The sequence below is a fragment of the Labeo rohita genome, chromosome 23 (genome assembly GCF_022985175.1).
Source record: "Labeo rohita strain BAU-BD-2019 chromosome 23, IGBB_LRoh.1.0, whole genome shotgun sequence".
NCBI classification, from domain to species: domain Eukaryota; kingdom Metazoa; phylum Chordata; class Actinopteri; order Cypriniformes; family Cyprinidae; genus Labeo; species Labeo rohita.
The window spans coordinates 11726546-11792347 of NC_066891.1; the positions used below are offsets into that span (position 1 = coordinate 11726546).

Below are 65802 nucleotides of genomic sequence, written 5' to 3' on the forward strand. Positions count from 1 at the left end.
GGCTGGTAATGTGTGACGTGACAGAGCAGTACTGGAAATGATCCACTACCCTAGTTGATAGTTTATCCTCATGAAGTGAATGATGCTACTGTATATTCATGTCCACTGTTCTTGAGATGAGAGGGTGAATGCAGATGGTGGTCTCAGCTGGGAGAGCCTCTGCCAGCGTCACTCCCCCTCTCCTCTACTAAATACCAGCCTACGTCAACCAGCAGAGCTTAACTCAGGAAGGGGGTTCTCCAGAACACCATCATTCTGGAGAGCTGGGGTATTATCCACCACCTGATGGCCATGCATGGAATTTTGTGATGGATGAATAGTTAAGAATAGCAGCAAGCTAGCATACTGCTCTATGAGCCTGCAACATACAGTTTTCTGTATGCATTGAATACTTAAATTATCTACTGCATATGTTTGCCAAAATGTGCAGTACAGAACAGAACACACAGTGACAAAATTGATCCAAACTACTGTTTGAAATGTTTAACATTGAGTAATGGGTACTGTATGCATATACTGTTCTAAAAACATGGTATTGTGCAGTATACAGTTTGTTTATATGTATATATGAAAGCAAGCATTATGTATAATCGCATTTAAGTGCATGCTGTAAGCATAACAGAAAGATGATAACAGTTACGCCCACATAGCACTTATATCCACTTGCACAGAATTATCTATTAATGCAGTACATTATTGCAGTTCTTTATTGCAACAGATGAGTGCGGTCCAGGTGTTTGCTCCCATAACAACACACTCAGCATTATAAGATGCAAGGAAGAGTGAAGTAGACAAAGTGAGACTCCGCTAGCCTATTTTGGTGAAAGACAGAGCATTAATATATCTCTGTGACAATTCCAGGTGTGTATCGTGTGTTTGTTTGTGTATATGTAACTCTATAGACAGAATCCTTAAAGATATAGAAGCAGTTCCTGAGCTGAAAATAAACACACACTCAGAGTCTTCAGCTCCTGACTCATCAAGTCTCCCACAGGAATAAATAGTGAATAGACCCTTAATGAAGTTCTCCTCTCATTGAGCTGTCTATCAGCTTTCCCTCTTTCTCAGCCATTACTCCCCAGGATCTCTCAGTTCTCATACACAGCGTATGCCTGACGTCCATGAACGTGACTCAGTGCCCATGAGTCATTCTAAGAGCAGAAAAGGTTGTGGTTGGTGGCTGGATTGAGGCAGAAGCAGATTTTGAAAAGCTTAAACAGGAGCTGGAGGCAATGTTGGAGGCAGCTCACACAAGAAGGCAGTCTCTGGAGAGACAGACATGGTGACATTGTCTTAGGCCTGTTGCACACATACTGTGAGTAGCACATATTCATTTTGGCACCTTAATAGTTTACAGTATTCACACTTAGAAGTATCTCAGACATGATGCTGAAAGTAGAGTTTCTGTATTATATTGGCCATCTGGCACATGCTGAACCCAGCAGAAAACACACTATAATGCACAGTAAACAATATGTTTTGAAATATAGGCTTTTTTGAAACAACATACTGTTCTTACCTATTATTAGGGGGAAAAAATCAGTACTTCTGGCAGAATTCAGATGATTTAAAGGATTAGGTCACTTCGAGAATAAAAAAAAATTCTGAAAATTTACTCACCCCCATGTCATCCAAGATATTCATGTCTTTCTTCAGTTGAGAAGAAATTAAGGTTTTTTAAGGAAAACATTACAGGTTTTTTGCCCTACCCTACCTTTTTGAACCAAAGTACACAGGTGAAGAACTAACCACGCGTGACCTTTTCAACGTAATTACGTAATGTGTGAAGTCATAGACGTGCATTGCAGAGCTAGTGCAAGATGAGCATTTTGTAGTTAAAAGTATATAAATTTGTATTTTTTTTAGGAAATGACCAATCGTTTGACTAGATGAGACCCTTATTCCTCCGCTGGAATTGTGTAGAGCCCTTTGCAGCTGCATTGAAAATGCAATTTGAACCTGTTGGCTCCCATTGAAGTCCACTATATAGAGACAAATCCTGGAGTGTTTTCCTCAAAAACCTTAATTTCTTTCCGACTGAAGAAAGAAAGATGAACATCTTGGATGGCATAGGAGTAAGTAAATTATCAGGAAATTTTTATTCTGGAAGTGACCTAATCCTTTAAACAGTTCATAGCCACACTTTTGGGTTTGAGTGCAGCAGTTCTGTGCAGTTTAGTTATCTAATTTTTTCTTTGGTCCCGTTCCTCATGTAAATTTTTAAACATAATCAAGTTTTTAATAATCCTTCCAAGTGCTGCATAATTAATCATATTTTAACTGTGGTCATGATTTCTGCTTCTTGATTAAGCATAATCATCTACAGTATAATCAGTTTAATCATTATCGCGTTGCTCTAATTCTTCCTATAACCAGTTTATACTTTATGGTCATTGTTAAAGGAAGTAGTGCGTGGTAGTAGCTCAGGAACAGAAAAGGGAAATTATTCAATTTAAAAATATTGCCATGTTTGATAGTCACATCATTAGATATCTGCTCTCAGTGCCAATAGGCTGCCACATGTGTAGTTTATAAAGAAATGGGAAGGTGTTGCACGTGTCACCGTGTTGCTTCAGCTCTGACTGGTGGTCCCTTCCTTTTCTCCGCCTCCTGCAATGTGGCCCCTCCCCCTAACCCCCTCTCCCTCTGCAGTGTACGTGTGTGGCATTTTGAGCACACTGGCGGCAGCAGGTGGAGATGACATCATCTGCACTGCAGCAGACTGCAGCACTGTGTCTGAACAAAGACATGTCAATGCTGCTGCTAACTGGCGCTGCCACACAGCCGCTCTCTTGGCATCTTTAGTCTCTAGGTAGCTTACTTTCCTTCTGTCTCTCTCTTTTTCTCTCTCTCTGGCTTGGCATCTGAATAAAGTTTTAATGCTGAGTGCAGGCGGGCTGAAGCCCACTGATTCAATAAGTCATAGTTTATATGAAAAATAATAAGTTCTCACCCATCAAGGTTTAATAATGGTAGTTGTTAAAGCTTTGAGGCTGGTTTAGGAGGTTTGAAAAATCTCAATAATAACTCGTCCTGCAGATTTTTGTCAACACTCCTAGAGTCATGGTGGGTTTTGCATAGGTTCTTTTGACCTTGATCAATACAAAATCAAAATGTAAATGCATGTCCCAGTCACATTTTCTTAAATAAACATTATTTACACTATCAGGAAAAAACATTAACAATGTAATCAATATTTTATTTATTAAAGCCAAGTATGAATCTCATCAAGTTTTTGAGCATTTTACATTTATTTCAAAATAATAACTCAAGGCAGTAACAAATTAAACAGTGTATTTTATTTGTGAACTTATGTTCAGCTATTATTTTTAATAATGAACCTTTAACTATTTTTAAATTTTTCAGATCATCAGTCATCAAAGCTCTGTATATACTGGTCACAGACGCAGAGATTTACTTTAAATTTCACCAAGCTAATTACTCACTGAAAACTTCCACAGATCATATTTTCAGGCCATTATACGTCTTATTTGGATGTAGCAAAGTGGTTATATCCAACTGTGTGAGTTGTTTATTTACTTTTTTAAATTAGTCTTCCCATTAATACAATTATGGGCCTAGCGCAAACCGTCTTTTGGCATTAAAATACTAAAGGATTTACTAAAGACGCACAGTGACGAATAAGCGCTGAAAAGACTTAGTTATATTTGCACCTGACCTTCCCTTTCAGATGCAAAATTTATGGGAGGAGCATATTTGCGGAAAAAAAGCATGTCTTAAACTGTTTTGCACTTGAAATGGCTGCAATTGTTGCTAGGAGGAGGTACAAGGGAGAGGATTTTTTCCACACATAGTAATTTATTTGAAATTCCAGAAGAACACATTATCCAAACATATCGTTTGCCAAGCCATGTTATTTTTAATTTGCTTCAGGAAATAAAAGATGATTTGGAACCCTCAACTAGGAGTCACGCAATACCAGGTCTATCAAAACCTCTTGCAACCCTTGTTTTTTTGGCCTACGGTTTTTTTCAACGTACCGTGGCTTTATTTCTTTATTCTTTATTTGCGACTACGCTAATTTGCACTGCGCTTGGTATATTGTGTTGGTCGATATGTAAATGAGATTTTGCCTCTGTGTTCTTTGATTTGCGCGTTGTTAGTAAATCAACCCGCAGAAATTTCCACACCCATCAGCACTGTTTTGGAATCATGCTCTTGCTCTAATTTGCCCTGTTTAGTAAAACTGGCCCTATATTGTTTATTCAGACTGATTTGTGAACGTGGAACGAGCATGAAAACAAGAGGCAGGATTTATCTCATGAACCAATCACAGTCATATCCAATCATACTGCGAAGGAGGCATTGCCTCCTCTCATGTGACTTTCCCCCATTCATTCTCAATTACCCTCCACCAAACTCACGGCACGCTTTAGGGGGTCTGTTAAAACTCAGTGGGCTCAGGGGAGGTGAGAGAGACGCAAATTCCTGCTGCAACTTTACCGCTGTTGAAAGATGTTTGTTTAGAGAAGCAAGTGATTTATATACTTTTTAATGTTATATTTTGTAATATTGCCGTTGTTTTATTTTTGTACTACGAATGTTTTTTTCATCCAGTATTTTGAGGAGGCACCACCTCCATTGCTTCCTCGAAGGAAACGATATATATATTCTATTTAGCGTTAATTTCTTTCGTTTATGTTTTAGTGAATTTAGTACCTAAACTTATTTCAGTAAGTTGCCTAGTCAACATTTCTCATTTTCATATAATTTTTATTTTTAATCTAATATGTATGTTTTATTTTATTTCATCTTTTTAAAATAGTTTTAACAATAGGATCACTGGTGTGAACAGACTCAGTCAGGCTGGTTGACTCTAGGCCACATGTTGCTTGAATTTAATGTTGAGTGTAATACTCCATGACCTATTGCTGTCAATAGGCTAACTGGTGTCTTTTTGGCAGCCAGACTCTTACTGAGTTGTCAAACAGTGTCATTTTATGTACATGACCTCTGAACGCCACTCCTGACATTTTCACCAGGCATCCAAACAATATCTGCCTGCTTTCATGGCCCTCTGGATTAAACAAATGTATATTTATAGTGCAAAAGACACAAATGTTACGTACTAGTATGTTAACACAGGCATTACAGATTTGATTTGTGCCTTCTTGCACTTTTGCCGTCTCTCAATGTGCCTTTCCGTTCATCAATAAACTGACACTAGAGCAAACCACAGCCCAGCATGCCCCTGTCGCTTGGTTACCATGCAGCAGCAGGTTGCCACAGAAACAGGCTTATCAGTGCGAGGCACATACAGTTGTGAGTACCGGTGCTATAGCTCACCTGTGCTAGTCCCATTACTTATATCTGCATCTCTGATTGACAGATCACATGGCCATATGTTTAGTGTGTTCAGTCTGTCTGGATTGGGTTACAAAGTAACTTTGTAAGTTTTTAACTCATCCTGCACCCTAACAACCATATAGGAATTCCCTGGGCATGCTGGTTTTGCGCTGGCGGAAAATGTAAAAATGTAGTTATGAAATATAAATGCGAAATAATTGACTGTATGTGCATGTTCACTGCTGTGTTTCTGAAGCTGAATGTGTTGATGTGCCTCATTACTGATTCCATTAATTTATAATAATGACTGCAATTACGGAAATGGTGATTGATAACATCAGACTCTGAGTCTTGATTGGATACCATAAGGGTAATGACTGAGTTTAATTAAACATCCAATATAGAATTTTGCTTGGGGATGTGAGCTAAACCAAAGAAGAATTTATTTCAGACCTCGCTGAGATATAGTGTAATTTACAGCATCCGTTTTCTTTGAATTGTACAGTCAGTAACTGCTCTAGCTAATTTGCATCTTTTACTTGGGTGCTAAACTAAAGTTGGAACCCAAGTTTTGTGAACTGCTGTAATTAAACTGATATTAATGTTCCTCTGCAGATAACCAGTTCAGAATGTCCATCCTGGAGCGGCTGGAACAGATGGAGCGCAGGATGGCTGAGATGGCCGGTCAGCAACAGCAGGGCAGTGGAGGAACAGCAGGGACTGGAGGGGGAGGTGGAGGAGGAGGAGGAGGAGGAAATGGAGGTGCTAATAGCCAGTCTCAGGTATAGCAGCACATCAGTAATTGTTATGTGTGAGATTAGAATGTATTTAAAACAGCAACAAGTATGTCTGTCATATTTTAAAGGGATAGTTCACCCAAAAATGAAAATTCTGTCATTAATTACCCACCCTCATGTTGTTCCAAACCCATAAGACCTTTGTTCATCTTACGGGTTTTACGGGTTTGGAGCAACATGAGGGTGTATAATTAATGACAGAATTTTCATTTTTGAGTGAACTATCCCTTTAATGACATGGTGTTTATTAAAGGAGAACTCCACTTTCAAAACAACGATTCACATATAATGTACTCACCCCCTTGTCATCCAAGATGTTCATGTCTTTCGTTCTTCACTCGTAAAGAAATTGTTATTTGAGGAAAACATATCAGCATTTTTCTCCATATAGTGGACTTCAATGGTGCCCCGATTTTGAACTTCCAAAAGGCAGTTTAAATGCGGCTTCAAATGATCCCAAATACAGTTGTAAATGATCCAAGCCGAGGAAGAAGGGTCTTATCTAGTGAAACGATCAGTTATTTTCATAAAAATAATACAATTTATACACTTTTTAATGTCAAACGCTCGTCTTGTCTTACTCTGCCTGGACTGTTTTTTTTCTGGTTCATAACAGTTAGGGTATGTCGAAAAACTCCTATCTCATGTTGTCCCTCAACTTCAAGATCATCCTATATTGCTGTTTTACCTTTTTCGTTAAGGGTGTTTGATCCTGTTTGCATGTTTACTTTGCAAAGACTGTGTCTGTACTTCTGCAGCAATGTAGGATGATTCTGAAGTAATTTTTGAAGTTGAGGGAAAAAAATACCCTAACTGTCTTAAACCAGAGTACACAGAGTTCAGGCAGAGCGAGACAAGACGAGTGTTTGAGATTAAAAAGTACTTAAATTGTATTAATTTTATGAAAATAACCAATCGTTTCGCTAGATAAGACGCTTCTTCCTTGGCTGGGATCATTTACAACCGCATTTGGGATCATTTGAAGCTGCATTTAAGCTGCATTTTGGAAGTTCAAAATCGGGGCATCATAGCAGTCCATTATATGGAGAAAAATCCTGAAATGTTTTCCTCAAAAAGAAAGAAAGACATGAACATCTTGGATGACAAGGGGGTACATTATATGTGAATCTTAGAAGTGGACTTCTCCTTTAACACTGCTTTTGTGAGCCAGTTGAACCAATTCAGTAAAAACTTCAGAAATTGTATATCACTGCAGCTTTTCTACTTGTGAATTATAGCTTTCAGTCTGAGCCATAATGACTATTGCAGAAAGCAGTGGATTGTGACAGTTCCTTGAGTTTGTAAAGATGTCAGGCACTCTATTTTCTTCTGCAGTGTATCTCGGGACAGGCAGGAAGCTCTTTTGAGAGTCGTGTGGTGGTTGTTTGTGAGAAGATGATGAACAGGGCCTGCTGGGCCAAATCTAAACATCTGATTCACTCCAAGACCTTCCGGGGCATGACCTTGCTACACCTTGCTGCAGGCCAAGGCTACGCCACCCTCATCCAGACTCTCATCAAATGGCGGTGAGTTACGATCAGTGTTGGGGGTAACGCATTATAAGTAATGCAAGTTACGTAATCAGATCACTTTTTTTTAAGTAACTAGTAAAGTAATGGATTACTTTTTAATTTTACAAGAAAATACAGTTGAAGTCAAAAGTTTACATACACCTTGCAAAATCTGCAAAATGTTAATTATTTTACCAAAATAACAGGGTCAACAATTAAACCACTGCTGTTCTGTAGAAAAATCCTTTAGATCCCACAAATGTTTTGTTTTGTTTTTTTCAGCATTTTGTGTATTTGAACCCATTCCAACAATGACTGTATGATTTTGAGATCCATCTTTTCACACTGAGGACAACTGATGTACTCATACAGTATGCAACTATTACAGAAAGTTCAAATGCTCACTGATGCTCCAGAAGGAAAAACAATGCATTAAGAGCCAGGGGGTGAAAACTTTTTGAATTTAAAGATTTAAAGAGTAAATGTAACCTATTTTGTTTTCAGGGAAACACGTAAGTATCTTCTGTTGCGTCTGAAGGGCAGAACTAAATGAAAAAAAAAAAATTTAGACATCTTCATTCTGTTCAAAAGTTTATACCCCTGGCTCTTAATGCATCGTTTTTCCTTTTCCTTTGAACCTTCTGTAATAATTGCATATGAGACCCTCAGTGTTAAAAAATGGATCTCAAAATCACACAGTCATTTTGGAAAAGGTTCAAATACACAAAAATGCTGAAAAACCAACGGATTTGTGGGACCTGAAGGATTTTTCTAAAGCACAACAGGCAATTTAACTGTTCAGGACAAACAAGGGACTCATGAACAACTTTCACTAAATAAAAAAAAACAGCTGTGGATTATTCAGGTATTTTCTCTTGTGAACTGTATGTAAACATCTTTCATGTGAAATATCTTACATAGGTCAGGACTAAATAAAAAATAACGTGCATTTTGTATGAATATATTGTTATATTGCAATATTGTAATGCATTACTTTTAAAAGGAACTTTCCTCAAAACTGCTTAAGAGCACTTAGATCTGTCTACATGTGTAAATATGTTTTAGTTGATTTTGTGTTATTTCCCCTGTCATTGCTAACCATGAGAAATGGTATTTGTTGTCTTATCCAGCACGAAGCATGCAGACAGCATTGATCTGGAACTTGAGGTGGACCCTCTCAACGTGGATCACTTCTCTTGCACTCCGCTGGTATGTTCTTCATGAAACTTAGTACATTTGGCAACTCAGCTGTACATTTTTTCCTTATCTCACATCCATTTTTCCTCTGTTTCTTTGTTGTAGATGTGGGCTTGTGCACTGGGTCACCTAGAAGCAGCAGTGGTCTTGTATAAGTGGGACCGGAGAGCGCTGGCCATCCCGGACTCTCTAGGGCGCCTGCCCCTCTCCATCGCTCGCTCCCGTGGCCACACCAAGCTGGCGGAGTGTCTGGAGCAGCTCCAGAGGGAGGAACAGCAGCAGCAGCAGACCTCATCCTCCTTACCCCCAAACTCTAGCATGTCTTTCTCTCCCAACCCTGATATTCCCACCTCCAACAGCTGGATGGTCAGCTGGGGCAGTGACAGTATGGTAGCCCCCAGCGGGCAGAACACTGGTACAGCCACTGCTACTACAACCCCTTGCACCAACCAGAACCCTGGTGAGAATCTTTAAAGTAGTTAGTTACTCTGCAAGCTGCTAACAAAAAGTTGTTAAATGCATGAAAACTATTTATAAAGATGATTCTGTCATCATTTACTTACCTTCAAGTTGTTTCATGTTCTTTCTTCTGTTGAGCACAAAAGAAGATATTTTGAAGGATGCTTGTAACCAAACAGTTGACGGTAGCCATTGACAACAAAATACTGTAGAAGTCAATGGCTACCGTCAGCTCATACAGGTTTAGAACAACATGAGGGTGAGTAAATGATTACACAAAATAATAGGGATCATACTAAATGAATGTTATTTTTTATTTATTACTGACCTGAACAAGATATTTCACATAAAAGACGTTTACATATAGCCCACAAGAGAAAATAATAGTTGAATTTATAAAAATGACCCCATTCATAAGTTTACATACGCTTGATTCTTAGTACTGTGTTGTTACCTGAATGATTCACAGCTGGGTTTTTTGTTTACTGATAGTTGTTCATGAGTACCTTGTTTGTCCTGAACAGTGAAAACTGCCCGCTGTTCTTCAGAAAAGTCCTTCAGGTCCCACAAATTCTTTGGATATTTAGGCAACACATCTTCATTCTGTTGAAAAGTTTACACCCCTTAAAAAATAAGACTTCAGCTGTATGCAATCATACACATACGCATTTTCTATGTATATTATATATACGCTACTGTTCGAAAGTTTGGTGTTTGTAAGATTTTTTATTGCTTTTGAAAGAAGTATCATATGCTCATAAATGCTGCATTTATTTGCTCAAATATACAGTAAAACATCAGTATTGTGAAATATTACAGTTTAAAATAACTAATTCAAATATGTTTGATTTGGTACTCAAGAAACATTTTTATATTACAAATTTTCCAAACCGTTTTGCTGCTTTTCTTTAGAATATTTCTTTAGAAATCATGCTGCACTTTTTTGAACAGAAAGTTCAAGCATTTATTTGAAGTCTTCTGTGACGTTATAAATGTTTTTGCTGAGAATTAATGAATGTTGAGGAGGCTGACAACATTAAACTTTAACAGATAAAATTACTTTTGGGAAACAAAAAGATATATTGGAATTGTTTAACCAAATACTTTGAAGTAAGAAAAGATGAGAAATGCCAGGGACGTCTGCACATCATTTTGAACCGGTTCATTTACGCACCATCTGAGTGAACTATTTCACTAAAATAAATCAGACTTTCCAGCCTTGCATATGAGACAGATATTTTAGGAGAGCTCACTAAGTTGTAAAGACTACTTGCTGAAAAACTGCTGCTTGTAGCTCATTACTGGAAAAGCTGCACTATTTAGAAAACAGATGAACTTGCTCTACTAAAAAGATTATAGCAGATTTGCTTGCTTAATGTAATACCTTATTACAATCGCTTCAATGAGCAGTACTTGCTGCACAATCTAATTCCAGCTGTCTTATTTTTTTAGATTATCACTAATAGCACCTCAGAGACGGAGCAAATGTAATGGAAATATCATATCCATCCTCCTCTCTCAGTGCAACTCACTCTCTCTTTCTCTTTCGTGCCTAGATTTGAGAAGACCGAGATCAGAGCCCTCCAGCTACTACAGCAACGAGTGTCAGCGGGACCTCCCGCTCGCCAAAAAACACAAGCCCAACCCCGAGCTTGTGCAAGCACAGCTGGATAAGCCCATGTCGGTTCCCTTGAACATGGAGCAGCAGACACATAAACTGTCAACCAGCCCTAAGACTCTTTCTTCCACCCCATCCAGCCCAGATAAGAGCATCTCTGAGGAGGGTTTAGGGACAGTGGGCATCCCGCAAGCCAAGATGGCGTCTTACCGCGGAGGGCATAAATGGGGCACTAGAGAAATGCTCAGGAAGGGGAGTATCAGCAGCATAGGAAAGGAGAAGTTGGCCAGCCGATTGCGACAGCGTGGCGAGCCCCTCAGCATGCTGGGAATGGTGGAGAGAGAGATGGTAGACACTGAGATACTTTCTTACAAGGAGGACCTAGAAAACCAGGACTGCCTCTCGCACATGGAGGACCTGCAGGTGAGAAAAGTGCATGTAAACAAACTCAAACGGTGGCACTCACTCACAGTCAGCCAGCCTCATTTACACCTGCACTGATACATTTGTCAAATAGACTGCAAACAAACACAGCTACAAGCGTAGAAAGGCCAAGAGAGATATAGAGCACCATCCGTCCTGCTGACATATGAAATCAGCGCTAGAGAGCGGCGGTCGCTCCACTCTTTCCCCAGACCTTCGTCACCACATAATACACTTCTGCCATTGATTTGCTCCCATCGCCAGGAGTTAGTCCAGCCCCATTTATCTCTGTCACTCTATGGGGATAGAGGGGCTGTAGCAGCGTGTTCCTCCAAAGTAAACACCCCGGCGCTTGATTGATCTGGCGGGTTAGCAAGTGTATGTGTGCTGCATTTTGTCACACTATAAAGTCTGTGCTTGTGTAACACTGAATGCATGTGTTTGTGCGCCTCGCAGGCGAATATGATGAGCCTGGCCGAGCATATCATTGAGGCCACTCCAGACCGTATCAAGCGGGAACATTTTCCAACCGTGGAGTCTGTTCCTCTGGACAACAGTGGGCTCACCAACACCATGAGCTGGCTAGCCAGTTACCTGGGAGACTTGGAACACCTGCCCAGCATCATCCACTTGAGGTATTATATGTGTGTGTGTGTGTGTGTATATAAAATATATAATTGAAATTATATAAATCACTTAAATTCTAATAAGTAAAGAATGAGAATAAGAACAATTTTAAAAAATGCTTTGAATAAATATATTCAATTATTTTGTTGAACTTTCTGTTCATTATAGAACTCAGAAAAAAATGTATCACAATTTTCACAAAAATATTAAGCAGTGCTGTTCATGTTTTCAACAATAAGATTTTGTCGGCACCTTCAGCTGACAAGTGCACCGACATATAATGGCATTGCATTACGAGCATCCCGAGTTCGAATCCCGGCTCCAGGACCTGAACTGCCTTTGTTTTTTATTTTGTACTGTTCTCTGAGGTCCACTTATAATGTTATCAAGATTTTTACATAAAAAAACATCATAATTTAGAAGTAATAGGGTATTTTTTGTCCTGCTTTTAACCCCCCTCAGCAGAACGCTTTGTTTGAATAGGCTTGGCAGATTGTAGACTCGGAAGTAACGCCCCATTCACATGGGGCGTCAGCGTTAATGCTTCTCATTTACTTTTTTGAATGGAGTGACGTCAAGCTTTGCCGAACTGAATTATGGGTCTGTTGCGTCGCATCATTGGCGTTGCTCGCGACAGAAGTTAAAAAATGTTGCCTTATGCAAATATACTAATGCAGACGCTAGCCAATCCTGTTCGGTGCAGATGCTGGCCAATCAGTGCGAGGCTTCAGACATGCCCTTCATGAAGCGTTAACACTGACACCCTGTGTGAATGGGGCGTAAACAGCCATTGCTATGATTGGCTAACAGTGTACACTCATTCCTCATAGATGGACACCGCTGTGATTTAAGTTTAAAATACATAAATAACTCAGTACATATCAAACTTTCTGTAAGAAGAGACAAAGCAATAGTGACCACGTAAAGAAAACAGTTACTCACACTTCTGTTGCGACATCACTGTCGGATCCAATATAGTCGGCACAGCATTGTCTTTTAGTTTCAATCTTTTGAAAATCCCACGTTGAATTGTGTCGCTCTGGTTACTGACTTAACCTAGGTTCCCTGAGATAAGGGAACGAACGCTACGTCGCTGACGCTATGGGTAATTGTAAACAAATCCACGATAAACAAAGGACCGAGTTCTTAGTGACGCAGTCTGGAACTTCTTTAAAAATAAAGTTCATCCACTCTTTCCTAAAGTTGGGATTAGGAGTAAGGCAATGCAAAGACTGTTTTTCCACAGATTGGCACTGCAAAGCATCCTGTTGTTTTGAGCCATCTTTATTGTTCTGCATAGACCCGCACGTTCGCTTCTCTGGTAAACGCTATGCGTGAATTGGTGGGCAGAGCTTAACAGACAATGATGTCAATCTTCTTCTGCAGAGGCGGTGCTTATCTACCTATTACATTATAGAGTAGAACATTCCAAAAGCTGTTTTGGCAGACTGCCTACAATGACTTCTTTTATGTCAAAAAATCAAGGGAATTTTGGTTTCTCAGTTCATAACCCCTTTAAAATATAGTAAAATAGAATACAAATATTTCAAATTGCAATAGTAATTCACGATATTACCTTTTATGTGTTTTTGATCAAATACGTTCATCCCTGATGAGTATGAGAGACTTCTTTTAAAAACATAAAAAAAACAAAAAGTCTTTTGAACAGTGTATATATAATTTTGCAACATGACATGTTTTTCTCTTGTCTATAATAGTGAATATCTAGAAACATTAAGGTGTCTTTATGTATTGATTTGAACTTTAAAAATCCACTTTTTAACAGCAGCCAAAAAATGTCAAAGTACCTGCTGTACCACCCTGGTGATGATGTGGTTAAGGGATAATTTATTCACCCCCTTGTCATGCAAGATGTTCATGTCTTTCTTTCTTCAGTCATAAAGAAATTGTTTTTTTCAGGAAAACTTTCCAGGATTTCAGGACTTCAGTGGTGCCCGCAATTTTGAACTTCCAAAATGCAGTTTAAATGCAGCTTCAAAGGCCTCTAAACAATCCCAGCAGAGGAAAACGGGTCTTATCTAGTGAAACGATTGGTCATTTTCTAAACAATTATAATTTATATACCTTTTAACCTCAAATGCTCGTCTTGTCTATCGCTGTGTATTCTCTATGTATTCCGGTTTAAGACAGTTAGGGTATGTTGATCTTCTTTGCACGTTCACTTTGTAAACACTAGGTTGGTATTTTGAAGTTCACAACCCTTTGAAGCTGCATTTAAACTGCATTTTGGAAGTTCAAACTTGTAGGCACCACAGAACTCCATTATATGGAGAGAAATCCTAATATGTTTTCCTCAAAAAACATAATTTCTTTACGACTGAAGAAAGAAAGACATGAACATCTTGCATGACAAGGGGGTGAGTACAATATCTGTAAATATTTGTTCTGGAAATGAAGTTCTCCTTTAAGGAAAAGCAAGCTTTATAACTCGACCCTGCTAACTCCTCTATGTTTGTATGTGTTTTGTTTTTTTGAGCAGTCCCATATACAGTGAACCCCTGACCCCTCCCTCCAACCCTAGCCTGAGCCCAGGTAATTCGCCCATGCGTGAGGGCCCGTTTGAGAAGCCGACCTTGCCTGCTCCGTCCGAGTGGAGTGAGTTTCTCAGAGCCTCCAACAGCAAAGTGGAGAGAGAGCTAGCCCAGCTCACGCTGTCCGACCCCGAGCAGAGGGAGCTCTACGAAGCCGCACGGCTGGTGCAAACCGCTTTCCGCAAGTACAAGGTACAGGCCAGGGGCTCGGGTGCCACGCGCTTGTGTTGATGTGTGAATAGAGACAGGATGTAAACGTCTGTGCGCAGGTATTGGTAGGAACAAACGCAGGACACCCTCTGTCTCCTTCCTGCTATGCTCATAAACATACAGGCACAGAGTAGTCAGTCCCCACAGCTTCAGCATGGGTAAGGTGGCTTAACCAGCGCATGGCCTGGCTTATTATAAGAAGCGATTGCTGCCTCCTGTGGCTGCCTGTAATGAGTTTCCACAAAGATTCACCAGCTGGCCAGACTGGCAGCTTGTGCTCAGAGGTGTCTGCTCTCTCAGCACCAGCTGCTGCTAAGCGAGAAGGACGTCTTTGCTCTATAACTTTGATTCTCCTCTAAGTGAACAGCCTAGTGGAGGTCTCCCAAGTGTTGCCCACTCTTCAGAGCAGCCCTTTTCCCTCTCTCCCTGCAGGGACGCCCACTGCGCGGACAACAGGAAGTAGCCACCGCTGTCATTCAGCGCTGTTACAGGAAGTACAAGCAGGTAATCCTTTAAGATGCTCTGACATTGGCTTTGCCAACCTTTGCTGGATGTCTGGTTAATATGTCAAGCTCTAGCAAATGCACTTGAGTCAATTATAAGGCCTGCTGTAGTGGAAATTGTTGTTTGAAAGCTCTTGATGTGCTCTTAGTGCAAGGTCACATGGTTTCCTATTCATGACAAATCTATTTTTCTCTTGCAAGCTAACATGGATAGCCTTGAAGGTAATTTTTTTGTTTGATTGTTCATGCATTATTTAAAGCAGATTTTTGTTTGTCTACACAAATATTATAATTGATTTAATAGCAATGGCCACTTTGTACATTTTAACGCAAGTAGTTGCAAGGGACCCTCCATATACTGTGGACTAAAGAGTCCAAGAGGTCCACAGAAAATGTGAGATGGTACAAAATGCAAATGAGAAATATAAAATGTTTTTCAGACTTAACTGTAAATCAGAAGACTGAAAATTCTCTAGAGCAGTATTCATTGTAAGCACTACAAAAATACATTTGAATTAAATTGTTTCTCTTCAGGTTTATGCATCTAATATTACATAATAATGGGTTGACCGTAATACAAAGTCAATATTTTCTAGATCATATTTTAGTCATTTGCACTGACTACAATACAGTAACAATACAGAAGTCAATAATTTAATTTTGGAAACAATATGTTGGCTTTCTATTATGCTTCTTGTCTCACACAGTATAAACAGCTCTATATAAATGAAAATGTATAGCTGCATTTATATTTTAGAAAGTCTTCCCTCAGGGGAACATAACTTTCAGTGGTCGCTGGATGTAAAAAGTGAAAACCCCTTTTTCTACATAATCAGTAATTAGATCTGGAAGAACAGGTAAAAGAAGCCCAAAATAAGCAATGTGCGTCAGTTAAATGAGCCTGCAACCTACTGCCTATATCTGTAAGAAACTCTGTGGAAGAACTAGCCTAATGACACTTAGAATAATTGATTACGGCAATGTTGATGGATATAATGGTCATTAATGTTTCTTATTTACAACTGCAAACACCAAAATATTGCTGTGATTATCACTCTGTCAGGCATTGTAATTTAGGGAGTAACTCATAAACATACTGTATATGGGATTATAATTTACATTTAAAAAGGTAATCAACACAAAAATGAAAATTCTGCCATCATTTACTTACCCTCATGTTGTTTACAAGGATAGTTTACCTAAAAATGAAAACTACTCCATGATTTACTTACCCTCAAGCCATCCTAGGTGTATATGACTTTCTTCTTCCAGACGAATAACCAGTCAGAGTTATTTTAGAAAATGTCCTGGCTCTTCCAAGCTTTATAATGGCAGTGAATGGCTGCTGAGATTGTGTCATCCGCTCAAATGCCACTTTCTTGAGTACAAAAGTTAGCGAAAGCTAGAGATAACGGTTTATAATTTTTTTAAATAAGGATATTTTTCTCACACGAACACATTGATTCACTTTAGAGGGCCTTTATTAACCCCCTGGAGCCATGTGGAACACTTTTTATGATGAATAGATGCACTTTATTGGACTTTATTGGCCAAAATTTCAACAGCCATTAACTGCCATTATAAAGATTTGAAGATCCAGGACATTATGTAATATAACTCAGATTGCATCCATCTGAAAAAAGAAAGTCATATACACCTAGAATCGCTTGAGGATGAGTAAATCATGTGGTCATTTTCATTTTTGAGTGAACTATCTCTTTAAATGTGCAGTGTGTATGTGGCCAATTTAAGTTGAGTAGGAAGCAATTACATTTTTGTCATTAATATCTTTTCAATAATGTGTGTTTATATATCAGTATGCACTTTATAAGAAGATGACGCAGGCCGCCATCCTTATCCAGAGTAAGTTCCGCAGCTACCACGAGCAGAAGAAGTTCCAGCAGAGCCGGCGGGCGGCCGTGCTGATCCAGCAGTGCTACCGCAGCTACAGAGAGTTCGGCCGACTGAGGCCCCACCGCAGAGCGGCCACCGCCGCACTGGTCCAGCACAAACTCAGGTAGCACTCAATACACTGCCCTGCGATAAATCACTCCTTCGTAAATTCGTTCCAAATGTGAATCCAACTGGTGTTTGATGTTCTATACTCAGCCAATAGCTCTTATGAATCAGTTCCAAGTGGCATACTTGTTCTGAGCTTTGCCCTGCAAGATATTTTATTCATGTACTCGATGTAATGTGCAAAATTAAATGTGTTTAAAAGTGACGTTTCTGTTTCAGAAGCAGTCTTCTCACTAAGAGGCAGGATCAGGCCGCCCGCAAGATCATGAGGTTCCTCCGCCGTTGCCGCCACAGGTATTCTCCCACCGCCACATCGCCCCCTAATGGCCATGCCATTCATCCGCTACCTGAAACACTGCTGAGACAAATAGAAATGTGACACTTTGAAAGCTTCATGTTTTGTTTCCATATTTTCTCTTTCTTTGGTGTTAAAGCATTTTATTTAGTTGTAACGGAACTTATTTTCATCCTTGAAAGTGTTTCATTAATCATGAGTGGTTTAGTGAGAGGTGCTCCTCCCTTCCCCTGGCTCTTTATCCTCGCTCTCCTTCTCCACCATGATATCTGCTGTGTGCTAATAGCTGTCTGGTGTTGTTTTGCTGTTAATGCAAAGCCCCTTGATGGACCATAGACTATTCAAGCGGGTGAGTGCAGCCTCAGCGATTCAGTATGTCTCCCTTTTTTCTATCTCTCTCCCTCTCGCTCGTCACATGCACACACACACACACACACACAAAGACCCCCTTCCCATCCCCTCTTGCTCCTTCTTGCCCTCCATCAACACTGCTTGATGCCTGCTTGCATGACAGCTACCAACTGGACGCACAGATGACTGAGATCAAGGGCCTCAGCATATGGATATCGGTTGTGTCTTGCTGTACACTAACCACTGAGACACTACATTAAACAAGCACCTTTTTCTCCTGTCTTGATTATTTACGTTTCCTTTACTTACTGTCTTTGTAAAGAGGAAAAGATAAGATAGACGGAAGAACAGAAGGTTGTTTGGTGAAAAAGATGTTGCATGAACATGAAGAATGAGTCTTGCTCTTTGACCATGAGGCATGCTGGGAAATACTGTATGTGACCCAGAGAAAACTGGCTGCCTCTCTGGCTTGTGTTTTCGTTCTGACTAGTTCAGCTAAAGCCTGTTTTATTGCACATGCTGCAGTGGGAACTGACTGTCTATCTGTCTATTTCTCTTTAATTGTTTGCTAGTAGATATGATATCTGTATACAAAAGAATTTGTAATACAAAAGCTAAGTTGGTCGCATTACCCTGTGCAAATGTCACCTGTATTTCATCAGATGTTTGAGCAACATATTTCAAAAGGACACAAACAGAATAATCAGCAGACAGCTTTAGTTTTTTGTGAGAAGCGACGAGATGAGAAGGTTTCAGACTGATTTTGTATTAAATGAAATGCAGACTATTTTAAGCTTTTTGTCCTATATATCTACTTAGTGCAATAACTTACAAGGTGAGGCAATGAAGAAAATGGGGCAAATCTTCAGTGAAGATCTAAGATAACTTCTGTATAAGCACTGGTGTAAGAGTGGTCTTTCAAACAGATTATTATTAAAACAATTATATTAAATTACGTAGCACTACCGGTTTCCACAGAAATATTAAGCAGCGAAACACTTTTTTCAACATTTTCATCTGTTTTTAAGACGAAATGTTTCTTGAGCACTAAATTATCATATTAGAATGATTTTCATAACGATCATGTGACACTGAAGACTGGAATTATGGCTGCTGAAAATTCTGATTTTCCATCACTGGAAAGAATTATATTTTTAAATATATTAAAGGATTAGTTCATTTCCAAAATAAAAAATTCTTGGCAGTTTACTCACCTCCATGTCATCCAGATGTTCATGTTTTTCTTTCTTCAGTCAAAAAGAAATTATACTCTTAAAAAGGCTCCAAAGAGGTGTTTTTGTGTTTTTTTGGTTCCACAAAGAACCTTTCAGTAAACAGTTCGTAAAATAACCATTTTTGAAGAACATTTAAAAAATCTAAAGGACTTTTTTTGACTATAAAGAACCTTTTCTGCATTTGAATGGTTCCATGGACATTCAAGGTTCTTTATGGAACCATCAATGCCAATAAATAAGAGTTATTTTTAAGAGTGTAAGGTTTTTGAGGAAAACATTCCAGGATTTATTTCCATATAGATAACTTTAATGGGACCCAACAGGTTGAAGGTCCAGGTTTCAATGCAGCTTTAAAGGGCTCTACGCAATCTCAGCTTACATAGTGAAACTATTTGGCAATTTCTTAAAAAAAAAATAATAAATTACAAATATACACATTTTTTCACAAACTTTTTAACCACAAATGCTCGTCTTGCAACTCGACTACAAAGAAAGTCAAACTCTCTTAAAAAAAAGGTAAACCAATGAGTACACAGACGAAGAACTAACAATGTTGTGGATATGCATCGCAGAGCTAGTGCAAGACGACCATTTGTGGTTAAAAGCTTTCAACTTTCATTTATTTATATAGCACATTTAAAGGCCAAAGTGCTTCACAAAAATTTTAAAAAGTAAATACATTTTCAATTTTTTTTTTTTATAAAATGATCTGTTATTTTGCTAGATAAAACCCTTATTCCTCAGCTGAGATCGTGTAGAGCCCTTTGAAGCTGCATTGAAACTGTAATGTGGAGTTTCAACCAGTTGATCCCCATTGAAGTCCAACATATGGAGAAAAATCCTGTTTTTTTTTTCCTCAAAAACCTTTTTTTTTCAGCTGAAGAAAGAACGACAGACATGAACACCTTGAATGACATGGGGGTGAGTAAATTATCAGGCATTTTTTATTCTGGAAGTGAACTTATCCTTTAAAATAGAAAACAAATGCAAGAGTTCCACCAAAACCAAGCAATCTCATAACAATCCGTCTTTAAAAGTGCATTTTACACCGTGTTGGAACAATTTCAAAGTGTTTTCTTAAACCACACCAGTGTTCCTTTCTGTTTAAAGGACCAAACTATGTTGGTCTAAAGCTGTGTGACTTTTTTTTCTTATTCTTTGGAACACAAAAAGAGATGTTTAGAAGAATCTCAAGGTTGTGTTATTTCTATACAATGTATGACAGGGAAAGCCATTCATTTTCATTGTATGATTAGCTTGAACATTCTGCTAAAAATTTGCTTTTGTGTTCTACACAAAAAAAGAAGCTACCCATTAACAAGGGCTTGATCTGACCTTCTCTGCTTTCTGAGATAAATGCTAAAATGACTTGAGATGTTCGACCCGTGTCCCTTAATATCTCTCTGTTGTTTTTCAGAGTGAGAGAATTGAGAAAGGCCAGGGAACATGAGAGCGTCCAGAAGAGCCCCCTCACAATGTGACATTACTCTCCAGACTCTTCCTTTCAGTTTTTCTGTTTCAACCAGAGACGTTTTACAAGAGGAAAAAAAAATAGCAAGAACACTGCAACTCTTACTACTACTGTATGACTGATACTTCGGCTACTAAACAACTGCGTTTTTTCATATCTCTTTATTCCTTCTATGTTTCTTTTATGAAGGAAAGAGCCAACTGCTGTGGATCAAAACAAACTCTGAGGACGTTGTTTTAGGAAGAACAACATTTGCTTCGTGGCATTTTTTGCACTTTTTAATGGATTGATTTGTCATTTTGGATGAGCGTTAAAATGTTTTGTTTGAAAAAGGGAAAAAAAAAGATGGATGGAAGTTCTGCTCTTCAGTGGCTTGTAAAGAGAAGATAAGTGAAGAAAGAAAGAATGACAAAATACGGAGTCGACACAAACATGGCCGGACCTGTTCTGAGTGTATTTCCTAGTTTTCAAAAGACCACAAGATGTGTTTAGTGGGTAAAATTGTTACCAAAAATGATAAATAATTCATGAATTAGTTTTTGTACATGCTTTACTCCACAACCAGACAAATTCGTCAGAAACTTCTTCCAGTCTGTCCCTTATGGTCGCCCGTCTTCTCTTAGCTACAGGGGGACTGGGTTGCTAATGAATGTAAGAGGGAAACGAGCAGGCTCGGGTGACGTATCAAATCCTGATGTTAAAAACATAGGTATACATTCAAAATTGATGATATTCAGCCGGTTCAAAGTTAGCGAGACATCACAGAACAATGGATCGCTCCAGGCAGATCTTGTCTTACGCATGCTTGAAACTAGGCCGCAGTTGTTTCATTTGTTTTGTTTTTAACTCCATGAATGTACTGGAGACACCAAATGTCATCACCTCTGCCTGTCATTTACTATTGGCAAGTTTGTAAAGTTTTCTTTTGTTAATCCAATGTTAAACAGTCATAGGTGAAGCTTTTGTTAAGTTAAAAAAAACAACTTCAGAGGTTTTCTAAGCTCTTTAAGGGAAAATTACATGCATTGCCTTGATATCTTTGACATACTTTGAAGAGTCTCCACACCCGGGGTTAGACAAATCCATATTTTTGACAATTGAGCGGTTCCTGTACATAAAAGAGGGTTGCCGGTACGCAAAGTAAAACATTTATCTAAGCGGGATTGTATTTTAGAAATATATTATTTTACTCATTGAAAGGGATCAAAACAGATTAGCGTCCAAATCTGAATATTTGTATAGTTTTGTTTGAATGCCTAAGAAGTATGGTTGTATCGTTTGTACATAGTGTAAATACCTGGGATAAAGTCAAGCTACTGTATGTGCATGACAAAAACGAACAAAGATACAAAAAAAGAGTTCAAAAGCATTAGTGGCTATGCTCTGTAAAATTATTTCACTATAAGAGTATTTTATTTTACTTTGAATGTTCTTGAGAAGAACATTGTGCTAAAGCATGACTTTCCTGCAATTATGAAAAATACTGTATTTATGAGGTAGGAGAAAAAGGCAAAATGATCATTAGGTTATGTTTACATCTGTTCGTTTGTTTTTTCTGGGCTACCAAGAATCTTTTTGCCAACGGTGCCAAGTAATGTGAATGCTACTGCTTAAAGGAAGTTAATCATTGCTGAACAGATAATCACCTGGTTAAACGTGATCAGATTCACTTGCATTCAATAGCATAACCCGTCAACACAGTCGGTCAAGAATGATCAGGAAGGATTTTAAGTGTATCACATATCTCATTTGGTTTCTTTGTACTGTGTATGTTTGTTTTGTGTTTCCTAAGTCTGAATACGTTTGTATTATGTCATTGAAATGATGTAAAGTGCGTTTTTATGTTATGAGTGCGGGTAGCGCAGCTTCTAGCAGCGTTTTGCCGCTTTAACATGAACATTCTGACAACAAGATGAGCAAAAAACCCTGTGAGTAAAGACACAGAAGCTGAAATAATGACATAACCTCTTTCGAAATCCACACTGCTACACTGACTGAAAGATTGGGTTGCCTGGTATGCATTTAAACGGGATTCTTTTGGTGCTATTGAAAATGTGGCGTCAAGGGCCTGACAGACCTCCAAAGATCAATCAATTTCACCGGTGTTGCAGTGACGTTACTTTCAACAGCAGGTGTCGCCGTGGCTTTTGAAAAGGAGAACGTCTATGAAAACGAGTTCTAATGCACTAAAAATGTGTAGATTTCAGTTTCCCCTCATGTCAAAATGCTTTTTGTCATATTTTGTATTTGCGTCAAGAGAATGATATGTACATGTTTTCTTCAGAGTGCTTATGTTGGAAGTGCCTGATCATATTCTAAATCCAGCGAGCCGTGTCAGTCTGCATGTGAGGTTTGCGATGGACTGGCATTAGCGAGAAGTGAATTATTATAGTCTGTCCGTTTTTCTGTTCCGTTCCGTTTCTTGTTTCTTTGTCCGCGCTTTCTCCATTTTAACGCACCAGGAATTTATGGCTTCGTCATAACTCACGTCCTCTATTGGAACTGCCAGATGAACCCGCGAGGACTGCAGATTTCAGTCCGGCTGGTTCTTGCCTTGCATTCATCATTCCGGTAGCAGTTTAGGTTGTCAGCTGATGCACTGCGGTGGCAACTCGAGTCTTATTATGCTTGCATGGGTAACATAGATAACCGGGTGGCTGAAACAGCGCCCAAAGCATGCTTATTTTTGTAGATTTGGTAGTCAGGTAGACTTGTCGAAGAAATACTGTTCTGTAAAGCAGCTGGTTTCATGGGTTGCAGAACTTGAAACAGGCCGAGGGCTTCGAGACCTAACTTTACAATCCAAAAAGTCAAAACAGCTGGCAAATTGTCAGTACTCATATTTACAGGGGCAGCATGAATCTTTTTTTTTTCTGTTTTCAAATAGAATTTGGCTTCCTGTTTCGTTTTCGAATTCACTTTCACTCCACGTTCCATTCACATTCCCACTGTTCCACCACAGAAACAGGTAAACAAAAAACGTGTGTACCTCATACGAAAACACGCGCCACAGAACTGTGTCCATATCCACGCTAAAGTGTCCAAGGCACTAGTGCAGTTGAAACCTCGGGTGTGAATCTGACGGGTTCACTTTTGTATCTTAACTCAGGTGCCAAACTGGAGAAAGGGGGAAGTAGAGCAGGTCACTTGAGAATTAGTTGCTGCTTATTGGGAAACGAGCCAGACTGTCCTGATCAAATTACTGTGATTCTGAACATGTCATGCTGTTCACCTTTTTTTAATCAACTATGTGAGCTGAGTTGGCGTACCTTAGGTCCCTAAAAACCGGTTGTTCGTCTAGCGAGCGGCGCTGGCTGGTGTTGTATAAGAGTGATCAAGCCCGTTGCGATGGTGCAGGTCTACGCGAATGCGTCTGATGCTTGTGTAAATACGCATGGATGTTTCAGTTCAATGCAGCTTCTCCGGATCTTATTAGTCACTGTATAAACACACTGCCGTGGATATACTGTGTCACAATTGTGAAAAAGTGCTGCTCAGATCGATTCATCAACATCGTCATGACTTTATTATAGCCATAGGTAGACGTTTTAAAACATGTAGAAGAATAGCTGTAGTTTGTAAACACCAGACAATAACCTCATTTGGTCGCATACGGGTTCATTTTGACAATTCCGCTTCAGCTTTAACGGTATCGCAGCTCAGCCCACAGAAGATACCTCATTAATTTTGTTTGTCGCATCAACAACTTCAAACAGAGACTGCCTTTCCTGCGCATCCATTCTTTAGAAAAGGGAAAACAGGGCCCTAGGCAACATCCCACCACTCATGGACACAGAGCAATAAGCAATTCCTGAAGTGGAGACCTGTAGACCTAATGGGGACAGCGATCTGTTGGACACACGTAGCTGACTTACTCTTATGCAAATGCCAGTATTGTGAGATTAGAATGCAGTAGTTTAAGGACAGTGCTTATACGACACCCTTCATGGAGCTGCACGTTTTCATCCCTTTCAAACCCAGAAAATAGCGGCCCTGCCTTTATTACAAGCTACACTTGGGGCTCTCTACACTTTGCATGTTAAACTAGTGTTAGATCTACTTTTCCTCTCCTCTCTAGCTGTCTTTCTCTGTGTCTTTTCCCGATTATGTAGCCCTCTCCCTTCCCGATGACCCCTCAGTTTTGTTTTTTTGTTTCTTCTTTTCTTAAATGTCTTTGTTTTTCTTCCTCCCCCCTGGTTTGAGCGATTTATTTTTGTAATTGTGCATGTTAAAGAGTCACTGAATCGATGGATATGTTAAAAAAGAGAATTCAGCTGCTGAAGCCATGCAAAATGTTTTGAATTGCCCTTAAAATATGAAAGATGTTTTCTGAATGCTTTATATTCTCTCTGCTGTAAAATAATAAAAGGGGAAAAAACTTAAGAAAAGCCTGTTTTCGTTTGAAGTTTCCACGTTGCTTTAGTGTCTTTTTTTAAAAAACGGAGCTAATTGTATTTTAGGTGAATTGATTTGACTCAGTTAAGCCATCTGTTGGTCACTGCGACACACTGCAGCCTGTCATTCGTCAAGATGCTGTAACACTTTTAGCTCCAAATGATGACGTTCATGCTTAATGAATGATAATTATGAATTAATCAAAGGTCACACAATTATTGGCTGTCCTCGGACTATTCAGATTTAGTGATTAAACTGAAGGTTAGTTATTTTATATGATCAGAAATGGTGGACGCTTGATGGGAATAATAGCTCATGATAACAGGAAATGACTGCTGTGTGTGCATTTGTGCTTGTGCTGAAGAGGCATTTTTTGCTTTATTATTGACAGTAGAATAGGGGACAGTTATAGGGTCAGTTACTGGCAGAGTTTATGGGCCAGGTAACTGCCCTCTGGACTCCAAACACGTGGTTATTGGTCAGACTCCTCTAAGGATATAAATTGTGAAGAGACAATACCTTTACCTCAGTGTATTGCGGTGTTCTGCACAACAACAACCACCTGGGAATTGCAGGAGCCTCTTCAGGTAAGGAACAAAGTGTATATAGATTCAATATATATTCATTTATTTCGCTTCTGATTTGTTTAACTAACAGTTATGTCATAATATCTCACAATGTGTTAATTGCCTTGCGTATAATGCATATCTTAAAAACAGATCATTATATGAATAACTGATTTATTTTTCAATCTGTATATGTATATAATAATTTATATTGCAATATATACGTTTTATTGTAATTTGTGTATGTGTGCATACTAGAAATAACAAGTGTGTGTAGAGCAATAAATTAAACAATTTATTTAAATATTCATAAATGAATACACTAACAACAAATTCATAGTTGACTATATATAGATGACTACTTGTAGTGGATATATATTAAATATTTACACATTTAAAAGTTTGTATTTGTATTTATTTTATCTTTATTATATAATTTATTTTAAGCAATATGTATTTAGAATGTATACTATTTAATTGAATCATTATTATATATTTGTTTGTTTAATGCATAAAAGCTAATTCATTAACTCATTTCTTTTATCATGTAAAATATGTGACCCTGCACCACAAAGCCAGTCTTAAGGGTAAATTTTGAAATTGAGATTTATACATTGTCTGAAAACTGAATAAATAAGCTTGTTAGGTTAGGACAATATTTACTGAGATACAACTATTTGAAAATCTTGAATCTGAGGGTGCAACAAATCTAAATATTGAGAAAATTGCCTTTAAAGTTGTCAAAATTAAGTTCTTAGCTATGCATATTACTAACCAAAAACTAAGTTTTGACATATTTACGGCAGGAAATCTACAAAATATCTTCATGGAATATGATCTTTACTTAATATCTTAATGATTTTTGGCATAAAAGAAAAATCAATCATTTTGACCCATACAGTGTATTTTTGGCTATTGCAACAATATACCTGTGCTACTTAAGACTGGATTTGTGGTCCAGGGTCACATATTTATTTTATTTATGAAAAGATGAAGTGAATGTCTGTTTTCTGCTTTACAGATATAATGAAGGGAACGTTCAGCATATCTGTCAGTCTGTTGCTGCTGTGTGTTTTGTGGGGTGACTGTCAGCCTGTACACACTGCTGCTCACACAGTCAGAGAGGTGAAATTACTTTTAGTGTCATTTATTCATAAAAATGAGAAATTGTTCATTCAGCAGTTTTTGTTCATGGAATATTGGACTTTAACTACTGCGTATGTGTGTGTGTGCTGTTAGATGATAGAGCTTCTGAGAGCGATGACTCCAGTGAATGAGCAGGAAGGACAGAACACAGAGCTGATGGACTCTCCTGAGGTTCAGTGGCCTAATACTGAGGATTTGAAGAAGAGAGACCTGCCACGATTAGGAGTAGCAATACATAGAGCCTTACCCTCAAGAGTCCACAGCAGGTAATCAAACAACCACTGATCTGCTGTTCTTATAAAACAGCACCAGCATGATTCTTAAAAAAGAATAATTTTCCTCTTAGTGTAAAGCAGGGGTAGCAAACGTCGGTCCTGGAGAGCCACAGCCCTGCGCAGTTTTGCTTCAACCCTAATCAAATGCACCTGAACAAGCTAATCAAGGTCTGAAGGGTTACTTGGAAAAAACAGGCAGGTGATTTTTAATTAGGGTTGGAGCTGAACTCTGCAGGGCTGGGGCTCTCCAGGACCAGAGTTCGACACCCCTGGTGTAGAGAATATTTGAACAATCTGAGGAATCTTTTCCACTTTAAAGAACATTTTATGCATTGGAAAGGTTTCTTAATGGTTCTTTATTTTTAAGAGTATCTACCTTTTTCTTCCTAAAGAGTCCCAGCCATTTGTAAATTTTATGGGTCTAACTTCCTGTCTCATCCACATCCAGCTATTTTTAGCTGTACAAAGCTAGCTTGATATTGCAAATTGATGTGTCTAACTATTATTTTAGTGCAAACTTTTTCAGCGTTTACTGCACATTGTTATTCTTCATTATTTCCCTATAGCGCATAAGTCAAGTCACCTTTATTTATATAGCGCTTTTAATAATACAGATTGTGTCAAAGCAACTTTACAAAATTAATGAACCGGAAGTCTCACCCACAGGCTTACTTCCACACTGAAGTAAAAGGTGGATACTTGGTGCCTTAGACATGACCAAAAAAGTGTTTATTTTTTAATATATATTCTTTATATTTTATGTAAATAGAGTAAAGGTGACAAGTGGTGTTTAACACATATTATAGCTTAACTTTGGCTCGTATTTTCTTTTCTTGTGTGTTCAGTAAGTCCGTAGATGCATCTAGATACCGTTTGTCCTCTCCAGCTAAGTGGATGTCCAGCCTCCAAGGTTGAAGAATAGTCTCTGTTTGATTCATCTGTCTCAAAAAATACTTGAATCAATCAATCCAAAGCTATTTGGTTTGCACTCAAATCTCATCTCATCCGCATGCTCTCTTTGTGAACTCATTGTAAAACATGAAATAAAAGGAGTTACAAAATAAATGTGAATTCTAAATTTCAGTTTTCAAAGGGGAAAATGAGAACAACATCGTTGACAAAGAATGAAGCCTTTTTAACTCTTTCTTTTTTTATTATTTTATTTTTGCATTTATTTATAGTTAACAGTTATATATGTCTTATACAGTAGCTAGGTCTCTCCTATAAAGATAGTATTGGCACTTAATCCAAATACTCCAGAATTACATGTCATTAAAAATGTACAGACACATAAAAGCTGAAGATATGTAGAAAAAAATCCCAGATATTTTACATGTTACTGGTTTACGTCAGTCTTCTGTATATTTTTGCTTTTGTATTGTGAGTCCACACTGGTAGGAAAAGCTATAAAAGCCCTGTGACTCAGTTCAGCATGTCATGAATGCCTCAAACGCAGTATTTCCAGAAGCAATCTGCACTGCCGCCTCTCTTCCTGAACTGTCTCCTGCTGCCCCACAGACCATTGGGAGGAATGAGGCGATACGGTTTTTCTAACAGCATCTTAAAAGAGAAAGAGAGGCTGTTGCTCGCACACTTGCATGAAAATGTAAAATATCCAAAATAAAAAAACACAAGAACACAGCATTATTTAAATGCTTAGAGATTTGTTATTTCATTTAACTTACCTCTCTAAGAGCCTCTTTAGGAGTCTGCCCAGGCACTTTGATATCTGTGAAAGGAACAGTATGAGCATTCAGAGTACAAAAGAGTGATTTCTTTTCGTCTGCAGAAGAACTTTCAGTAACACTGAAAGATGATGCACTTGTAACTTTTGAGATTAAATGTCTGTGTCAGATAAATGAGTCTCACTGTCTCGGCTGAGCAGCGGGGAATATCCTGCGACTGCCGCCCTCTGCAGGAGATCATTGAGATCAGAGACAGAGAAATCATCTGGACTGACGCCTCCGGCCTCTTCCGCTGAATCTAAAGCAGCAATCAGACAGACGTTATTTCATCAGCTACTGTAAATTTGCCTGTATTGGTCTTTGGCACCAGCATTATAAAATTAATGTTATGTTTCTGCACCCTGTGCACTTATTTAAGCCAGTTGCCTGTTCTAAGAATGTCTCCTTGGACAGAAAAAAAGCTAAATACTTTGCACTATATATGCAAAAACTGAAAAATAATAACATCTGAAACATTATTTCTGAATGCACTCACCAGGGCCGCTGTAAGTCATGTCAGCTGTGTCTGTAACAGGATGTGCTAACAGATGACTGCAGGAGAGCAGGAGGACAGAGCAGGACAGAAGCAGGTTACAGATCATCTCTGCAGCAGGTTGAAGGTCCTATCAGGTCAGGCTTTGGTGAATGAGGTGGATGGATGCTCTCTTTTCTTATATACACCACTATACCAAAGCTGAGTGAATCATAATCAATGCAGTGTTTTTATTGAGAGTCCTATTTTAAAATGTGAATCCTGTTGAGTTAGTATCCATGAATAAATCAGGGTGACCGCTGTAGCAGGTCCACGTTGGTTTTATCACTTTTGAATCTCATTAAACCTGTTTTACTGAATTTGTAAATTGGGGGACACAGGTGTGCAAATGTCTGTCTATCAACTCACAGCAGAACACATAAAGAGATTATTTTATGAATATGTCAACCGACTTATTTAGCCCATGAATCTAGTTCTTTTATGTTGAGAGGGATGAAAATATATCTCTTATATTCCCTAACCAAATATTTTATTAGGAATTCAGGCAGCCACACTGATGCTAACAACATTATGTCAATAAACGCAATAAAAATGAAGCTCAAGAGCACCAGGGATATAAAGTCCAGATTACCCGTCTGCTGAGGAGAGCATGACATTTGTTTATCATCCACTGGCAAAGACGTATTACTGATGCACATCTGACATTTACAAAGTGGAGTATAATCAGACAGAGCAGACGTAAAAAATGAAGAGCCGTTTTGAGAGGATGTACGTCACTCAGTCTGGCTACATCTGTGAAATGAATAGGCTCTGTAAGATTGATTTTATGAGGAATTTGCATGGTTGAAGTGCTCCCTACATTGAACACAAATTCACAATACGCTCAAATGCACATTAAATCCAAACATACAATACACCTAACATATAATGCCCAAATATAGGCTACATTACACGTATCATAGCCCATTCGGAACTGAAGTTGATCAATAGACCTTAGTCAGGGTAGCACCAGATTTATTTTGTAGAAATACAGTGTAGGTGAGAGTGGGGTGAGATGAGCCATTTTTACTTGTGTGGTCCTCAAGATAAGGGAAAATGAGGTAGAAGTACAACAAAATCTAAAGTAATTTCAGGATGCTTCCTATTATTTTAAATTATCTGAACGTATCTATGACAAAGGGTTCTAAAAAATGGCTTTTTATTTAAAAAAAAAATAAAAATGTTCCTGTGGCTCAATTTGCCCCAGGTTAGGAGTAAGCTGACCGGGGTAAGATGTACCATATGGGTGAAAACTGACCATCTGACTGAATTTGATTCAAACTTATGTGAAATTTTAAAGATAATTGACCTCTTTTACTCAATAATCAAATTTAATTTTACAAACAGTCATTTTTCTTTTCTTAAAGCTAACTTAAAGAAAATAAAATCAATCTTTAATCATTTGCATTTTTTAAAAACAAGTTTTAACATTCCCAAAAACAGACGAAACACAGAGTTTGTTGAGTAAAATGAAATAAAACTGAATTAGAGTGAAGGAATAAATATCACTGAAACTAATAAATATTTTAGTCAAAAGATTCCTGGCGTGGTAGCTTTTCTGCATTGTTGAACCGGCCATTAGGCACTACAGATGGAAAGATATAATAATAATGTGCTGAAAAGCATCTTCTGGTTCTTGGAGAAGGATTTGGTGCACTTGTACAATATTTCTATCAAAAAAACTACAAATAATATATATATACATGATAAACTAAACCAGTTGTGTAACATCACATTAAAACACCAGTTTATACTTCAGAGATTTAACTTAACTTCAGTGCTTTATGGTGGGGTAAGTTAACGTGCTGGCTCAACTTACCCCACAGCATTTGGCTCACTTTGCCCCATAGCTGGCATTTAGGGAAAAAAAACTAGCTGGCTTACCAATTCAGGCTAATTTTAGCTAAAATATTTGCATGGTTTTATATGTTGATAAATCACCAATATGCATTATGAATATTTTTAGAACTGGATAAATTTGTTTTGATGTAACAGCCATTACATCTGTTATGCTAAAAAGTTTTGAGTAAATGGGTGCCTTCCACACCTGTTTTCTCCTTTTCAAAGTCTGGTGGAAATTATGTGTGATTCCAAAATACATGGTCACATGACAGTAAAAGTGTACAGTTGCCAAGATACAGAGGGTGGGTCAACTTAACCGCTGGCTCAACTTACCCCACTCTCCCCTAATTGTTCAACTGACAAATTTTGTTCAGAAAAAACAAAACAAAACAAAACTTTAGGTAAACAAAAACTCCACAAAACACAAAAGATTGTAAGAAAATTATGGATTTATATACAATACAGTGTGTGCCACTGTAAATACTGTAAATCGATCCGTCACGGCCACATTTAAATCCACGTAAAATTTAACATGGTGTCTTATTATGTATAAAACTGTATAAAAAAGATGAAAACATCAAGATGAACAAAAGGAATTATCTTGAATATTTTGTTTAAGTTTTGTAATGTAGCCTACAATACAGTAATACAGTACACAAAACATAATTATATCCAGAGCTGGGTAGATTACTTACAAATTGTTGTCTATTACTGATTACATATTACATTATTAAAACTATAGTTAGTAACATAATTTAGGTTATGATGTATTCTGGCTACTTTTAGATTACTTTTTTATCTAACTTGTTTTAAACTTACCATTAAACTTGCCGTATTAATATTAAAAAAAAAAAGCAAAGAGAAAGAAAGTATATTTAATTTTTTGATATCAACATTATAAAATGCATAAAACATATTTAACCACGGTTTCCCAAATGGGGCTTAATGTAAGAACTGCAGTGAGTTGATTTTTTTTTTTTTTTAATTTTTAAAATAGAAATATTTCATTTGTTCACCTGCCGATGTCACCATTAAGCAACATTAAACTGTAAACACCCAAATGTGTTGTTAAATAATAGAAATATTAACTCTATTTCTGATAAATATTCCATCTCAAAGGGGTTTGGCTGACAAAAACATTTGGGAATCCCTGCATTATATGATAAAACATTAATAAACATGAAAACAACGACATTACACGCCCAAAGTAATCATCAGTTACTGAAGGTCACCAGTGTTTAGTAACCTACATAATTATTTTTGTTTCATACTTGTCTCATTGCTTGAGAGGTGCTTTTTTCACCCGAATTCAGATGAATGGTTTGCAAATTTATTTACATGACATTTACATGACCACTCTATATTGTGATTACAGTCAAAATTACATGACACAGTATAGTATTTTATTGATTTTAGAGATTAATGATTTGCTGCCATTAGGTAAATAATAAGTAATCCATAAAGTAATCTGATAATGAGCATTATAAAATGTTAAATATTAATTATCAGCACTTGATATTTGGAATCTGATTATGTCATCCAGATTACATGTAATCAGTTGCTACTCAGTTCTGATTATATCATGCATATGTGTGCTGAACAGCAGGTGTGTCATAAGAAAGAGAAACGTTTCTTCAGAATGCATGAATTTTAAGACTCAAGCGACAGTAGAGGACCACTTTATAAGCGAGTAAAATACTATACATTTATTATAATCATTTATATAAAATAAGTTGAGAAGCTTAATAAATAATAATGTTATTTTTTATGTTTATATTATATATGTTTCTTATATTACTTTTCAATAATTAAAATCAATAACAGACTTCAGATCTAAGTATATTTTAAAGAGTGAACCAGGGAATCCAAAGTTTTTCTTTTCACTCTTTATTTATTATTAAATTATATTTATGTTAATGTTTGATGTGATTGGATGAGCCAGTGTGATGTAATGAGCGTCTTGGTCGAGGGAGGGAGCGTGAAGTTTGTCCGCGCTGGCTTCCCATCCCTGTGGAAGCTTTCATGCCATTGTCTCGTTGTCAAAAACAGTCTGTCTAGTCGGAAACTTTGAAACGGGGTAATTATAGTTCAGGCTTGTTTCAGACACAGCCAAATTCAAGTATGAGCTTATGAGAAGTGAGAGTTTTTCGAGTAGCCTTAGTACGCAACAAGTAGTTGAGCATAGAAAAGAGCATTTGTAGAGAAGAGAAGCGCGCAGAGCAGGTAAGACACTGTGTTTGGTGTCTATAGTGAATCATGTTTTCAGTGTTTGATGATCGTGTGATGAATCATTGTGGTGTAAAGTCGTGAGGAGTGTGAAAATCCATTTACCTCACTGTCCCCATCCTGTCACTTTTGCTGGTTTGTTTGTTTTAGTTTCGTTTGTTTTGTTTCGGGGCTCTTTTGCATTAGCTGCTTAGTCGTATATTTTGTCTTCACACAGTGTTCATGCTTGCTGTCAAAGTGTGTTATAGCAAAACACAATTTATGCTCTAATGGAGTCATTATTTTTGTCGTTTAAGTCTGAATTTGAATTACTTTTAAAGCAGTAATGTATTTATTGTTTTAAAAAGGTATTTTTATGATTAAGTTTGCATTTATTTACCGGTCATTTCTTAAATAAATGGGTGTTAATGTACTTTTATTTTGTTGGTGGTTCAATGCAATGACTTATTTACTTTGTCTTATTTTATTGATGATTTAGTAAGGCATTTTTTAACTTTTAGTTATAACTTAGTTTATGTTTTGCAGATTTTATCCCTTATTCCTGTTGTTTCTTTTATTTTACATTTGATTTCTAAAGAGAATAATAGTTTATTTTTTATTATTATTGTATTTGTTTTAAGTACAATATTATGAATAATAAATGAATTATTTTTAATGTTATTAAAATGTGTTGTAACATGCAAATGTTTTAGTAGTGGTTTGTCAAAAGCTTTAAATTAAGCTTTTCTAAATAATCATTTTAATGAGCCAGTAGTGAACTGTATCTGTTGGGACACTCACAGTGACCAAGTTGCATTGGTGAGAACCAGAAAGGCATAAGTGACATTTCACCAACTTTACAGGTGGGCCAAAACAAAAATTTAACCATAATTTGATATGACTTTGTGTACTGATTTCAGTCGTTCATAATAAAACTTTGTACACTCATTGATGACAGTATACTTTTGCCAGTAGAAAGAGCTCATCAAGAGCTTTTATTTGATTATATATATTATATATATATATATATCTCCATTTCACCCAAAATGTCACTTACGCCCTTCTGGGTCTCATCCCTCAAAATAAATTACTTTGGCCCAGTCAGTCTAGCACTAACCAGAGTCCATCTTTCATGATATTAGGTGTTGCTGAATGGAATGAGTTGTTGAGCGGTGCCAGAAATCATGGCAGAGCTGGAGGTGGATCAGTCCAACCTACCCAGAGTCCAGGAGGGTAAGACCTGCCTGACATGCATAATGTTTGTACATTGCAGACCTTTTCAATTTCGATGATTGTTATGATGCAAAATATTCCAAAATTTGTCACATCATTGTCTGCTTGATTGTTGATTCTGATGTCTGAGATTTTCAGATGTCTCATTCTGATGTTATATCCCGTGTGCTGCATGTTTTTGCTGATAAGTCTGAGATCTGATTAACATTCCAGACGTCTGCTATATATCTCAGAAGCAAAAAAAAGCTGTCTTTTCTTTCCCCTATTGGTGAAAGAGCCTTTCCACATGACTCTTTTTGCTCTAGTATTGTCTCTCGGTGTAAAAATCCTGAATAAAGGAACATGACCTAATGCTCTTTTGTAGGGGGAAATGTTGATGATGATTTCCCTTCCGTTCTCATTCTGTACACAATGCTTTCATTGTTTTGCTTCGTGTTTTTAACGCTTAACAAGCACTGGGTATAGAACAAAGACCCTATTAGACCATCATACTGCCCCTGTATCACCCAATTAACTAATGTCTGTGCCTTACTATGCCGTGTTTTTTCACATTGGGTTTATCGCCTTATAACTTGGCCTGTGAGCAACAGTGTTTTCATTTCCTCAGTTTGTTTTCAATACTAGTTCCCCAAAGCACTGTGCAATAAATGTGTCCGAGTGAGCTGTCTTTGTCTTCACTCTTGTTTTATCAGTTCCCGTGGGTGTGTTTTTGCCCTGGTAGCTCTCTAATGTAGTCTTGGGAATGCTGTCTCTATACCCCAGTTCCCTTGAGAAAAAGCAGCCTCTTTCCTCTCTGCACTTTAACCTCTTTGCATCCTTCACTCCATGCCTTCCCTGAGCCTTTTCCTTTTTATGCCGTGAAACTTCTCCCCAGAAAGATATTTATAAATGTCTGGTACACTCTTAAAAATAAAAGTTCTAAAAGGGTGTTTTCGCAGTGATGCCATAGAGGTACCATTTTTGGTTCCCCAAAAAAACTTTCAGTGAACAGTTCTTAAAATAACCGTTTTGAAGAACATTTAAAAAATCTAAAGAACCTTTTTCCACTGTAAAGAACCTTTTCTGCATTTGAAAGTTAAGAGTGTAGCGGCACATTGAAACTATGTATTACTGTTCAGATGTTTCGGGTCAGTAAGATTTTTTTTTTTCTGAAAGAAATAAATGTTTTTCTTCAGCAGGGACACATTAAATTAAGAAATATCATGAATTTACAAAACACTTTAATTTTTTTCTAAGTATCAAGTAAATACTACATGTACACTACCAGTTAAATGCTTTTGAACAGTAAGATTTTTAATGTTTTTTTTTTAAACGAAGTCTCTTCCAAGCCTGCATTTATTTGAACCAAAGTATAGCAAAAACTGAACAATTTTGAAGTATTTTTAGTATTTAAAACAACTGCTTTTTATTTAAATATATTTTAAGATGTAATTTATTCCTGTGATTTCAAAGCTGAATTTTTAGCATCATTACTCCAGTCACATGATTCTTCAGAAATCATTCTAATATTGCTGCTAAAAAACATTTTAACATCATTACTCCAGTCTTCAGTGTCACATGATCCTCTAGAAATCATTCTAATATGCTCATTTGCTGTTCAAGAAACATATTTAATATTTAAAACAATTGAGTACATTTTTCAGGATTCTTTGATTAATATAAAGATGCAAAGATCAGCATTTATCTGAAATAAAAAGCTTTTGTAACATTATACACTATACCATTCAAATGCTTGGAGTCAGTATAATTGAAGAAGTTATAGAAATTCTTAATACTACAAGGATGCTTTTAGTTGATCAAAAGTGATAATAAAGACATATAATGTTACAAAAGATTTCTATTTTAGATAAATGTTCTTCTGAACTTTCTAGTCATCAAAGAGACCTGAAAATATTCTACTCAGCTGTTTTCAACATAATAATAATAATATTAATAGTAAATAATAAATGTTTTCTGAGCAGCAAATCAGACTATTAGAATGGATTCTGAAAGATCATGTGACTGGAATGATGATCATAAATATTCAGCTTTGAAATCACAGCAATAAAATACATTTTAAAGTATATTCAAAAAGAAAACTGTTATTTTAAATAGTAAAAATGCTTCAAAATTTTCCTGTTTTTGCTGTACTTTGCATCAAATAAATGCAGTAGTGCTTTTAGACTTGTAGTATAGATGGTCAGATCCATTTCAGACTTCCTGTCTCAGTTCAATAGTCTGTCAACCACTTGATTTGCATGCTGTGACTGCTCTATCTAATGTTTTAAATGGTTGTATCATGTTTTTAAAGTATACACATATGCTTCAAACATACGTTTTGCCTGTTTTTGTAATTTGAGCGTGTCTTTTTGGCTTCTGTAAAACTAGTTCAACAACTTTAGATCCACACCCTCTTGCCTGCCAATAGACTGAATGCCCCAATCAGACACCTGAATACCGAGGTCCACTAAACAACATCGCTGCTAAAACCGGGTCTGCCGGCTCAAATCCCTCCTACAATTAAAGGAGTGTATGAGTACAGGTTAGCAGGTGTTTAGACTGTCGAGAGTGACGATAGTCATTGTCGATAGTTTCTCCCTCGTTGACTGGATAAAAGCGGATAATCGTTTCAGCATGTGAATCTGTGAGTGTTGTTTTATTTTGTTGACTGCATATTTAGCATGAGCCTCTTTTTGTTAGGGTTCTGGAATTCCTCAGCTGTAGATAAAGGTGAAACAGAAATCCCCAGCACTGCCTTTTTATGGGGGAGGATACTGCTGTCCAGAGTCTTATCAGTTTAGGTGTAATTTGAAGAATGGATTGGTGTTTAGAAAGAAGTTTGTGTTTTTCTGACCAAACCTCCATTCTGTTGTCCTTGTGTTATCAGGATTGTTTTGACTGAAGGAAACACACAAGATGTTTTTAATAATTGGCTGTAGGCTTATGTACTTGGCTAGCATTCTAGCATAGCCTTCACATGTCTTATGCTTCCTGAGAACAGTAGCTCTGATTAAATGAGACTGGTAATACAACTGAAAGCCCAGTCATGAATCATATATTGCATGTAAACACCTCAGTCTGAAAAAATTGCTAGATTAAACTTGATCCAAAAGAAACTGATTGAAATAGGATCTTAAATCTGTTAAATTTAAGAACATTTTCGGTCACACTTTAGTTTGGGGACCAATTCTAACTTCTAACTATGACTTTTGACTCAATAAATTTCTATTAATTTCTATTAGTTCCATTAATGTTCAAGGTTCTTCCTGGAACCATCGATGCCAATAAGAACCTTTATTTTTTAAGAGTGTATGGTCATGCAGAATAAGGCATTAATATGTGCTTAAGTACTAGTAAACTGCCAAAATGCATTAATATGCATGCTAATAAACAACTATGGTTAATATAGAGAGAATTGGTTCCTGAAGTGTTACCTAATTGTCATGTACTCTATAGTACTCTAAGATGTTTTAGGTTTCTAAAGCATTAAACAGCTGACCAATGTTGCGTTTGTTTGATTAAAAATACAGCAAGACAGTAATGTTGTGAAATATTTAATCCAAAAGTAACTTTTTTTTTTCTATGAAAGCTTCCGTGAAGCAGAATTTTCAGCATCATCTTCAGTGTCACATGATCCTTCAGAAATCATTCTAATGCTTATTTGGTGCTCAAAAAACAGTTCTTATTATTATTAATGAAAACAGTTGTTATGCTTAATATTTTTGTGGAAACTGATAAATTGTTTCTAGGATTTTTTGATGAATAGAAAGTTTAAACAGCAATTATAGGGCCCTATAAAATGTTTTATTTTTTTCCAAAATCTTTTATTTTTCCATTTTAATTTTCTGGATTCCATTTTTTCCCGTTTTAGTTTTTCTCAACTCCTTTTTAATGGTTAAATTTAATTTTTATTATTAAAGAGCATGTCTAATTAATTAAAATCATGAAACTTATACAATTTCACATCAGTTTGATAAAGGTTTAACAAAAATGACATGTTTAGGGCCCTATGAAATGTTTTATTTTTTTTTCACCATATAGCATGTCTAATTATTTTAATGCATACTTAATTTATTCAAATATATTCTTAAAATAGCCTTATGAAAGGTTTTTTTTTACCCTCAGAAATCCTGTGTTGTGTATTAAAAATGTTCTGGTTATCAAATGAAGGCATAAAACATTAATTTCATTTTTTTTAAATTATTGAAAATTAAGCAAACATTATTTTTGGCAAAGGGGAATTTACTATTAAAATTAAAACATGGAAGAAACGTTGTGTGATTATACCCTAAAAAATTATGTTTGTTTCGTTTTAGTAGTAGTAGTAGTAGTAATAGTAGTAATATATATCTGGCACAGTGTCTTAAAGTTAAACCGGACTTTTATTTTGACGGGTTGCCGTGTCTACCTTTACGTTTCTATGTGTATATGATATAACGCTAGTTTTCCTAAAATGGAACGGTCAAATGCTCATGAAGTGACTCTCAGCAGATATTGTTCATGTATTTATGCCCTCATTTAGTGAGACGACAGACGCTGAAATCACTACAAGCGTTACTCGCTCTTCAGTGTGTGTGTAGTAAACAAAACCGCTCGTCTGCTCCATTCATTAAAACAGAGACAAGAAGAACATGCAGGATTCACATTTAAATGGTATTTTTGCGGCATAATATTTACAGATATTAGTTCATATTACGGGTTGATTTAAGAGTAATGACCTACTTTTGATTAATTCATTAAAACTTCCGTGACATTCCACGTTATTCCGTGACATTCCGCGACATTCCGCGTTATTCAGTACATTCCATTTTTATGACTGGATTCCGCAATTCTGTCCATGTTTTCCGCATCACGGAAATCATAGAACCCTACAATTATTTTAAATGGAAATCTTTTGTAACATTATAAATGTCTTTACTGTCACTTTCGATCAATTTAATGCATCCTTCCTGAATAAAAGTATTAACTTCTTTAAAAAAAAAAAAATCTTACTGGTCCCAAACTTTTAAACAGTAGTGTAGTCTTGCATTTTGCATGTCATTTATAATGCAACATCAAAATGCTTTTTCTGGCATATGTTTAGATATTAGCAATATATAGGGTCCATAAATATTTTTGCAGTGTATTTCTGTTGATGTTAGCATTCTTATCATGCCCTGTCCCCACGGAGTGAGTATGTTGGCTGCTGGACAAAACAAACCAGCTACTGAGTCTACAGAGCCACTAGATGTCTCAAAAGAGGACAAAGTCACTGCCTATTATGTTTTGCCCTTATCTGTACGCCTTTCCAAAGTAAACCCCGCCAATCTCACTATCCTTCTGCTCAGCTTGTGTCTTTTTTTCTGCTGCTGGCACATCTGGAAACCATTCCTCCTGTGTGCAGGCGTATATGTGTGTGTGGATGTGTGAGGGCATTGTTGGGAGGTGCTTGTGATACCTGATACAGGTTATAGCGATATGCAGCAGGTGGGCTCAAGCAGAAAATACATTTGTCTTTTTGGATACTGAAACGGTGGCATTTTAATCTGGGATACCCCACAGAAGGATTGTTTCTCACTGCCCACAGTTTTAGGGGGTCAGTAGTTTCACCCCCACCAGACGGATGGCTGGGCCTCACAGCTATACATAGATTTCCACCAGCTGCTCAGGTCAGAGGTTGTGCTGAAGTCAGTATGTCTCCATTAGGATATTATGGTCATGCTACTCTAATTCAGCATAATTGCTGAGGCCATCCTGAAGTAAAGCAGATGTAGAGTCATTTGTGTTTCAAGTTTCAGTCCTGTTGAGTGTGAATCTAGTAGTTGCACTGATGGGGTGGCTCTTGATTTAGTAAAACGCTCCGTTTTACTGCTCTCATGGTCTGTAATGTTCTCCGTCCCGACCGCAGGTCCAGCACCAGCGCTAAAGCCTCAGACTCCAGCTGTTGTGTCAATTACAGACCGTATTCCCCTCAAAAACTATCTGCGACTCAGCCGCCCTGTAAATCTCTGAATTTGAGGTTGTAATTTACTAAATTTAATTTGGCAAACACTTTGTGGATATCCTGAAGGGCGGCACCACAGGACTGTTGAAGTTTTGTTGTCATGAGTGTTTATGAGAGCTGTATATGTTTGTTTGGTAACTCCAATGACACTGTGTCAATCTAAACTACTTAGCATTCACCACAATAGTGTTATACTGTAACTCCTTGAGGGATTCTGCAGTGTACAGAAAACTGAGTTTTTTTAGTTTCACTGAATACAGTAGGCTTTCCTAGAGATAAGAAAATGGCAATGCACAAAATAAACAGAATTGCTCCTTAAAATATCATCCAGCAAATCATCAAAATTATTTACAGTATCTTATGAGGTTTAAGTAGGACTAGTATTTTTTCTGTGACGCATTAGTGCTCCAAAAGATCTACGTTCAGCTTATATATGTGACCCTGGACCACAAAATCTGTCGTAAGTTGCACGGGTATATTTGTAGCAATAACCAGCAATACATTGTATGGGTCAGAATTATCAATTTTTCTTTTATGCCAGAAAGTCATTAGAATATTAAGTAAAGATCATGTTGCATTAAAAAAAATATTGTGTAAATTTTCTTTCAGCTTGAAAGACACTAAAGAACTGTACTTTTCAGTTCACGTGAGCGTTAAATTCAGAGTTCACTGACCTGATACTCTGTGTTTTTGCTTCTTGTTAAAGGAATGTTGTGAGTTAAATATAGTGTAGCTCTATCAACAGCATCAAAATGAGGCTGATTAGTGCAGAAAATAATGCATGGCGAGATCTTCATCCACATAGAACAGTAGTCCTTCGACTGAAAGGACCATTTAGACTATTTTAGGGCTCAAATAAGTAACACTTTACTTATATTTCTGCATTAAATCCTCTGAAATATCTTGGCCCATAGACATAATAAAATGTATTATTTTCAATAGCACGACAGATTCCTTTTAGGATTGCCCTAAAGCAGTGAGAGCCTTCCTGGCTTGTCCATTATTTTAACATAGGGTTTAAAATGAAACATGACACTTACGGGACCAAAACCACAAGTGTAATTTTGTTTTTAACTTTCCAGGGTCAGTTTTTGTCATGCAGACTGTTATTATGGCTTTATGAAATTTGAGTGTCTCGTTTTTATTTAAACTTATTATATAAAGAATTCAAGACTTTTTTAAGGGGATAAAATACATGGATTTTTAGTTTGTTTTGAAATGAGGCTTCACAAATGTGGTGTTATGAACATTTTTAAAAGAGCTTTACTAAAATGACCTAAAGTGACTTCTGAAGACATGAAATAACTGTGTTGTCTCTGAACACAGTCCAAATGTCTGCCGTATTTTCTCTGACAAAGTCTCCAGTTACAGCCTAGAATGGCTATAATTTATGGTTATAATTCTACAGATACTATACTTTTATAATCTGAAGTGATCATATGAGAGATCATATGTTGATAAGATAAGCAGCATCTCTCATAGCCTGTTAATTGTTAATTTTCCTGCAGTTGTATTGAGTGTTGTTTTTCCCTCTGCAGTGTGCCAGTGTTTTTCTGTGCTGGAGGATGGAGCCCTAGCTCATAACCTGCAGGAGCAGGAAAGTAAGTCCCATTTCTCTAATTTCATCTGCCACACCTAAAGCATTTTAATGCAAGTTCGAAATCTGTTTTCTCAGCCTTCACACATTCAGCTGTCTTTTGTAAACTTCTAAAGCATGCCGGTGTTCTAACACCTAGAAATACAAGGGCGTTTCAGTACATAAGGTAACGACCTCTCATATGAGTCAATCTGCCTGGTTAACTGAAATATCCTGCCTGCTAAGAGTTTGGTTTTAGACTGTTCACTGAACAGCAATTCACAGAACAAATATGTAAGTTAGTGTTTTGCATCTTGGCCTTTTACCCACCTCTAAAAGTTTACATACACATACAGTCTGCAAAATGTTAATTTTACCAAAATAAGAGGGATCATACAAAATGCTTGTTAGAAAATAGTAGTTGAATTTATAAAAATGACCCTCTTCAAAAGTTTACATACATTTGAGTCTTAATACTGTGTTGTAACCTGAATGATCCACAGCTGTTTTTGTTGTTGTTGTTGTTGATGTTGTTTTTGTTTAGTGATAGTTTTTCATGAGTCCCTTGTTTGTCCTGAAACTGCCTGCAGTTTTTTGTTTTTTGTTTTTTTTTTCAGCTTTTTTGTGTATTTGAACCCTTTCCAGCAAAGATTGTATGATTTTGAGAGCCATCTTTTCACACCGAGGACAACTGATGGACTCATGCAATTATTACAGAAGGTTCAAACACTCACTGATGCTTCAAAAGGACAAACAATTAAGAGGCGGGAGTGTTTTTTTTTTTTTTTTTTCCCCATTTAGTACTGCCTTTCAGAATTTACGGAAGATACTTGCATGTTCCCTAGAAGAGAAAATAAGTTACATTTACCCTGAATTTCAAATTCAAAAAGTTTTCAGCCCCGGCTTTTAATGCATCGATTTTCCTTCTGAAGCATAAGTAAACGATTGAACCTTCTGTAATAGTTGCATATGAGTCCCTCAGTTGTCCTCTGTGTGAAAAGATGGATCTTAAAATCACACAGTCATTGCTGGAAAGGATTCAAATTGTGGGACCTGAAGGATTTTTCTGAAGAACAGCAGGCGGTTTAATTGTTTCTGACAAACAAGGGACTCATAAACAACTTTCACTAAACAAAAAACAGCTATGGATCATTCAGGTAACAACACAGTATTAAGAATCAAGCATATGTCAACTTTTGAACAGGGTATTTTGTATAAATTCAACTATTTTCCCTTGTGGACTATATGTAAACGTCTTTTATGTGAAATATCTTATTTAGGTCGGTACAAAATAAAAACTAACATGCATTTTGTGTGATTCCTCTCATTTTGGTAAATAATTAACGTTCTGCAGACTCTGCAAGGTGTATGTAAACTTTTGACTTCAACTGTATATCAGATGATCTCTCTGTGCATGTGTGAAGTTCTTTGTTGCAGTAAGGATGAATGAGGTCTTATGTTATTTACTGTTATTTACATCATGTCACATGTTTAGAAATCATTTTTGAGGTTTAAATATTCTGATATACACTACAGTTCAAGATTTTGACAAGATCTATATTTACCAAGGCTTAATTTATGTAAACAAAAATTCAGTAAGCACAATAATGATATGAAATATTTTTACAATTTAACTGTATTTTAAAATGTATTCAAAATGTAATTATTCATGTGATCGCAAATCTGAATTTTCAGGGACCATTATTCTAGTTTTTAGTGTCACATGATCCTTCAGAAGTCATTCTAACATGCTGATTTGCTGCTCAAGGAACACTTATCATTATATTAATTTTCTAAACAATTGCTCTGCTTAATATTTTTGTGGGAGCTCTGATGCATTCTTTAATGAATAGAACGTTAAAAAGAACTTATTTGAAATAGAAGCCTTTTATAATCTTAAAAAATGTCTTAACTGTCACTTTTTTAACCTTGATGAGTAAACATATTAATTAGCGTATCTTCCAAGTTGTCTTCTGTAACCTTGCATGCTTTCTTCAACAGTTGAGCAGTACTACAACTCAAATGTGCAGAGGAGTCAGCTGGTGCAAAAGGACATCAGAGTAGCCAAGAGACTCCAGGATGAGGAGGAGCAGAGAGCTCAGATGCTACAACACCAGGCCACTCGCCAACTGTAAGATCACCCACACTCAAAAGACTAGTCACACCACTATCAGATATGACACTGTCTGTTCATGGTTGTATAGTGCTTATCAGCAGTTCAGTAGCTGATAGCATGTCCAAAGTCCACTACTGTCCAAAACCGTGATGGCCTCAGCACTTCCTTCTTACATTAAAGGAAACAGATGTGTTTTTGTAAGCTGTTTTCATTATATCAAAGGTGTTTTTGTTCTTTTAAGGGAGGAACGAGACTCAGAATACGCACGCATGATTCAGGAGGAGATCCAGCGGCGTGCGGACGAAGCCCGGAGGAGGGAGGTAGAGGACGAGGTGTGTAACTCCGGGCTCGGTAAACGTCACCCCTTCTGTTTTTCATTTACACCTCTGAACCACTTTGTCTGAGGGATCAAATGGATCAATAATTAATGAGTCACTGTGGGACGCCAGTGAGCTGATGTATTCAGCTAGTCTCCCGTGGAGTGTAAGTGCTGGCAAAGACCACACGTGAATAAGCACCAAGCTGCTATAAAGCAAAAATCACACTCATACTGTGCATTAATCAACTTCAGATGCATGTAACTCCAGCCCAGCTAAAATAACCTCCCTGGGGACACAAAAAAAGACTTCCCTTCCAGTCTTCTAGTTCAGTTAGTCACAAGCAGAAAAGCTGAGTGTGGAAATGTTCTCCTCCAGAAATAAAAGGAAATCTCTATGGATCTGCAGCTTTTTTGGTGAGGGCTTTGTGTTAAGGGTCCTATAAATGTTACAGCAGTTCGTTGTGTTGGAGGTGATGTGGCATAGTGGTTAAAAAGCTGCAAGTGATAATCCGTGAAGTTTAGTCTAACCACCATTGTGCCCTAGTGCTTAACGTCTGGTTGCTCCAGAGTGAGCTGTCCTCATAATAACTGTACTAAAAGTTGCTTTAATATTTTAGCAAAAATAAGAGTTAAGCGGTTCAAACAGGTAGCAACAAGGTTTCTGAGTCTGCCAGGAAAAATAATTAACTTGTTCAGCTTTTATTTTTTTCTTGAATGTTGTCGCTGCGAACCTTAATTAAGGAGTCTTTTGTTCAGATCTGAAGACAGACGCCTGTGGGTGTTACTGTGAAAATCAAAGCCTAAGTGTTTTTGGGAGTGTCTTGGGAGTGGGAGAGTCCCAGGTGATTCAGGTGGAAAAGCTGAAAATTGTTGGCTCAGCAAGTGAAATAAAAACTGAGTCAGAACATTGGCACAGCAAGTTATTAATCACAGGTGTTTCAGAGGTTTGGGTTCCAGATGAATCTGAGTCAACCTGTCTGTGAGGCATTTTAAATTATGGTTTCTTACTAATTCTGAACAAGCAATTTTTGGCATTCGGGATATTTTATGATTCAGAGTTATATTGCGAACATGATCTCTGTTCCCACAGGCATTTTTGAGTCATGGAAGAATTGTGACTTGACCTGCCAGCTTCACTGCAGAAATCATGCTCTGAACGGGATAGTTCACCCAAAAATTTTAATTCTTAAAGTCTTAAAGGATAAGTTCACTTCCAGAATAAACGTTTCCTGATAATTTACTCACCCCCATGTCATCCAAGATGTTCGTGTCTTTGTCCTCAGTTGCAAAAGAAATTATTTCTTCATCTTGGATCACATGGGGGTAAGTAAATTGCCAGGAAATTTTTATTCTGGAAGTGAACTCATCCTTTAAAGGAGAACTCCACTTCCAGAACAACAATTTACAAATAATTTATCGTTCAGAGCCCTTTGAAGCTGCATTTAAACTACATTTTGGAAGTTCAAAATCGGGGCACCAATGAAGTCCATTATATGGAGAAAAATCCTGAAATGCTTTTCTCAAAAACCATAATTTCTTCACAACTGAAGACAGAAAGACATGAACATCTTGGATGACAGGGGGGTGAGTAAATTCTTTGTGAATTGTTGTTCTGGAAGTGGACTTCTCCTTTAATTACTCCCCTTCAAGTCATTCCAAATCCATAAGACCTTTGTTCATCTTCAGAACACAAATTAAGATATTTTTGATCAAATCCAAAAGCATTCTGACCCTTAATTTGTGCTCTGAAGATGAATGAAAATCTTAGGGGTTTGGAAAGACATGAGGGTGAGTAATTAATGACAGAATTTTTATTTTTGGGTGAACTATCCCTTTAAACATTTTCATCTTGTTTTGCAGTAAATATATCTAAACATCCTTAAAACAAAGTAGACTTTTTTGAGAAAAACAATTATTTGCAAAGAATATATCTTGAAATATGTTTTTTTTACCCCAGAATAAACTTTGTAAATTTGATTTTATTTTGTAAGTTTTGTTTTAACAGACATGATAAAATATTAGCCTTGTTATTGTTGCTCAGTTAATATTTACATGTAATTCTGAAGGTATTTTCAAACCTGTGTGTCATATTTTACACCGTTAAGCCTCGCATATTGCACAAAATGTCATTCCGCTGCATTAATTATACATATTTACACCCCTGCAGCCCTGTGTTAATTAAAGCCTGTGAAGCACCAGGTTGCATCTAAATATCATCTCCACATGCTGCTTTGAAGCCTGCGTCCTATCAAACTCATACAGGAGCAGGGAAGAGTAATGTTGAACATAATTCTCACCCAGTCGTTCTAATGTTGTGTACACAAACAAACCTCATCTAGAGGGATGATTTCTTCAGAGTTCAGGTGCCAGATAAGCTCAGAGTCAGAACCCTTGAGACAGGAGCTGGTCCCTGTGTGGGGCAAAATCTCTCAGCGCAGGACAGTGGATTTAATTTGGATGGTGCTGTGAAGTAAGGTTAATTAGAACAGAAGGACACCAGGACTTCTCTGCTGAGAAGGTTAGTGTGACAGTTTAATGCCAGGGATCCCAAGATATGAATTTTTTTTCTTAATAAAGGCAGGTGTGTATTTTCATGTATGCAGATTATTTTATGCTATGTCTGGAAAAATATTAAGCATGATATTATACAAAGTTTCCAGAATTAAGGGACTAGCTATTTGTCATTGTCCAAAACACTTATTATTAATATTATGATTTTTTTTTTTTTTTTTTTTTTTGTAGTTAACAGCAAAGTCAAAAGCATGTCTTTCTTTTTATAAAAAATATTAGCTTTAATTTCAGATTATTATAAAGTAAAAAAAAAAAACAAATGTAAGTTTTACAATAAATACCAATCCAAAGTGTAGTCTTAAAATACATCTTTTAAAAATACATCTTTTCTTTCAAATTTTCCACAGGCGTTTTAGCACCCCCTTGTGACCTGTTAAGGTACTCCAGCGTAAAAAAAAAACCACAGACCTAAACAACTTGAGCTCCTAAAGTCTTGCATTTTTCCATCATGTTGAAGTATGTAAACAGCGTTAGAATCTCAAATTTTAGCTCAGAGTAAGTTTTATGATTGTTGGAAAGAATTTTCACTTTCACTTGTTCTGTCATTGAGGCAGAATTCTGCCATCTTCTGGTTAAAAACTGTAAATTCTCTGTCATATACATGGTATGTTTTCACATCTATGGCTGTTTCTGCAGGAATATAAAGGATGGTGTTTCATAACACACTTAAAATTAAAGGCAGTTAGAAACAAACTTTAAAAGTATAACCAAGCAAGACACTAGTGGCTTTGCTAATCTCTTACAAGCATATATATTGTAAGGGGTCAAGTAATGCTTTTTCAGAAATCATAGTTTGTAGCTTTATTGAAATGTGCATACATTTTTGATCTTTATTTACATAGTACAAAATGTTGGTAGTCATGTGATAAGATGCAAATATATGGTCATTGTGGTAATCATACAGTATTTGATTCAGTTTAGATAAGTTTCAGCCTTACTTTGGCAGAGGAAACTTGTGAGTCATTGTGGTCAGCTATGTGATAAATTGTGTCCCTGATTGCCAGCTTTCTTGCAAGCTGAGCATGTGGTTGTTTGAAGATTGTGCATGGTGGGCTTTTTGCTGTAAGAGCAGGTCTCAAGGCCTTTGATACGTAAGCGTGGAAATTCCCCTCTGTTGACGTGCACAGATCGCTGATGTCTGTGTTGAGTGCATGAGCGGATATATTTTTAGTTACAAACCCACGCTTAGGGTTAAGGGTTTCACCTCGATGTGTCATCACCGAATAAGTGTCATTCTTTTTCTTTCTGACTGGCTGTTATAGTATAATATAGTTTTTTGTTTTTTCAAAAACAATCTGCAGCTATATTTTACATGCTTTTTTATGTAAAGAAATTTGTTTAAAAAACAGATCCTCACTCTCCCAAATGAACATTATGGTCTATAAAGCTAATTTTGTTTGCATTTTTGTTTTTAGGAAATAGCAAAAAGGATTCAGGAGGAGGAAGAGCTTTATCTGAGACACAGGAGCAGTTACCAACATAAAGATGGTAGAGGTAAAGCACTCCTGTGTAACAAAATTCATGGTGTTCTTGAAGTGTTTTAATGAAGTGGTGTAGCTTCAACAGTTTTATTAGGTAGGCCATGCTTTTGTGACAGCAGGCTCATGTTGTGTTCACACTGACAGTGTTTCTGTTGTGTTGCAAAGCTGCACTTCTGTATAGAGAATGAAGTCGCATTTCTAGGTTACTGCATTTTGTAGATTATTAGAAGTGTAAAATCTAAATTACAAGGAGGCCACATGTACATTGACACTGAACCTGAACCCCACAGTATAGCTATAAACTCATCTGGATTGAGTCTGATTTGCTTATTAAAAGCCTAAATTGTGAAAAGTCATGATAAATAGGTTTATAGTGCCATTTTTTTTCTGCTGGGTTTGATATGTAGAGCCCAGCAAAAATATGCTCATCTGAGGAACTACTTTCAGTGTCACTCATGGGAATCAGCAGTGTGTTCACATATAAATGCTGTATACTGTTAAAATTGGCGGCATTCACATCCTGAAGACAAAATGTGTGAAACTGGTCTTGCGCATGATTAAAGACGTTCTTTTGCATCTCTTTCGTTTACTTTGAAAACAGCAGCTTTCTTGGAGAAATGAGTAGTAAACAAGATTATAGTAAGAATTTATTTTCAAAATAACATCGTGACTATGTCTCAATGTCTTGTCACGTGTTTTTCTGTGTCTAGTCAAATGGTTGTTTCCCGTAAAGCATCTGATTTACTGCAAAATGTGACACCAAGGGTGATGTTGACACCTTGGTGTCTTCTAATTTCTTACAAAGAATAGTCCATCGTCTTTAAATAAGCAAATTGTGAATATTAAATCTGCTGAAATTATAGAAAAATGCTGTTTAAACATGCAGTGTATTGTTATTGCATCCATCATACTGCATGACACATATAGCCAGCTGCTTTGTTTGCTTTTTAAACCCCACAGACATGACATCATCTGGGATGATGACTGTCCCAATGTCCAGTTCACTCATGTTTGTTTCCTGTTTGAAAAGTTCTATGGTTACGCCACATCTTTTGCGTCTTAGAATAAAACCTGAATCTCTTTAATGGTATAAACAGAGTTTCAAGAGAATGTTAAGTTTTCCTTTGAATGTACTGGTTTCATTCATGTTTGCAAGCTTGATGGAGTTTACACTTCTTTGTTTGGTGAAACAAGCCCAGATAAAGTGTATTTCACCCTAAGATGAAAATTAATTTGGGATATTTTTGGGGTGAACTATCCCTTGAACCCAACTATCCCATTGAACTTTTATTGGCGTACTAACCAGGCCATGAATCACCCTGAATTCAGTGAAGCTCCATTTTTTTTCTCATGTATTGCATGTTTTAATGGTTCATTTGTCCTTTTTACTTCTAAACAGAGCTTCATATGTTAACTGTTTTACTCTGCATTCCCCAAACTCTAACCATTTCCCAAATCCCCTGCTTTTATGTTTGCATGGTTGGCTTTACTAAAGAGTCCACAAGCATTCCTGCTCGTCCATACTTACCCCGGCCCGTTCATGTACCTCACAATCGGTCTCCAACCAGAAGATGGCAGCACTTCTCCTCGCCCACCTACTCGGACTCTGAGGAGGACCTGATTGAGTACAGTAGGCCTACAGTCACACAGCACGACAGTAAACGCACCGTAGGGCAGAGGAGGCTGGTCGGCAGATCTTCCATAGCTCATTCGGAGCAGGACGACAAGAGCATGACCAGCCAAAGCAGCAGCAGATCTTCACACCTGTCAGGTGGATGGGGTGATGTCATCAAGCTCATAAAGAACGATATGAGTGAGCAAGGCTACCTCAGCCACAGCTCTGAGGATGATCTCTTTGAACCCGTCTATAAACTTGAGAAACTATTGCGACAGAAGCAGCAGGCTGAGTCAGGGCTGAGTCGCCACAGCAGCATGAGGGAGGATCGTAGCAGTGGTCGTAGAGAGAGTTTTAGGGAAAGGCATGTTCATTTCCCGGATGAACGGAGGCACAGTTACCTTGGCAATGGTTGTAGGACTTATGAAAATGGTCACAGGGACCCTAGGGAAAGAGTTCAGTGTTCAACAGGGATACTAAGAGACGATCATCCACAGCTCAGAGAAACTCAAGGTCTCCACACTCAAGCTCAGGGGTTTCGACGAAACATTTCAATGCGACGCAGTTATCATGGTAATGTTAGGCGGACATCGGTACGTGAGGGAAGCAGGACGTGCACCATAGATGATTCTAACTTGGCTAGACCAAGACCCTCAAATAATGCTCCCTTGCTGCAGCCTAGAGTGCCACAGTTGGAGTTGAAAGCGGAGGATCGTTTGCAAGATATGAGAAATTGGGAGATGGCGAGAAGCAGAAATGCACGGCAGAGAGCTCGATCATTAGCTGAGGATGAAAGGAGGATAGACCAAGACCACAGGCATGGAGAGCATAGGGTGAGGCGAAGTCAAAGCGAGCGCTGCCAGACCTTGAGGAAGAGAGATCGAATACAGAGGAAGAGTTGGAGAGGGAGGAGAGACGGATACAAAGACTCCAGTCTTGCAATGGGCGCTCTTCCGGAGCAGGTAACCCCTCTCTTGAGCTCTGCAGTGTGGCTGAGCTTGTCCCTACATCTGCTCATTGCTTTCCAATCATCCCCAATCAGTAAACAAGAACTCCTGTCCATTCCTGTGTGTTTCCGGTGTACGTTTTGGGAGTTGAGACAATTTTTTGGTGTCATCTGCTTATTCTCAAGCTTGATCCCTTCTCCGGTGAGATTAGATTTCATTCTTGTTTCTCAAAAACCTTAATCTCATTTGCTTTTCTTTCTCCTAGAGCAGCATCAGTTGTTTTCTTCTTCTCCGTACCTCAGCGTTAAATATTCTTGGTTCTTCTTGACTTGTCTTGCATTTTTTTTTGATTTGGCTCTTACTTTGTGTGTTCTTTCAGGGTTGTAATCCACCCAGTAAGATTCCTAAAGAGTTTAATCAAATGGACATTTAACGGCCTCAGCCAAATGTGTCCAATCGTGTTCCTGAAGGGCAAAAATTAGCTCCAGCCTTAATTAAACACCTGAACCAGTCTTCAGGATTACTGGAAACGTCCAGGTAAGTGTGTTGGCGCTAAACTCTGCAGGACAGTTGCCCTCAAGGAGCAGGATTGGACACTTCAGGTTGTGGCCCAACTGGCTGAAGGTGATGGTGGTCTGGAAACCCTGTGTCTCCTCTCCACATTACCTGGTTGTGATTCTGCCCTTATTACCTGACAGGACCTGCTCCTAGGAGTGGAACAGCTGCTCTTGACCTGGGACAGCTGGAGCAAGTGCTGCTGGATGAGGAGCTGGCCCGCAGGCTTCAGGAAGAGGAAGAGAGATTGGCCGAAGAGGTGAACTACAAGCACAAATACATCTACCGCAGTTTTGATATATGCCACTGTCTCCTTAATCCAGGTGTGCCCAAACTTTGTCCTGGAGGGCTGGTGTCCTGCAGAGTTTAGCTCCACCTGCTGGGAAGTTTCCAGTATGCCTAGTAAGAGCTTGAATAACTGGTTCAGGTGTGTTTAATTGGGGTTAGAGCTAAACTCTGCAGGAGACTGGCCCTCCAGGACTGACTAATTAAACACACCTGAGCTAGCTATCATTCTCTTACTAGACATGCTAGAAACTTCCAGGCAGGTGTGTTGAGGCAAGTTGGAGCTAAACTCTGTAACACGCCAGCCCTCCAGGACTTAGTTTGACCTCTGCTCTTAAGAAATTGGAGTGTCAGACAAAGGAGACATTCAAAATGTCTAGTGTTGAGGGGCTCCAGGAATGTGAATGAAAATCACTGGTATATTGTATGTACCGGGGTAGGCAAGTTCGGTCCTGCAGGGTTCAGCTACAACCCCCCAAAAAAATACTCACCTGCCTATAGCCTTACAGTGTGTTCCAAACTGGATACGTTGCCCTTCAAAGCACATTTCGGAGTGGAAACAGTCATGACTGGCATTTTGAAGGGTCGTTCCAAACCAAAGTGCTGAAAACTGGCCACTTCAAAGGGCCTTTCGGAATTAAGGATTTCGAAGGGTACAACTGACTACAATGGACTCTTCGGCCCCCATGATTCTTTTCATGATGACGGCTTTGTATGGGCATGGCATGATGACGAAGAAGGGCACTTCAAGAAACAGTTGATTGGTCCCCTACACCCTTTAACCCTTCTAAACTCTCGCTCCAGAGGGTAAATCCTTTGAAGGGATTTAGGGGATAGGGATGAGCCCTTCCAAATGGAACAGAGGGTTAGTAATCCTGAAGACATTAATTAGCTTGTTCAGGTGTTTTTGATTAGAATTGGAGCTAAACACTGCGGGACTGCGGCTCTCTAGGACCAAACTTGTCTACCCCTGGTTACATACCAAGCAGTCTTGCTCCTGGAGGGCCACTTCCCGCCAAGTTTAGCTCTAACACACCTGCCTGTGGGTCTGTAGTGTTCCTGATTAACTGTTTCAGGTGTATTTACTTAGGGCTAAAATCTGCAAGAAGGTGGCCTCCAGGTTCTGCCACAAAGTCTGTTTAATATCCTTATCAATAACAGTAGCAAAACTTCCTAAAATTAGACTTACGCTGAAAGCTTGTTCTCTTCTTTCAGACACCACAAGAGTCCTCACCTCTTAGAAGGGACTGTCCTGTTGGAGATTTCAGAGCGGCGCAGGTTGCTCAAGATGAGGTAAACAGAGCTTAAATGAGAGGGCTGCTTTCCCGTCGCATAGATAGGTCTGAACATTAATTTGTTGTTTTCCGACAGGAAATTGCACGTTTCATACAGAAACAGGAAATAAAGGCTAAACGGAGATCTGGTGAGCTGGAACCTGTTCGAGAATACAGGGATAATGACAGGAGAACAGCATGTGACAGACAGGTAGCCACACTTTTAGGCTGATGATACACAAGGCAACTTTTTAAGCAATGTTTGCCAAGCAGTGTTGTTTGGGCACTTTCCCATTGAGAATGGGCAACAAATTGCTATCAGTCGTGGGCCCTGTATCTCACCTGATTGCCCATTGATGGCAACATTCCCCAGCAACATTGTTCAAAAAGTTGCCCTGTGTTTCATTAGCCTTTGAGGGACACAAATTTTATTTTTGTGTAATCATGTACGCAGTACTAACTATCCACAAATTCCAACCATCTGAATGTACCAAATTTCAGCTCTGCAGAATTGCCTTGTCCATGCATGTCTTTGGCACAGTTCCTACTGAAATTAGTGCTACTGAACTGGTTAAACATTCCTTTTGCTGTGCTCACATGAAGTGAGCATATGATTCATCAGTATTATCACATGTATTCTGTGGAAATATTGATCTTTCAAGGATGATTCACACTTGCTCAGCAGATTCTAACAAATTGTAAAACCCTACACGTGTTTGTTAGACCAGAGTTAACCAGCCTTTAGTGGTCATTTTGTAGTAGTACAAAGAAATTCCAAAATAATTTTAATTATGAATTTTACTGCTTGATTACAGAGACGGAGACTGGATTCCGAAGGTCTTCAATCTCCAGTTGATGACTTCACCCCAGACAATCAGCTCACAAGTCACAGTTCCATGACAATGTAAATCACTATTTTCTCAAAAGAAATATGGCTTAATTTTTCAGGAAATATTCTTTAACTTTTTTTGGTGTCACCACAGGCAACCACAAGCCATCAGGAATATTGCTGAAGAGCTGGACCCCACTTTTCAAAAGAGGGATGCAGCTGAATCAGGCCAAATTATTGGTGATTTCATTCATTCACATTACACAGACAGCTTCTAATATATTTATGATTGGTATAAATAATAATAATTAACTGTTAATTTATAGATTCCTGTCAGATTCAAACGTCAGAACAAGTAGGTTTGTACAGCCCCTTGGAGGAACCTACTTTTGTGCCCCCCACGAAGCGCCAGAGTGACAAACAGGGACGAGTAAAGCCCAAGGAGAAAAAGGAAAATGCAAAACAGAAAGAAAACTGCAAGCAGCAGTGATGCTGGACATATAAAAGTGTGAAATCAATTGCAGTAATAAATTAATAACCAAATTAAATTAAAGAAATGCATGCATGCCCAAGCGGTTTGGGGCTTTCCAGTCTTCTGCTTTCTCCAAGACTTGGGATACAAATTAAACTTGAACTTGCAAAACAGGGACACTCCGTCTAGATAATGCTGTTATTAGTAGTAAACATCTGTCATGTCATGCTCTCTTGATTTGTTTGTTTCATTTTTATTTAGCAGCTGGTTAAAGGCTGCTATGTGGCCACAAAGGGAAAGCTCCCACTACTAGTACATGGCATTACACATTTGACTTCTGGGAAAACCTGAAATGATACTGTGCTTTGATAAAGGAAGTTGGCACATGGTTGAGTGAATCTTTTTGGAGTTTTTCTTTTTTGCATGGCTCTTGACCTCTTAAGATACTCTTATCAGGCATTCTTTTTGTATTGCTTGTACTTTTTTCTTTCTTTACCTGTTTTCCAAAAACTACACTACTCTTAATTTGCCCAAAGTGTTATTTTAATTTCTAATGGTTGCCTTCATTATGTAAGAAGTTATGTGAACTTTTTGCAGAACATTTACATTGTAGAAATTAAACGTTTACTATTCTTAATATTTTAATAGTTTACGAGACTGCTTTGGTTTGAGCCATGTTCCTTCTTTGTAGTGTACATCAGCATAGTCTATATATATATATATATATATATATGCAGTAGTTACGCCAGGCTGGAGGAAATGAAACTTTTTTTTTTTGTACTGATGCTGAGCGCTAACATTTTATATGTTTTCATCGTATTCAGTACTGTTATGGCAACAGTGTAAATAATGTGTTGTCATAAATCAGTAGGCATTCATCGCCTGTATAAAGTTTAAAGAATGCTTTGTACAGAAGACACAAATTATATATATATAAAATTATAATATCTATATCTTTCTTGATGTACATCAATAAACACTTTTTACATTTACAGCAGAAATTGTGTGGATTGAAATCTGGACTGTAGACAAAGGTTAAGACTTTCCCTAATTACCAACAAATTCATGAAAATCTTTACGGGAAGCACCTCAAACATCAAATTCCAGTGAGGCCTTCTCTCTTCCCACAAAATGAAACTTGTGTGTAAAAAAGGGATTTTTTATTTCTTGTTACAAGAGGTAGATTTGTTTTATAAACAGGATTACTCTGTATAAGGTTTTACACAGTAAACCTATGGTGATGTATGAACTGACACATTAAACAGGCGGCTGACCTCTTTTTGACCGTTAAAGACTAGCACCATTATCACATAGATTTTTTGCCCACCAGTTTTTCCGCTCCATTCTCACTGCTGCTTCGCTTATAACACCCTGACAAAACATCGCCCTGGAGTCCAATAATGTGAGCTGATAATGTCCTCACATGTATGTGTTTGCCTGAGTCTGCGTGGGAGAAAAATGAAGCCATAATCCAAAATGATTCAGCGTGATTCCTATGTGAACACTAGAGTAATAACATTACAGATAATGTAAATATTTTTCAAACCAGGTCATCAGGGAACTCCCACTGAGTCAGCTGGATATACAGGATATACAGTCCAATAAACAATCATTTTTAGATTAGATTAGACTTGTCTGAAGCTAGTCTCTTCAACTGGTTTATTAACCTCTGTTCTCAATGAGAAAAATGTACAAGAAATCATCCATGTTTTGGCAGTTTAAGAGGATTTAATCCCCAAAAACTTGTTTAATGACCTCAGTATCTACTCCAAAAACACAAGGTATTTACCTGCAGGGAATTCTCTAACACAGACTCAATGACCTCTGGGGCAAGGTGGAAGCTTTGATTCAAGGCAAATTGTTATCATTTAGCCTACAGAACAAGCTGTGCCACATATTATAGTGCAACAGTTTAGTTTATTTATCCTGTAAGAGTAGTTGCAGCCATTTGTAAATTTTACGGGTCTGGCCTCCGGGCTCATCCGCGTCAAGCTATTTTTAGCTGTACAAAACAGCTCATTTTGCTGCTTGATATTGCACTAATGTGTCTTACCATACTATTTTTATGTATTATCCTAACTATGAACGCATAATTAATAGTTTGTAGTGCAAACAGCTTTAACGTTTACTTCACGTTGTTTTTCTTCTCATTTTCACCTTAATGAACCGGGTACAAAACAGCTCGTTTTGCTGCTGGATACTGCAAATTGGTGTATCTTGCCATATTATTTTACTTATGAACAAACTGGTTTGTAGTGTAAACTGCTTTACCGTTTACTGTTCTGCTTCTCACTAAACCGGAAGTCTCGCTCATAGGCTTACTTCTGCGTTGAAAAATAAGGCGGATGGGGCTTTTAACACGAGCCGGTTGTCATCTTTTGCGTGTGAAGTGATGCGAAGTTATGAAGAGCCATAGATGTGCATTTATATCTATGGTTATCACGCTTGAGGGAGAAAAATGTCAAACAGTGACGGAAACACGCTGACCGGAGTGATAAGACTATTTTAATACTACTTTTACAGTTGAAAAACTTCAAAAAAGTCTGTTTATTAAGGTAAACCGGATGGTACGGTCAGGAATAAATAAGCCCAATTGATGCGTATGAGCGAGACAAGCTTTCATTTAAAGAGTTCATCCAGTAAATGATATTATGGAAATAAGAAGTTTAACCCCGGATTTACAAATGTAGCATGTGAAACCGTAGCCGAAACCTAAATGCCCAGGGTAAATTCCTAACCCCAAATAAAGAATGAACTGTGAATGAATGACAGATGACAAGTCATGATTTTGTTAACCCAGGGTTTAGAAAGTTCTGAGCTGACAATTTTACTTATCTTTACATCCTATGTACATAACAGTAAAATGCACCAAAAAAAACTCTTGAGGTCAAACGTTTCATCAGTTCACTTCCTACATGACACGGTCAACCACATTTACCAAGAATTACTCTGCTCTTTCTGCTTATTTCCAAACAGACAAAAAAACAGTTGGCTGAAGAACTATTATTAAACAAAAACAGTTAAAGTGCAAACATGCCATTTAAACAGGCCCACTGTTCTTCTGTATCCTCTTTGTTCTTGGCCCAAAGAGCATTTTTTAAAAGGTGCTGTTTTTAACAGAAAAGTGGGGAAGCCCACCAGGGTATTTCAAAAGGGCTTTGACCTGAAATTGTGACGCAAGCACCAGTAGATGACGCCTACTCTTATAAAAGTGTTACATGTTGTCTGCTACTGCACACCTACGTGAACAACGTCTCATCTTCATGTTTTAGGTGCGCTATACTTCAGAAGTAAAAAACTGATATGTGAAAGTTCACTTCGTCCATTTTGTTGCTATTAATCACTGATACACTAGCAGAGCATATTTCACAGTTTAGTAGATGTTCAGTGGTTTTGTCCTCTTGTTCTTGTGGCAACGGTAACAAGGTAAAAAAATAATATAAAGGCTGTCCAGTGAACTCACACTATGAGTTTAGACTCTGAGTCTTGCGTATTGATGGACTCTGAGCTGCCACCCTGTTCTTGCTCAGGATGACGAAAACTACAGTCTTCCTGCTCAACAATCATTATCCTGGACTCATCTGAGCGGTCTAAAAGAAAGGAATGACAGTACTGTAAATTCAGACATCATTATGATAGGTAGTTTTATTCTAGAATAAATGGACATACAGATTTAAATGGTACCTTGGTCAGGGGTATCAGTTTTTGGCTTCTTCTCTGTTTTCTTTTGTGCCTTTACATATGCAGCCACTGATACTATGATAAAAAGGACAACCAATCCTGCCATCCCTGCAGCAATGAAAACTGGAAGCCAGCTTGTTTCTTCTAGTAGAAAAAATCCTTGAGGTTAGAATATGATATTCATATTAAACATATGAAGTCCAATAAACTTGAGCACTGCTCATGTGTTTTGGTTTTTTTTCTTTTACTAGATAATCTCATTTACCATTCTCAGTTCTGTTTCTCCCAGAAGGTAAGGTGTTTGGATAATATTCTGTAACAGACACAAATACATTAGATTATGCAGCAGTTGCTTGCCATCCAAGTTGTTCTATTCCTGTGTTTTCTTCTTACCTGTTAAATGTGTGCATGTACTGTCGCTGGTAGCATTTCCTTTGACCAAAGTCTGTCCATCAGGACAACTAGAGAATCAATAAGAAAGTTTGAATGACTTCTATGGCTAAGTGCATTTCTGAGATATTACATTTAAAAAAACACCCAACTGTACGGTACCTTTTTCTCCATTCTTTGCACATACTGTGGATTTTATCGTTGAATTTTCCCTCTGGACATTTTTCACAAGATCCTGTACACATTAAATTCCAGAATTTAATTGAAAATAATACAGAAAGCAGCTTGGGAGCTTATTAATCGGAAGGGCTCAATTCAAATCTTACGGTCTTTGGTAGGTTGCTCTCCCACTTTGCATTCATCAACACAGAAGGAACATATGTCGTTTCCACACCGATATCCGGCCTTGCATCCACATACAGTATCGCTGCTGGCAGTGCACTGTTTAAGTGTAAACTGATTACCTGTAAACATGTACCAGAAAGATTAATGCTTACTCAGTATGATATGTATACATTATGTACTCAGCATGAAGTACATATCAAAGCATATGATAATGCAGATAAATAAAATAATTTGTCCTTTCATAGCCATACATTTTCATTCAATAAACCAAAACAGCAGTAAGAATGTAAAACTGGATCATACCTATGCACTGGGTACATCTCAAACAGTAAAATCCAAGACTGGTTATGTAAGTGCCAGGTTCACAGGGGGTACAGAGCTCGTCTGGATAGCTTCCACATGTTTCCACCAAACGGTTCCCTGTAACCACAAGCACAACTTGTACACACCTTACACTTATAAATGCATGACTTCAGAACTCTGACTAAAGGGTGTCCAAAGTGTTTTTTCATCTCTTTAAAATCCAGCAATAAAAAAGTTTTGAAAAACATGTTTAGCTGTTTGATGTCATACAACATAACATCTGCTTATCTGGAATGATGAATCCGAAACATATGCTAATAGAGAATGACATGCAGTGAGTCTCATTCATTTTGTAAATGCCGCAAAGGTTTCTAACTGGACATTTCAAGTAAGCATCACAGAGCTGCTTATTTACAGTAAGATTTCTAGGACAACCCTTTGGGTTCTCTAAGGATGGCATATTTATTTTTATGCAATGACAGAACGATTCATGGATTTCCCTTTGAGCGCTAAACCACATCCTTTTCATGTGACACTTTCAAAATGATCTGAAACTTCCTTCACCAATGTGTAATTTCAGTGATAAACTGTAATCCGCTTTATGGAATCTTCAATATTCCAATAAATTCCAATGAAATTGCTGTCAGTTAATGTGTCTGTACCTGGCTTGCATTTTCTGCAGCAGACATTATTTCCTTTAAGATCCCAGTCTTCACAGCCAACTTCAGCACCTATAGTGCAGTTCAGTACTAGACTGAGTATTAGCAAAATCCTTGGAAGTGCCCGGAAAGCAGTCAACATTTCTTCCTGCACAACAAATAAAACAATTTAACAATTAAGGAATATCATTAAGCAATTGTTAATTCACTGTATATGTGATAATTATGTGTATAATACAGTATAATTAATTTTACTGAGACTATAAGGACACTACTGCTTTCAGCAGAGCTGAACTAAACTTGTTTCCTAATGAGTAAACATTGCAGTTTCTGAACTGAACAAAACCAACACTGAACTGACTGTTTTGCTACAGCCGTTTTATAGCAGAATCTGGATTTGCCTCATTTTTTAAGTTTGCAGCATTTATTCTGTTACTTTCCTGTTTAATAATGTGAATCTGTTTTAAAACAATCTCTATTGTATAAAGACTAATTTTTAATATATTGTGCAATTTTAAATCATTAAAATGTTATTCATTCATCAATTCATTCAACTCTTTGTCAGCAGAGAACAAAACAAGTAGTCTCAATGAACTTCTACAATTCACAAATGATTCAATATTTTTAAATATAGCGTAGTTATAATCGTGTAGGCTATACATGATTGGCATTAATAAATTAGTGACAGGAAAATAATATTCTCTTACTGTTTTCAGTGTAGTGGTCCTGGCTCGAAGCAAACGCGCACTAAGATGAGATTTTCCACTTCATCTTTTAAATATCACAAAACAAACGCTGTAGGCGGGGCTTCATTCTAGCTCTGGCACACATACGCTCACATTCACAACGTTAATGTCAGTCTTACCTCAGGCTTTCAGTTTATGTCTTTCGTATCTTGATAGTGTCGTCACGCATTTCACGCCGCGATATAAAGCGTCACAGCGAAATATAATTAGATACAATAAAAGCGAAACTTAGATAGATAGATCGATTAATGACACATCATGACTCAGTTCTACACAGGACTCATGAGCATCACCTGCCATGTCATCCACATGCTCTACAGCGGTTTCCACTTCCTTATAAGCCTATATTAAATTTCTTTCCTTCTTACTCCTGCCTGGAGTGGAGCTTAAAAGAGGCTGGACTACAATGACAATAACCTAACTTTCCTATAATTTAAACAGACGCTTGATTACCGAGTCATAGGTTTGTGACTCAGCTGTTTATTATTATTTCTTTTATATTTTACGTCAACACAAGAGAAAAAAACAATGAAAGCAAACCATGCGCGTTATATGATCATTAAATCATTTTAATGAACAATGGAATGAAGAGGAAATTGTATAAAACACTTTTTGTAGTACATTCTGAGTGTTGCAAAACTTGGCAAACCCATGAAAGCCACATTATCAAAAATAATCCAGCTTGAGCCGCATCCAGACTATGTCACAATTACCGTCATTCGAGATGACAGCACGACGTACTACAAGGAGCTGGTCACGTCTTCGAAATGAGTTTCTGTGTCTACACTATCAGTGTGTGTGTGTGTGTGTGTATATACATATATATATATATATATATATATATATATATATATATATATATATATATATATGAGGCACTAATGAGGCATCTCTCCCTATATATGAAGAGTTCAGATGCAAAAGCATCTAAATCCATCTGACATATTTCTTTAAAATCAGCATTTTTTTTGCCTACTTTGTATAGGATTCTATATAAGTACTGATACTTCTGATTGGGCTGAGGCTGGAATTTAGCGAGTTTAAAGTAAAAGTATTTGATGGATGTATACTATGTGTCAGGAGCATTCACTCAGTATCTTTATCTCATTTTTGACCAAGATGGCTTTTAGCTGGTTTTGCATGTGAACTCTTCATATATATAATGCCTCATTAATGTGTGGATATTGGTGGATGTGTCAACGTGTGGCATCTATCTATACATATGTATGCAGTGTTAACATGGTACAAGTCGTAGTTCCCAGGAAATTCACATTTTGCAAGATGCAATTACGTGTTCTATGAAGACGTGAACAATTTCTACAATCTCGTACTCATGCTGTATACACATAACATCGTAATTACTGTAATTTTGAGATGACAACACGTGCACATGTACTTGGAGCCGTTTACACGCTTGGACACAGAACTATCCCTGCTGGAAAAAAAAAAACAGATAAAACCAGCCTAGGCTGGTTGGCTGGTCTTAGCTGGTTTAAGCTGGAAGTAGCTTGTTTTAGCTGGTCTCCCTGGATCGCACTATCAATGCCTAAACATAACGCCTCATGAATCTAAGGTGGTCAGCTCTCAGAAAATTCCCAGTTCACAAGTTGTAATTATGAGTTCTCCGAGGATAGGAACGAGGAGTTTTTACAAGTTGTTATCTCGTAATCACGGTAATTACACTGTGGCATGAACGCACGTTTACAGTAAAAGAAACATATTTTGTGTTCAGCCAATTGAGGTGTGCAGTAGACACTTCCAGTGTAAAAATTTGAATATATCGTTTATACTACCTGAAAAGCTCATAGATATTACAGATGCTACTTGCTACCAGTCAAGGTCATTTTAGGTCAAGGTTTTGACTTTCAGTTAATGATGCCCTCTGCTGGGAGGAAATACCAATATGGCCGTGCAAACACTTACGGTGGCTTCACCACCTAAACGCCAGTTTAGAATTTTATGAGCAATCCAAAAATAGATCTGTGGTTCTGACATGTAATCAGAATTTCATGGCAAATGTTGTAGCCTATATTATGTAAAATATATTTTCTTTAACACAAGTTAAAGAAAATTTCTTTAACTTGTGTTAACTTATTTGACCTTATTTCGGGCATTTAACCATAAAAAAGAAGAAAAAAAAACTGATTGTGAGAAATCGGAGCCAGAAGTGCTAAAATGCTAACTCCTTCCTACACTTTAAAAAATAAAAAACACAATTTGTTGAGTCAGCTTAAAATAATTTGTTACCCTGCTGCCTTAAAATTTTAAGTTCAGTCAACTAAAATAAGTTTATTCAACTTGAAATGTTAAGTTGTACTAAGTAACAGCTTAGATATTTGTGTTTGCTAAACTTAACAGATGGGTAAATAAAATTTTAAGTTGATTTAACTCAAATATCTAAGTTGTCACTTAGTATAATTTAACATTTCAAGTTGAATAAACTTTTTTTTGAGTTGACTGAACTTACAATTTTAAGGCAGCCAGGTTACAAATTATTTTAAGTTGATTCAACAAATTGTTTTTTACAGTGTAGTTTTGGCCTACAAAAATACATTAACCCTGCATCTCTCTATACCATAGAGTGAAAGATGACAAAAGAAATATAGGTTTCTTTAGTTGAGTAATGAGGAAATATGATTAATCAAATAAATAAAAAGTACAGAAACACTTAGCTGAAATGCTCTTTGGCTTTAGGCAGGAAACTATGTAAGACATGCATTAAAAATCTCACCATACAGACAAATGAAAAGATCTGCAAGTGAAATAAGTTTATTTCAGAGACTGAGACTGAGCAACAGTTGCAGCTAACCTGAGAGGAATGCCATTGTCTTTTAATGGGATGTGGCTTAAACAGCTCTATCACTTCTATCACCATCACAGCAGCCTGGTAGTTACATTAATGTCACAAATTTGCTCCACTTTGCTTTTAAACATACCCTATAGGTACACCCTTAATAATTAAAAAAGCATTTAAACATAATATTATTCATATCCGAAAAAAAAAGTGATGCTTCCAGACAGTGTCTCACTGAATCACTGTTTATCCTCATTTGTTCTGTCTATATGGTGTCATCATTTACAAAATTGAGGCTAAATTCAGTAGTGCTATTATAAAATAGTAGATTATGTCATATAATTAACAAAAAAGAAACTAGTAAGCTTACACATACACCTACATCATCACATCACACACTCCCACGTTGACCTTTTATTTAGAAGGGTAAATGTAATCCTCATCCCACACCAACGCGTCATCTGAAGCTTGATTCACTAAAGAACCTTTGTGTAGACGTCATTGCAAGTGGCCAGAAAGAAAAGCAGCAGTCTAGGTATCAGACTCAGCACATTTCGCACACATCTCTGAGATATGCATCAGTGCGTGTCACACCGAGGTTAAGTATCGTCTATGCATCTGTTCTTTCCACTTAACACTTTCCATCCCTTTTTTAAATGATAAGCATTTTGTTTGTTTGCTGTAAAAAAAAACAGTTAAATGTTAAAAGCTCACTTCCTCATACAGAGAAGCTGCCGTAGTTTGTCAGAGTCAGAGCAGGGCACACTCATGCAAATGTCTTACACGTAGTAGGGAAAATACTTCTGTATGTATACCAGTAAGTGTTTCAGAATGTCGTGTCTCAGGCTTACCATCAACTAATGTCTTCAAAGAAACTGTATTTTATTGTAATAGACATACATCATTTATGAGCTGTAACAGATTACAGCATATTAAGCACATTTAGAACAGTTACTTTAAAATGGAAGTTACTATAATATGAAAGCAGATAATATGGAATTGCGATATAAACTCACAATTCTGACTTTTTTTCTCACAATTGTGAGTTTTTAATCACGCAATTCTGACCTTTTTTTGTGAGATATAAACTCGCAATTGCGAGTTATAAAGAAGAAATAAAATCAGAATTGCGATATAAACTCAAGTTCATCTCGCAATTTTGACTTTATAACTCGCAATTGCGAGTTTATATCTCACAACTCAAAAAAGAAAAAAGGTCAGAATTGCGAGATGTAAACGCAATTGCGAGAAAGTCAAAATTGTGAGATAAAAAGTCGCGATTAGCCTACTGTACCTTTTTTGTTTTTATTTTTTAATCGGGGCAGAAACAGACTTCCATACCCAATTGTAAGATATAAACTCACAATTGCAAGTAATTAAGTCAGAACGGTGAGATATGAACTTGCAATTATGAGAAATGAAGTCAGAATTGCAAGATATAAACTGACAAGTCTGACTTTTTTCTTAGAGTTGCAAGTTCATCTCGCAATTTTGACTTTATAACTCACAACTGCGAGTTTGTCTCAAAATTCGGAGAAAAAAAGGAAGAACTGCGACAGAAATTCGCATTCGTGAGAAAAAAATGTAAAAATTATCTCGCAATTCTTACTTTATTTCTCAAAATTGTGAGTCTATAAAAACAGTGATATAAACGCAACTCTGAATATAATTTTTGCGAAGTTTGTATCTCGCAATTGTGACTTTTTCATCAGAATCGCGAGTTTATATCGCACAATTCTGTCAGAATTCTCAGACATAAACTCGGAATTCTGAGAAATAAAGTTATTGTAAAATAAAGAAAAATGAAATAAAGAATTGTGAGATATAAATCGCAAATCTGACATTTTTCTCAGAATTGTATGATATAAACTTGCAATTGAGAGTCATAGTCAAAATTGCGAGACAAACTCACAATTCTGAGAAATAAAGTCAGAACTGCAATTCAGTTTTTTTCACACATTTGCGAGTTTTATTTATTTATTTTTTTTTTAGAATTGTCAGTTTATATCTCACAATTGTGACTTTTTCTCCAGAACTGTAAGTTTATATTTCGCAATTCTGACATTATAGCACACAATTGTGAGAAATAAAGTCAGAATTGTGAGGTAAAAACTAATTTTTTCAAGAAACTCATTTGTAATATTGTATGATAATAATGTTATAACGTAATGCACTACAATACATAAACCTTATTAATATTCACTTAATGAAGTTATGACTTTATGTATATTATTATTAGTTGCATTTTTTGATGTCAAGAATGTGTTCAAATCCTACAGTACAGCTATTCGAAAAACGTTTTTGTTTCACTTCTGTCTTAAGTTTTGATATGAAGTTCTGTTTTGAGATAAACGTCTCTAATCATTAGTTCAATGTGCAAAATATGTCG

At 37.3% G+C, this 65802-nt stretch overlaps 4 protein-coding genes across 8 annotated transcripts in view; 2 read left to right on the forward strand and 2 right to left on the reverse strand.

Moving 5' to 3' along the window:
* Window positions 1-24706, forward strand: part of camta1a (calmodulin binding transcription activator 1a) — a 409862-nt gene extending 385156 nt beyond the window's left edge. Inside the window, 13 exon segments of the mRNA XM_051096020.1 lie at window positions 5923-6089; window positions 7440-7630; window positions 8746-8824; window positions 8918-9272; window positions 10828-11312; window positions 11769-11947; window positions 14440-14683; window positions 15134-15205; window positions 15406-15426; window positions 17022-17221; window positions 17443-17517; window positions 17837-17867; window positions 20522-24706. Coding sequence (XP_050951977.1) covers window positions 5923-6089; window positions 7440-7630; window positions 8746-8824; window positions 8918-9272; window positions 10828-11312; window positions 11769-11947; window positions 14440-14683; window positions 15134-15205; window positions 15406-15426; window positions 17022-17221; window positions 17443-17517; window positions 17837-17867; window positions 20522-20554 — 2132 coding nt within the window. The 3' untranslated portion in view covers window positions 20555-24706.
* A 3403-nt stretch (window positions 24707-28109) lies between these two features.
* Window positions 28110-29313, reverse strand: uts2a (urotensin 2, alpha). Its single transcript, XM_051096073.1, has 4 exons — window positions 29178-29313; window positions 28827-28940; window positions 28643-28686; window positions 28110-28517 (listed from the first exon to the last, which is right to left on the reverse strand). Exons 1-4 carry the CDS (start codon window positions 29281-29283, stop codon window positions 28404-28406), a joined length of 378 nt encoding a protein of 125 aa, XP_050952030.1. The 5' UTR covers window positions 29284-29313; the 3' UTR covers window positions 28110-28403.
* A 3720-nt stretch (window positions 29314-33033) lies between these two features.
* On the forward strand, window positions 33034-55489 carry ccdc187 (coiled-coil domain containing 187). Of its 3 annotated transcripts, XM_051096047.1 has the most exons (12): window positions 33034-33278; window positions 34403-34493; window positions 41994-42056; window positions 44033-44162; window positions 44389-44479; window positions 48453-48531; window positions 51779-51894; window positions 53136-53213; window positions 53292-53405; window positions 54010-54098; window positions 54178-54263; window positions 54350-55489. In XM_051096047.1, the coding sequence occupies exons 2-12, from the start codon at window positions 34445-34447 to the stop codon at window positions 54511-54513; spliced, it is 1059 nt and encodes a 352-aa protein (XP_050952004.1). In that variant the 5' UTR covers window positions 33034-33278; window positions 34403-34444; the 3' UTR covers window positions 54514-55489. The 3 variants fall into 3 exon arrangements, with proteins under 3 accessions (XP_050952004.1, XP_050952002.1, XP_050952003.1); XM_051096045.1 differs by lacking the exons at window positions 54010-54098; window positions 54178-54263; window positions 54350-55489 and adding an exon at window positions 50014-51095 and having other exon boundaries at window positions 53292-53366; XM_051096046.1 differs by lacking the exons at window positions 33034-33278; window positions 34403-34493; window positions 54010-54098; window positions 54178-54263; window positions 54350-55489 and adding exons at window positions 37009-37116; window positions 50014-51095 and having other exon boundaries at window positions 53292-53366.
* A 712-nt stretch (window positions 55490-56201) lies between these two features.
* Window positions 56202-60721, reverse strand: tnfrsf9a (tumor necrosis factor receptor superfamily, member 9a). Of its 3 annotated transcripts, none has more exons than XM_051096064.1 (9): window positions 60581-60721; window positions 59877-60021; window positions 59215-59331; window positions 58893-59030; window positions 58729-58801; window positions 58570-58637; window positions 58442-58489; window positions 58180-58335; window positions 56202-58085 (listed from the first exon to the last, which is right to left on the reverse strand). In XM_051096064.1, the coding sequence occupies exons 2-9, from the start codon at window positions 60013-60015 to the stop codon at window positions 57955-57957; spliced, it is 870 nt and encodes a 289-aa protein (XP_050952021.1). In that variant the 5' UTR covers window positions 60016-60021; window positions 60581-60721; the 3' UTR covers window positions 56202-57954. The 3 variants fall into 3 exon arrangements, with proteins under 3 accessions (XP_050952021.1, XP_050952023.1, XP_050952022.1); XM_051096066.1 differs by having other exon boundaries at window positions 58180-58317; window positions 60581-60719; XM_051096065.1 differs by having other exon boundaries at window positions 58180-58320; window positions 60581-60713.
* Window positions 60722-65802: the final 5081 nt, after the last annotated feature.

Coding starts and splice junctions, on each gene's coding strand:
- uts2a (XM_051096073.1), bottom strand. CDS start 29,283: ATGATCTGTAACCTGCTTCTGTCCTGCTCTGTCCTCCTGCTCTCCTGC. Junction 28,941..29,177: donor CATGACTTACAGCGGCCCTG/GTGAGTGCATTC, acceptor TTGCTGCTTTAG/ATTCAGCGGAAGAGGCCGGA. Junction 28,518..28,642: donor CTAAAGAGGCTCTTAGAGAG/GTAAGTTAAATG, acceptor TTCTCTTTTAAG/ATGCTGTTAGAAAAACCGTA.
- ccdc187 (XM_051096045.1), top strand. CDS start 34,445: ATGGCAGAGCTGGAGGTGGATCAGTCCAACCTACCCAGAGTCCAGGAG. Junction 51,096..51,778: donor TGGGCGCTCTTCCGGAGCAG/GTAACCCCTCTC, acceptor ATTACCTGACAG/GACCTGCTCCTAGGAGTGGA. Junction 51,895..53,135: donor AAGAGAGATTGGCCGAAGAG/GTGAACTACAAG, acceptor CTCTTCTTTCAG/ACACCACAAGAGTCCTCACC.
- tnfrsf9a (XM_051096064.1), bottom strand. CDS start 60,015: ATGTTGACTGCTTTCCGGGCACTTCCAAGGATTTTGCTAATACTCAGT. Junction 58,638..58,728: donor TGCAAAGAATGGAGAAAAAG/GTACCGTACAGT, acceptor TTGATTCTCTAG/TTGTCCTGATGGACAGACTT. Junction 58,336..58,441: donor GAGAAACAGAACTGAGAATG/GTAAATGAGATT, acceptor TCTAACCTCAAG/GATTTTTTCTACTAGAAGAA.